Source organism: Theropithecus gelada, chromosome 14 (assembly GCF_003255815.1).
Source record: "Theropithecus gelada isolate Dixy chromosome 14, Tgel_1.0, whole genome shotgun sequence".
Lineage (NCBI taxonomy): Eukaryota > Metazoa > Chordata > Mammalia > Primates > Cercopithecidae > Theropithecus > Theropithecus gelada.
In genome coordinates, this window is record NC_037682.1 from 2,546,012 (window position 1) to 2,616,680 (window position 70,669).

General features: G+C 51.1%; 2 protein-coding genes and 1 non-coding gene across 5 annotated transcripts; 2 read left to right on the forward strand and 1 right to left on the reverse strand.

Moving 5' to 3' along the window:
* Window positions 1-15,929: 15,929 nt before the first annotated feature.
* Window positions 15,930-22,083, reverse strand: C14H11orf21 (chromosome 14 C11orf21 homolog). Its single transcript, XM_025356973.1, is given in 5 exon segments — window positions 15,930-17,574; window positions 19,338-19,415; window positions 19,418-19,592; window positions 20,823-20,916; window positions 22,031-22,083. Coding segments are annotated over 4 exon segments (372 nt in total). The 3' UTR covers window positions 15,930-17,574; window positions 19,338-19,365.
* A 182-nt stretch (window positions 22,084-22,265) lies between these two features.
* On the forward strand, window positions 22,266-38,636 carry TSPAN32 (tetraspanin 32). Of its 3 annotated transcripts, XM_025356971.1 has the most exons (10): window positions 22,266-22,478; window positions 23,112-23,226; window positions 24,285-24,382; window positions 28,950-29,024; window positions 34,119-34,220; window positions 34,915-35,001; window positions 36,671-36,754; window positions 37,018-37,109; window positions 37,793-37,974; window positions 38,302-38,581. In XM_025356971.1, the coding sequence occupies exons 1-10, from the start codon at window positions 22,413-22,415 to the stop codon at window positions 38,361-38,363; spliced, it is 963 nt and encodes a 320-aa protein (XP_025212756.1). In that variant the 5' UTR covers window positions 22,266-22,412; the 3' UTR covers window positions 38,364-38,581. The 3 variants fall into 3 exon arrangements, with proteins under 3 accessions (XP_025212756.1, XP_025212757.1, XP_025212755.1); XM_025356972.1 differs by lacking the exon at window positions 28,950-29,024 and having other exon boundaries at window positions 22,299-23,226; XM_025356970.1 differs by lacking the exon at window positions 28,950-29,024 and having other exon boundaries at window positions 22,299-23,226; window positions 37,793-38,636.
* Window positions 38,637-43,468: 4,832 nt separating this feature from the next.
* LOC112607557 lies at window positions 43,469-43,575 on the forward strand. Its single transcript, XR_003115877.1, has one exon. It is a non-coding gene; the product is annotated as a U6 spliceosomal RNA (small nuclear RNA).
* The last annotated feature ends 27,094 nt before the right edge of the window (window positions 43,576-70,669 follow it).

Sequence of the window (70,669 nt, forward strand, 5' to 3'; positions counted from 1 at the left end):
AGTTTCACTCTTGTTGCCCAGGCTGGAGTGCAGTGGTGCGATCTCGGCTCACTGCAACCTCTGCCTCCTGGGTTCAAGCGATTTTCCTGCCTTAGCCTCCCGAGTAACTGGGATTACAGGCATACATCACCACACCCAGCTAATTTTGTGTTTTTAGTAGAGACGGGGTTTCTCCATGTTTATCAGGCTGGTCTCGAATTCCCAACCTCAGGTGATCCACCCGCCTTGGCCTCCCAAACTGCTGGGATTACAGGAAGACACATCTTAATCAAATTGCTTGAAATCAGTAGTAAAGCAAAAACTAGATAAATAAATAAAACCTTAAAAGCAACCAGAGGAAAAACAATACATTACATACAAAAGAACGACTTATGTACAGAGGAATAGAAATAGGTAGAAACAATATTTGTACCCCTGTGTTGATAGCAGCACTATTTACAGTAGCCAAAAGGTGAAAGCAACCAACTAGCCATTGATGATGAATAAATAAACAAAATGTGGTCCATCCATGCAGTGAAATATTATTCAGCCTTGAAAAGCAAGGGAATTCTGACACATGTCACAACATAGATGAACCTGGAGGACATTATGCTGAGTAGAATAAGCCAGACACAAATATTGTACGGTTCCACTTACATGAGGTAGCGTCATTAAATCCATAAAGGCAGAAAGTAGAATGGTGGATGCCAGGGCATAGGAGTTAGTGATTAATGGGATCGAGATTCAGTTTGGAAGGATGAAAAAGTTTTGGAGATGGATGGTGATAATGGCTGCACAACAATATGAATGTACTTAACACCATTGAGTTATACACTTAAAAGTGATTAAGGTAGTAAATTCATATGTCATGTATATTTTACCACAATTAAATAATTAGACAAAATACAAAAATAAAAAAGGATGATACAGATTTCTCACTGGAAACAATGCAAGGAAAAGACAATGGAGCAACATCTTTAAACAACTAAAAAATACTGTCAACCTAGAATTCTATACCCAGTGAAAATATCTCTCAAAAGTACAGATGAAATAGTTTGTTCAGACATTCAAAAGCTGAAAGAATTCATCACCAGCAGACCTGCACTACAAAAATATTAAAGGAAGTCTTTCAGGAAGAAGGAAAATTATATGAGATAGAATAATAGAATTATGCAAACAGATGAAGAGCACCGGAAATGGTAACTATACGGATAAATACATATAAATTTTGTTGCTATGCAAATATTTTTAAAAAATAGTGACTACTTAAACAAAAACAGTAACTGATAGGGAGTTGATACCATATGTAAAATTAGATCGTATGGCAATACCACAAAGGCGAGGAGGGAAGAAATGGAGGTATACTATTATAAAGTTCTTATACTATATGTGAAGTTGTATCATTTAAGTTTAAGGTTGACTGTGATAAGTTGAAGATGTAAGCTATATACCCTACAGGAAGCACCAAATTAAAAACGAAGAATTACAGTAATTAAAAATTAATGGAATCATTAACAAATTATTCAATTAATTCCCACCACCACCAAAAAAAAAAAAAAAAAAAAAAAAGAAAAGAAAAGAAAAACAGAAAAAGAGAGGAAATGGGACCAAGACAGATAGAACAAATAGAAATGACAGTTTTATATACTCAGGCCTAACCACAACAATAAACACATTAAATGTCAATGGTCTAAATACCCAGTTAAAACCTCATAGGTTGGATAACAAAGTAATACCTAACTCTCTGCTCCCTTCAAGAAACACACTTCAAATGTAAATATAGAAATATGTTTAATGTAAGATGGTGCTATGGTAAGTGGCTTTTAAGGAGGCCCCAAGTATCTTAGTATTCACACCCATGGCTGGGACTAGGGGGAGGCAAATAAGCCACTTGCCTCAGTCATGAAATTCAAAGAAGGACCAGAAAATTCAGCAATCAAGACAAATAATATTTTAATGCAATATTTTTAAAAATACAAATTAATGCAAAAATATATGAAGACCAAATTATCAGAATTTTAAATAAAGACAGGATGAGTAACAGTACCATACCATGCTGAGCCTCTGTTGGAGCCTGAAGCAAAAGGGAAAATTCAGCCTTCTGAGAAGCCCTGATTTCGAGGCACCAAGCTAAACTGTGCTTGGTTTCCTGGCCCACAGGAGTCTGTGAGATAAGTATCTGTTGGTTTAAGCCACTACGTTTTGGGGTATTTGTTAGACAGAAGTAGATAGTATGAAGTTCAGGATTCTGTGTTGAAACTAATCAAAAGAAAGCAGGAGTGGCCATTTTAAAAGATTTCAGGATAAGGAATATTACCAGGCATTAAGAAGGTCACTTCATAACAATTAAGGGGTCATTCATGAGAGCGTAGCAATCCCAAATGTTAATGAATAAAGCAAAAGCTGATAGACCTGCAAGGAGAAACAGATTAACTCACAATTATAGTCAGAGTCTTCAACACTCCTTTCTAGATACTTGATAGAATAAATAGAACATCATAAAAATATAGAAAAGGTAAACAACACTATCAACTTACTTGACCTAGTTGACATTAATAGAAAATCCCACCTGTTAACAGCAAAATACACATTCTTTTAAAGTGCACATGAAGTATTTACCAAGGTAAATTGTCTTATGGGCCATAAAACAAGTCTTGAAAAATGTAAAAGAGGATTCAAGTCATACAAAGTATATTCTCTGACCATAAGGAAGTTAAATTCTGCTCATAACAGAGATATATGAAAAATGCCCAAATATTTGGAAATAAATAAAATAGATCTAAATAACCCATGGTTTAATAAATAAATCAAAAGAGAAATTAGAAACAAGTAAAAATGAAAACACAGCATTTCAAAATTTATGCAATGCAGTACTTGGAGGGAGATTTAGACAGCTAAACACATATATTAGAATAGAATAAAGGCCTGAAATCAATGACCCCAGCTTCCTCAGAAACCAGGAATACAAACCCAGTATAAGTGCAAAGAGTACAAAAGTAAGAATCAGAGTAGAAACAGTGAAACAGAAAACAATAGAGCTATCAGTGAAACAAAAAGCTGGTTCATTGAGAAGGTCAATCATATCGATAAAAGCCAGACTGGTCAGGAGGAAAAGGAAAAAGATGCTATTTGCCAATATCATGAATGAGTGAGATGTCATCATTACAGATCCTACAGATATTAAAAATATAATAAAAGCGTATTAGGAACAACTTTATACCAATAAATCCACCAACTTAGATGAAATAGACAAAATCTTTTTAAGACACAAACTAATAGCAGTTACTTAAGAAGAATTAAATAACCAGAATAGTACCATATTTATTCAGTAAATTAAATGCATAGATAAAATCCTTCCTTCAGAGAAAACCCCAGGCCTATATGACATCACTAGTGAATTCTATCAAATATTTAAGGAAGAAATAAAACCAATTCTACATTAATCCAGAAGCATTGAAAAAGATGGAATACTTTTAAATTCATTCTATAAGACTAGCATTACCCTGATACCAAAGCCAGACAATCACAACACAAGGAGAAACTATAGGCTGACATTCCTCATGAACATAGATGCAAGAATTCTAAAAAAAAGTTTAGCAAATTGAACTCAACCATATACAAATGGGGCCTATTCAAGGAATGCAAGGTTGGTTTAACATTCAAAAAATCAACTCAATGAATTGACCACATCAAATTTAAAAAGAAAAACCATATTATAATGTCAATAGCACAGAAAAAGCATTTGACAAAATCCAAAGGCCATTCATGATTTTTAAAATCTCAGCAAACTAGGGATAGAAGTGCAATTTCTCAGCCTGTAAAGGGTATGAAACTTAACGGTACAAGACTGGTTGTTTTCCCCCTAAAACCATAGACAAGACAAAGGTGTCCTCATAATTTCTATTTAGCAATGTCCTAGAGGTTTTAGTCAGTGGAACAAAGCAAGAAAAAGGAACAAAAGGCTTCCAGTTTGGAAAGAGCAAAACTATCCTCATTCACAGAAAATGATCAGCTGTGAAGAAAACCTGACCAAATCTGCAAAAACACTACACTAATTAAAATGAGTTTAGCAAGGTTGCAGGAAACAAGATCAATCTAGACAATCAATTGTATTTCCATATAATAGCAAAGAACAATTAGAAATTGGACTAAAAAAAGTCACTTGCAAAAACACCAAAATATTACTCAGCTATAAATATGGCAAAAGATGTGCAAACCTGTACACTGAAAACTGAAAAACATTGATGAGGGACATTAAAGAAGACTTATCTAAATGGAGAGCTATGCTGTGTTCATGGATTGGAAAATTCAATATTAAGATGTCAATTTTCCTCAAATTAATCTATGAATTCAACACAATTCAAATCAAAAAAATATCAGAAGCCATCTTTGTAGAAATTGGCAAACTGGTTTTAAAATCTGTAAATTCTTAATTACTCATACAAATGTATTTTCATTCTTCAATTAGCATTTTATGTGTAAAAATCTGAGAAGTATCAGGTTGGCATGGAGCATATCATAATTTTTCACATTAAAAGTAATAGAAGGCCGGGCGCAGTGGCTCAAGCCTGTAATCCCAGCACTTTGGGAGGCCGAGACGGGTGGATCACGAGGTCAGGAGATCGAGACCATCCTGGCTAACACGGTGAAACCCCGTCTCTACTAAGAAATACAAAAAACTAGCCGGGCAAGGTGGCGGGCGCCTGTAGTCCCAGCTACTCGGGAGGCTGAGGCAGGAGAATGGCGTGAACCCAGGAGGCGGAGCTTGCAGTGAGCTGAGATCCGGCCACTGCACTCCAGCCTGGGCAAAAGAGCGAGACTCCGTCTCAAAAAAAAAAAAAAAAAAAAAAAAAAGTAATAGAAATATTTTTAATTGCTTTTTCTTTCACAGAAGGGCAGTCATGAATGAATGTATATCTCTATATAATACATACACATATTATATATAATACATATATAATATACATAATACATATATATAATATGTATTGCATGCATATATTCAGAGACGGAATCTCACTGTGTTGCCCAGGCTGGAGTGCAGTGGTGTGATCATAGCTCACCGCGGCCTCAAACTCCTGCCCTCAAGCTATCTTCTTGCCTCGCCCTCCCAAAGCACCGTGATTACAGGCATGTGAGTGACTGCACCCAGCCTAAATGGATATTTGTAAGTGTGGAATATGTGTATACAAGAGTCTGCCTCCAAACTCTCTACCACTCTGTCTTTGGTCTAACTTTGCTCTTGTGCCAATCCCATGGGATTTTCCTATTAGGCTTCATCATATGTCTTCATATCAGACAGAGCAAATTCCTCTCTTTTTGTTCTTTTCAATCAAAGTTGACATGTAACAGACATAGCCAGACATCACTGGAAACGCTATACTCACCTGAGGGCCTTGGTAGATTTATTGAGAGTACACAGACAGACATTTCTTATGGGGATGCCTTAATATTACAAAGCTGTCAAACCCCCCTACGTGAATGTAAGGATCCAGTGCGATCCCAAGCCACATCTCAGCTGGGGTGTGGCGAAGGCTCCACGACCTTACTCTGACACTAAGATTGAAGTGTAGAATTCCGTGAGTGGCTCAGTCAGCTTTGAGTGTTTGCAAAGTGAGTGTTTCAGTGGCAAATATTCCTAGTATTCTCTGAGGCTTCATGTGCTTAAGTGTATTTTCATCTCGCTGCTGCATTTAAACAACAATCAAACCCATTAAATCCTGTGTTCAAAGTTATCTTCCATGCCTTCGAAATATTACTCTTTTGTCTTCTCACATCCAGTATCACTCTTGAGAAGAATGATGCAACTCTTTCTTGTTCTTTTTAGGCAATTCTGCTGATTTTCTATGGGCCAATTTAGGACTTTGATATTTTAAAACTTCACTGTAACGCATCTAGGTTCTTTCTTATCTGTCCTTGTTGGCCTGTCGAGAGCCCTTGCCTGTGTTTCTTTAATTCTGGGGTATTTATTTTCATTGTTTCTTTAAATACCTCCTCTCTCTTTTCCTCTGCCTTCTGAGACTCTTCCTAACCAATCCACTCATTTCTCCTTTTCTCCTCAAATATCTCTGCTTCCCTTTTATGTTTTTTTCCTCATTATTGCTCCTGAACCTTCTAGAACAATTCCACCACTTGATATTTTATCTCACTTGTTTCCTAGCACACCCATGCTATGATGTAACCCATTCACTATTGAACTGGCTTCACATTCAGTATTTTCCCCTAGCTCCTTTTATATGCCTCTTCATCCCGTTTCACACTGTGCCAGCACCATCCTTTTTGTTTTTGAGGGTTTTTTTTTTCTTTTTCCAAGGCTGGAGTGCAGTGGTGCAATCATGGCTCACTGAGCCTCAACCTCCTGGGCTCAAGTAATCCTCTCGCCTCAGCCTCCCAAGTAGCTGGGACAACAGGCACGAACCACCATGCCCGGCTAATGTTTGTATGTTTTGTAGAGATGGGATCTTCCCACGTTACCCAGGCTAGTCTTGAACTCCTCAGCTCAAGCAATGCGCTCACCTTGGCTTCCCAAAATGCTGGGATTACAGGCATGACTCACTGCACCCAGCCCAGCCATGTTTTTGAGTTTCTACCAGGATTGCTTTAGCCTCACAGTTCATATTTTTCAGCAGTTCTTGTTTGTATGCAATGTGATGATCAGATTGCTGCCTCTCCGCTCTCACAGGTACGCCCAGGAGTTCGGGCTCTGCCTGAAGTGACAGCGACTGCGTCGGGCAGTGTGTTGCAGGAGGATCCAGGGCCTGGCCCTGGCTGGGCCATCCCAGGCCGTGGAAGAAGAGGAAAACGTTCCTTGTCTTCCCTTCCCTTCCCCTTTCCTTTAACACTTAAAACATATTTATTCCTCCCCTCCCCTCTCCTCCCAACCAGTAAATATAGTAGGATTCCAACTAATAAATATAGAAGGAAGAACGAGATTACAAGTGTCATTTGGCAACTGGCACAGTAATTATTTAGGCACAAATCCTCAACTGATGCTAAAACTAGTGAGTAAAAGTCTCAGAAGCCACAGGAAGTTATGTAGCATCAAGTCTCTCCCCACAAAATAGAAATTACCAAGCCGAGAACATCAACGTGACATTGGAGAAAGCTGCCAGCTACAACTTCAGCCGTGTTCCAAGTTAACACTGCCAGGTCTTTCTTCCTCTTTGGGCCGTGATGGAGCAGTTAGGACCACATGTGGCCTTCTCTGCACACAACCAGCAACCAGGATGCAGTCGCAGTTTGTGAAGCAAGTTCTCAAATGCTGGACGATGCACCATGGGTGATCTGTGAAAGACGTGCAACCAGCCAGGGGAGCCTGGTGATCTTCCAGCCGACCAAGTCTCCAGGCTGGGCTCTGGGTCTCACCGAGGTGAGGAGACAGAGGTCAGAACTCAGCAAGGATGAGGCAACTAGAATTTTCAGGGCAGATATTTGAAGGGTGGAGGGGAAGAGAGAAAGACAGAGGAGGAGACAGACAGAGGCAGAGATATGCAGAGAGGGAGAGAGGGAGAGCAAGAGAGGAAGGAGGGGGAAGAGAAGGAGGAAGAGATGAAGACAGAGGGAGAAACAGGGATACAGAGAGGGAGAGAGAGAGAGAAAGGGGAGAAGAGAGAGAGATAGAGAAAGAGAGAGAACTCCAGGGATTTGCAGAGACCCTGAGGTCTTTGGCTGAATATGGATCCACACATGCATGAAGAAAAACCACCGGAGGCTGGAGAAAGAGCCCCCGCAGCTCAGCCCACATGGGTCTGGAGACAGTTTGTGTTCCCACCAAACTGTATAATACACAGGATGTCGGGAAGGGTCCTCATAAGAGTCTCTCTCGAGTGCTGATTCTAAACCAACCCTAGACTAAAGGCAGCCCTGGATTCAACCTGCAAAGCTTAGAAGCAGAGCTCCAAAGATCATATGGGTATCAGGAACTCATGGATGCCAGAACAAAATCCAACAGCAACTAAAGGAATACAACAAAATCCAGCACCTGACCGTGCAATATTTTGGGGCCGGGGGGGAAGGCCAGGCGTGCAGAGGAACAGGGAAACGTGACCCAGAACCAGGAGAAAAACCAGTCAGTGGTGGCCGGTGCAGAAAGGCCAGAGGTGCTACTGTGACCAGACGAGGACTGAAACAGCTGTTTTTAGAGGTGCCCCACGTGTAAGAAGGTCGATTAATAGAAAGAGGGTGATAAAGCAGTGGTGGCAGGGTGCCCACAGTTGGAGAATAGGCAGAGATACAGGAATCCTTTGTACTATTCGTGAAGTTTTTCTGCACATTGGAAATGGTATCAAAACAAAAAGTTAAAAAATGAAAGAGAGGTGGGGTGAGCCTAGAGCAAGGAGCCCCAGGACCCACAGAATTTTGTTGATTCCTCTGACTGTTGCTGCTAGCCAGGCACCTTGTGTGAAATTTACCATTAACTCTCTGGAAAAAAATCTGCTTCGGGGCCATTGCCCGTGTGGCCACCTCCAGCCCTGAGACCAGAGCAGAAGGATAAAGGAACAACTGCTTGGAGACGGCTGGCGGATCTGCACCTGTTTATATCCATCCCCCTTCCCCTATGTAAGGTTTTAACTCTGCCCTGCTGTTCTCCCTGCTGTCCAGGCCATTGCTGCTGATTTCTGCAGCGAAGCGGCCAGCAACAACTGTCTCAAGGCAACCTGGGAAAAGACAAGCCTGCCTCCAACTACTGCTCTTGTCACTGCTTCTAGCTGTCTCCTCCCCAGGTTGCAGCTCCCAACACCACATACATGTGCGCATACACACACGCATGCATGCACACACGTGCACATATAGCACAGCACTCATGCATACATGTGTACCCATACATGCACACACTTGCACACACAGGCATGTACACACATGCACAATGCATACACACACACATATGCACGTGCACACCAGCTCACCACAGCTTGTAGTATCCTTAGAGATTTACTGCATTGTTGATTTTTCCTCAAGGCTGTTTCTCCTTCTAGATGCTGGAGCTTCTCCAGCATTGATTTTGGGGACGGAAGCCTGGGCAAGGTACACTTTCCGGCAGCCAGTGCCAGCTTTTAGATGGTCACACTGCCTATTGTGTGGACAGATTAGATGGGGGAGGGGTGGGACCTGTGAGTCCAGCAAGGGGGCTATTGTGGGCAGAGGCACAAGAGGCACCAGCAGGCTGCACGGGCTCCAGGAGATAGGTGCGGACCTGAGAGCCGTTCTGGACACTGGGCTCAGTGAAAGAAGCCGGTCACAAAAGGACAAATCCTGTGTGATTTCACGGGTAGAAGGTCCCTAGGGTGATCAAATCCATAGAGACAGAAAGTGAATGGTGGGTGCCAGGACCTGGAGGAGGGGACGGGGAGTGAGTGTTTAATGGGGATGGAGTTTCAGTTTGGGAAGATGAGAAAGTTCTGGAGATGAAGGGTGGCGACAGCTGCACAACAGCATGAGTGTGTTTAATGCCACTGAAATGTAGTTTAAAATGGTTAAGATGGTCAGTTTTATGTTATGTCGATTTTACCACACTGTTTTTGAAAAGAGGCATCCTGGAGAAAGCGTCAGTACTACTTGTGGGGGTGGGGTGAAGAGTCAGCTCCACTGGCTGTTGGGCTCTTGTCTGAGATGAGAAGGGAGGCTGGCCCTCGGGGGAAGGGCTGCAGGGATCAGGGTTCCTGGGTGGATGCATGGAGTCTGGGGTACCTGGGAACTATCCCCACAGAAATGGGAGGCCACTACTGAAATTCCAATGAGGAACTCGAAGTAAAAACTTAACAAATGAAAGAGAAGTGGGGTGAGCCCTAGAGCACAGAGCCCCAGGACCCACAGAATTTTACTGATTCCTCCTACCGTTGCTGAGGGGCTCATGGGAGGGGCTGGGCTGGAGGGTCCCCTGCAGTCAGTGGCAACCCAGCCCCTGGGCAATGAGGGACCATGCAAGAAGGAGGGGAGAAGAGAAAAGGCAGGAGCCCTTTCCCTTCACTGGCGGAGTGGGTAGAGTTAGGGAGAGGCTGAGAAAGGGCAACACAGTCAGCAACCAGAAACAAGAGGAAGACTTGAGACGCTGGTCCCCCCATGCCTGGAGGGCTGGAGTGAGGGCACAGGGGGCCTGCTGGACCCAGGAGCGTGGAGCTCACTGGTGACACCTGAGAGTCAGCGGACTCCCAGGAATGACATGGAATCCAGGATACCAAGTCCTCCGGCCTGGCAGCAGGGCAGGCAGCTGGCTGGGGCCCAGACTTCCAGGAGGATGCCACCGCTGCCCAGGCCGGCTGCAGTGCACAGCAGAGCAGCAAGGGCCCTGGTGCGTTGAGCAAACGTCCAGGCTTAAAAAGAGCACGGCCGCCGCGTCCCTCCACCACCCAGAGCTGACTCAGGCCACGTGTGACCCACCCTACCCCTAATGAGGCAGCTCCGGGAGTCCTGGAAGATGTACGTTCCGCTCAGCTAGGGCAACACCGTGCCAATCCCTCCCACGGGCTTCCACCTGCACCTCTTGCTTTCTACGCAGTTTTATTGAAATATAATTCACATACTATAAAATTCACTCTTTTAACTGTACCATTCAGGGGCTTTCAGTATATTCACGGAGGCATGCCTCCCTCAGCACCGTCTGACCTTAGAACATCCGCGGCACTTAGAACCCCTGAAAACAACTCCCCACTCTCTAGCAGCCGCTCCCCTTACGCCAGCCTCTGCCAAACACTGACCCACTTCCCACCTTCATGGAGTTGCACGTTCTGGACATTTCGTATGAATGGAGTCCTCTGATTCCCCACCCACAATTTTTAATCATACTTAACTTCCAAATAAAGACAAAGTCAAATCCCTCTTCCACCCAACAAGATGCGGCCAAGCGTATACAAGAGAACAACACGCTCCCTTCTGCCCCAGAGAAGAGGAGAGTCCCTGATCCTGATTCATCTCTGGGTGGTGTTCCTTCCCCTTCCAAAAAAAAAAAAAAAAGATTTCAAAAGGGGCATGGGATTCAGCTGACTCTTATTCTCCCTTTGATATCCTAGGGTTTTTTTTGTTTTTTGTTTTTTGTTTTGAGACGGAGTCTCGCTCTATTGCCCAGGCTGGAGTGCAGTGGCACAATCTCGGCTCACTACAAGCTCTGCCTCCTGGGTTCACGCCATTCTCCTGCCTCAGTCTCCTGAGTAGTTGGGACTACAGGCTCCCGCCATCACGTCTGGCTAATTTTTTGTATTTTTAGTAGAGATGGGGTTTCACTGTGTTAGCCAGGATGGTCTCAATCTCCTGACCTCATGATCCACCTGCCTTGGGCTCCCAAAGTGCTGGGATTACAGGTGTGAGCCACTGCGCCTGGCTTTTTTTTTTTTTTTTTTTTTTTGAGACACAGTCTCGCTCTGTTGTGCAGGCTGGAGTGCAGTGGTGCAATCTCGACTCACTGCAACCTCCACCTCCTGGGTTCAAGCAATTCTCCTGCCTCAGCCTCCCACGTAGCTGGGATTATAGGCACGGGCCACCATGCCCGGCTAATTTTTGTATTTTAGTAGAGATGGGGTTTCACCACATTGGCCAGGCTAGTCTCAAACTCCTGACCTCAGGTGATCCTCCTGCCTCGGCCTCCCAAAGTGCTAGGAATACATGCCTGAGCCACCGTGCCTGGACTGACAGCCTAAAATTTAAACACTGAGATGTTTGAGATAATTAAATATCAACTGTTATCAACGGTACACTTCATACAGTAGTACCGTATGAAGTGGTAGGGAAGAGGAGAAGAAACAGTGGCTAATGTGGTCCCCCACCCAATACACTCGGATCAAAATAAGAAGAAAACACCCACATCTATTGTAGGCTTCATTTCTGCAGCAGCCGTGCAGCGGGAACTAGCGTTTCAGCCTCGGTCTCCCGCATAGCCTTTGCCTCTGCAAGCACTCAGCTGATGTGGCTCTTTTCCTGGTGGGATGACCTAAGCCTTCATTCCTGGAGAGCCTGGGTCATGAGTGGCCCTGCTTGGATTGGGGGTGATGGTTTTCCATGATTTTAATCACAGGACATGGGAACATGAAGAGGCGCTGCAGGGGACCCTCCGCATTCCAGACGTGCTCCTCTTCATCCTCCTTGTGCAACCCGGCCGATTCTGCCTGATAAAATCAGTCCCCTGGCCCGGGCAGTAACTGCCTTCTTTACCTGTTGATTTTCTGCAGTGAGGATCCCAAAATGACCTGGTGCAATTTCACCTTCCAGTCTGGTGGAGCCATTGTGGTGCCTCTGCGGGAAACCCTCCTCCCTCGAGAACTCAGACTTCTACACCAAGAGGACCTAGAGTTGTGAGGACAGGGAGCAAACACATCACCAGCCGAATTTCATGAGGGTGAAAGAGAAGCCATTGCTGCTTCCCCTCCTTGACTCCCAGAACCATGAGGTGTGGGCTGCAGGAGAAACCACTCCACAGACTGACTCTAATTCAGAGCCTGGACCGCCTCCTGGAGGACACAGCCCGTTCTGCAAAGCGTCCCCACTCAGCAGGCACCATGTGAGTCTCCAGAAGGCCATTCCACGGTCATGTTTGTGAGCTGCTTTGGGGAGAGGAGGACCACAGAAGAACTTCAAAGTCACGAGCATGGGGCCTTTGCCCCACTCCATTAACTGTGGCGAATTCCTTGAGCAGCAGTGTGAGAATGCTGAATGAGGCGCTCCAGAGTCCACAGGTGGTTTCAGCAAAAGCACTGTGGGCACGGAGGGCCAGTCCACCTGCAGAGCAAGCCTCTATCCTGGTGAAAGCATAGCAGTGCCAGTTCCATGCCGGCAGCTGTCTCATATCATCCACTCCACCTGGAAGCTGGTAGATCCCCTGCAACACTGGGGCAGGCGGGCACTTAGTGGATGGGCCTTGGTGAGTGGAGCTCCTGTGCTGAGCCTATGTGTGACCTCCATCCCAGCTACCTCAGTCCTTGTCTTCACCAGCCCGCTGGCAATGAAGGGTGGCTGGGGAAGGAGCCTGACTGATGGCCGAAGAAAGGGCCGTCTTATCTACCTGGTCAGTGAGCTTCTCCTTGGCTGAGGCGGTTGCTCTTTGGCAAATGATATGTGGGCTGCAAGGATCTTCACACTCCGCCCTTTCAGAGGGCTTTAACCACACAATACTTCCCCACACCTCCTGTTACCGTTTTCCCAAATGCGTTCCTTCCAAGTCCCTGACCATCCATCTGGCCGAGCCAGGAGCAACTGATCATGAGTGGGTGGAACCTATAGCTCTGACCTCTCCTTCCAGGCAAAATGAAAACACCCAGGGACCCTGCCCAGAGTTCTGCCCACTGGGAGCCCTTCCCTTCACTACCATTGCTCAGAGGGGCTGAGCTCCATGGTCATCCGTGTGTATCATGCAGAAGCATCTGTAAGCTGGGACCAGACTTGTTCTTCCACAATGGTCAGGCTGCAGGGAACTTCCTACGAAGCCACAGGTGCTGGCTGAGAGAGTGACTGCAGAATGGCAGGAGTAGGGACCACAGGTGTTGGAGCCACTTTTGCATGTAACTTGCTTGTGCCTTCAGGGCCTGCCTGAGCCCCCCGGGTTGTATATGCTGCTTCCACTTGAAGACAGAACATAGCTATGCAAGCTCGACTCTATGGCTTGCTGGGTTCAGCAACATCCCACTCATGATGTATAGTTCCAATCACATGGTGACTTGGTGGCCTGTCCAGTCTCTCTGGAGGACTAGATGCAATCCACAGAGTTATCCACAGATGATGGCAGAGCTTGACTGCCATCAGTCTGTGATTCAACTGCAGGAGCCTATCATGGCCCCTACACAGCATCCTTATCTGCCACAGACACCTCAAATGCCATAGGATCTGTTGGTCCCATGGCTCAAGTTGCTCAGCAGCTTTCATGGCCACATGCACTTGCTGCAGAGCCTTCTCTTGGTCTGGGACTCACAGAAAGCAGATAGCATTTTAGGTCATTCCTACATGGGTCGGGATATCACATACGAGCTGCCTCCAAGATCCAAAGACACCCACGAGGCACTGTGCTTCCCCTGAGGTAGAAGGAAGGGTCAGACATAGATCACAGCATGCCCCAGACCACTGGAACCCCAGCAATTTCATCAAAGGGTCAGGGCCCCAATTTGTATGGAATTCATTCCCCACCCTCCCCAGCACACACCATATTATCAAGTTGTGCTTGAGTCACTACCAGTTCTGCTCACCAGGTTTGCAGACCAGTTCTGCAGCAAGATCAGCTGCCATCGTCAGTGCAACCAGCCAGGGGAAAGGTTGTGGAAGGGAAAGCTGGTCAAGGTAGCTGTTGACTAGATTATGACGTAGAGTTGATGTACCCCAGAGCAGGACAGTGCACGTGTATTCCTGCCCTTGCCAGTTGAAAGCAACTAGCTTCTGGTGGCCTTTACTCAGAGGTATCAAGGAATCAAAAGCATTCACCAGATCATAGCTGATAAGCTGGACTTCGTTAACATGCAAAGACTTCTACTTTGCAAAAGACACCGTTAAAAGAATGAAAAGACAAGCCACAGAGTGGGAGAAAATCTTTGCAAAACACATATCTAATAAAGGACTTGCCTCCAAAGTAGTCAAAGAACTCCTAAAACTCAACAATGAAAAAACAAACAACTGAATGTAAAAGTAGGAAAAATTATGAACAGACTCCTCACCAAAGAAGATGCACAGATGGCAAATGAGCCCATGAAAAGAGGTTTCGTATCACATGTCATTAGAGAATTGCAAATTAAAACAACAATGAGATGCCTATAAGAATGACCAAAATCCAAAACACTGACACCACTAAATGATAGCAAGAGAATGGAGCAACAGGAACTCTGTCATTGCTGGTGGAAATGCAACATGAGACAGCCACTTTGGAAAATAGTTTGGTGGTTTCTTACAAAACCAAACATAGTCTTACCATATGATCCAGCAATCATGCCCTAGGTGTTTACCCAAATAAGCTGAAAATGTACGTCTACCCAAGGACCTTGACATTAATGTTTGTACAGCTTTATTTATAATTGTCAACACTTGGAAGCAACCAGGAAGTTCTTCAATACGTGAATGGATAAACAAATTCTAGTATACGCAAGGGATGGAATATTATTCAGTGATAAAGAAAAATGAACTATCATGGCATGGAAAGATGTGAAGGAACCTTAAATGCATATTGCCAAGTGAAAGAAGCCAATCTGAAGAAGTCTACCTACCTTTTCAGGTTGTATAATTTCCCACTATGTGACGTTTTGGAAAAAGTAAAACTATGCAGACAATGAAAAGATCAGTGGTTTCCAGGAGTCAGTGGGGAGGGAGGGAAGAATAAATGGAGCACAGACAGATTTTAGGGCAGTAAAATAATTCTGTATGACACTATAATAGTGGAGACATGCCATTACACATTTGCCCAAACTCATAGAATGTACACACCAAGAGTGAACCCTCATGTAACCCAATCAATGACTAGGTCAACATTGGTTCATCAGTTGCAAAGATGTATCACACTAATTCCAGATATTAATAATAAGGGAAACTGTGTGTGGGGAGAGGTGCTATATGAGAACTCTCAAATATGCTCAATTTCTCTGTAAACATGAAACTGCTCTAAAAAATAAGATCTATATTAAAAATTAAAGCTTTCACCAGATCAATGGTTGTAGACCAGGTGTCCAGGGATGCTTTGATTTGCCCCAGTGATCAGTAGTCATATCTGGAACAGCAGTTGCAATTGGAGTCCTGGTTAAGTTTACCAGAATTCACTGTCCTTCCTTCTCCAGGACCCCCCTGTCTTCCACACAAGCCAATTTAATGAGTGGAACAAGGCTGCCATAGTGGTCGTCACCCTGCATCTTCCAAGTCCTCAATGGCAGCACTGACCTTTGTGGTCCTTCCGGGGCCACAGGTTGCTTTTGACTGATGATCTTCCTAGGCAGAGTTCACCCCATGGCTTCTACTTGGCCTTTCCCACCATAGCAGCCCCCACCCCTCAGGTCAGGGGACAAATGTGGGGACTCTGCTGGCTGCCACATAAGTCCATTTACTCACCTGTCTGAGGCTAGGGAAGTGACCTCTGCACCCACCGAGAGTTGGACCTGAGCTAGAGCTCCATGAGTACCCTGGCCTCCACACGCCCCTCCTCTGACTATTAGATCTGACGGGTGTTTGTGTCCCCAGGAGTGGGTGTCAGGGTAGAGTTAGTGTCCAGTAGGTCCCCTGAGTCTGAGGACAGACTAGCCACCCCAGCAAATGGCTGCAGGTCCCTGAGGGGAGACTGGGGGAGAGAAGAAGAATGTAAATTTGTGAGAGTATGGCAACGTCCTTCCTCAGGGGCACCCAGTCCTCCTTTACTCGGGCACCTGGCGAGGGAGGCCACCCATTGCTCCAGTTCCTGTGGCACCATGAGCCTCCGGCCAAGGCCACAGGGTTCCGTGGACTGGACTGTTCCAATCACTGCCAGAGCCAGTTGCCATCTCAGCCACAAGCCCAGGGCCTCGTGGCCACCCCTGCTGGGCTGTGCCCTACCCTCCTTAAAGGTTGTGAATGAGCTCCCCACTGGGGCACCCCTGACCAGCTCACTCTTCTTTTGTCTGCCCTGGCCCTGATGCTGGTGTTTGAGATATCAGAACTCACTGGAAACCACCCTAAGCAGAGATCACTCTGGCTGATGCCAGGGTGCAGTCCACATGTGATGGACTCTCAGGCTGAGCAGTGTTGGCTGAGCCCCCACTGCACCTTCCCTCCCACTCTGGGGTCCTCAGCCTCCGCCCAAGGCAGAGGGGACACTTCTGGCAACTGGTGACCCAGAGATCATGGGCTGCAGGGATGGCTCTGAGTAGGCCACACAGCCATCCCGAGAGCCATCACTGGGGACACAGGGGGCCCCGCAGCCAGGGTGTCAGTGTGGGGGCAGCCCAGCAGACCCCAAGCCACCCACTGAGGTTGCTTCTCAGGGGAGCACTGGCAGGCTGTCGGCTCCTGCCTGGGCCCCAGCCTCTTGCCCCTGTCCCACCTCCCACCTGCATGGTCTCCAGCATTGCCCAAATTCACCACCTTCACTCCCAAGTCCACGGCGGTGTCTCATCCAGGCGGGTGAACACTCACGTGTTGGGAGGCTGACAAAGCCTGGCATGGGGGGGCACCATCCATCTCCCTTCTTTGTCTCACTGCCTTTAAACACCCCACATCTATCACCTCTGCCCCCAAGGCTCCCAAGTTCACCCCATGCCAGCCTCAGCCCAACAAGGCCTGTGTTTCTGGCCAGCCCTGCTGGGGTTCTCAGGGCGTCTACCCTCTCTGCTCCCCACTGTCTCTAAACATATTTCACACATTGCTGGGGCAATATATGTGACTCACAGCTTCCCAGAGCCATCCCAGAGCTGTTCAGTAGACATGAGGTAAATGAACGAATGAATGAATGAATGAATGAATGAATGAATGGGTGAGTGCTGGGAGCTGTCTCAGTTAGCTCCAACTGCCATAAGGAAGCACCAAGGGCTGGGCATATAAACAGCAGGTGCTTATTTCTTGCAGTTCTGGAGACTGAAAGTCCAACATCAAGGTGCTGCTGATTCCAGTCTTTGTGAGGGCTCTCTTCCTGGCTTGCAGACGGCTGCCTTCTCTCTGTGTCTTCATACAGCTGTCCTTCAGTGCATGTAAGGAGAGAGAGAGAGAGAGAAGAGGGAGCTCCTAAATGACTCTTCATATAAGGGCACTAATTCTATGGGACCAGGGACCTTCATGTCCTCATCTGTCCCTAATTACCTCCCAGAGATCCACTTCGTAACACTATCTCATTGGGGGGCAGGGCTTCAACCTATGAATTTTGCAGGAAAACGATTCTGTCCATAGTGAACGCTGACACTGAACCCGCCTCCTAAAGCTTTCTCTCACCAGATTCCTCATTCTGCTTAAAGATCCTCTGCAACCTTGTGCCCCTCCCAAGGGTCCCTGCACCTGTCCAAGAGAGAGGGCAGCCTGGCAACGGGCCTGGGCCCTGACCCTTGAGCATCAGGGTCTGGCCTGAATGGGGATGGGTGTTCACTTCTAGGATCCTGAGAGAGGCAACACTGCAGCTTTAAAGGTGTCAGGAGCTCACTGTCCCCGTTTGTCATGAAACAGTCTCTTCATCAAGGGCTAAATAAAGCACACTGACCACCAGGAATGGGGCTGCAAGCTTCTGCCCTGCAGTCTGCCTTGTCTGCACAGGGAGTGTGGGGACCATTAGGAGGAGGGTCTGATGTACATTTTTCTGCCAGTGGGTCCTCCCCTGCCCCCAGTCCTGCCCAGGCCCGGAAGGTCACTCTGAAGGCATCTGGCTCTTACCCTGGGCATCTCCTGCCTCTGCCCCACTCCTCCACCCTCACGGGGTGCCGAGTCTCAGCCCAGGCTGGAGTGGCCCAGGCAGGACAGCAGGCTTGGTGGTGCCTGGCCCCACAAACTAGTGGGTGGCACAGCGTGGATGTGGATGGAGACACCTCCCCTACAGTCTGTCCCTGGCATCTGTGACACATGTGTGGGATCCCTTTAGACTCCCCTGGGAGACAGCTGTGTCTTTGAAGGGGCACCATCCCTGGGTTCCCTCTGCCGTCACTGAAGACAGAGTCTAGGCTCCCAGGGGTGGGGGGGGGGGGAAGCAGAGTGCCCATCAATGCCCACTGGAGTTGGCCAGTGGAGGCAGCAGCCCATGGCACTGAGAGGGAAGGCCATGGACTGGACTGTTCCAATCACTGCCAGAGCCAGTTGCCATCTCAGCCACAAGCCCAGGGCCTCATGGCCACCCTTGCTGAGCTGTGCCCTGCCCTCCTTAGAGGTTGTGAATGAGCTCCCCACTGGGGCATCCCTGACCAGCTCACTCTTCTTTTGTCTGCCCTGGCCCTGATGCTGGGGTTTGAGATATCAGAACTCACCAGAAACCGCCCTAAGCAGAGATCACTTTGGCTGCCATGCCCCAGAACTTCCCTTGGTTGGGAGCAGAGCAGTGCCCAGAGCCCAGAACCCGGTTTGAGTATGATCTTGGCTCTCAAGGGACAGGCCAGAGTGCCTCCAGGGGAAGGGGGCTGCCCAGGCAGTGGGGGTTCAGAGGTCCCCTGGGACCCGCCCAGCTGACCCAGGCCTAGGGTGATCCAGAAGGGGAGCTGCCCTCCTCCTCCCTGGGCTCAGGAGAGGCTGTAAAGGCAGCTCCCGGGGTGCATCTGTGCTGCAGGGACAATTTCAGAATCAAGTCAAAGGACAGAGAGGAGCCAGATTCAGGCCCCCCCGTGGCCCCCACAGGTCTCTTCAAGCTCCAGGCCCCACTCCCTGTGACACAGGTGGGAAGCTCTTGAGTGCCTCCCCGATGGAAGGGGCCGCACTCACAGATAGCACAGGGGCCCCCAGGCTCCAGGCCCCAGAGCCCGGCTGCTCACCTGTGATGGACAAGAAAGGGTCCCTGTCTCAGGAAGGTAGAGGCTGCCACCTCCTGGCCCGAGGACACAGCCTCCCAAGTCCCACCCCAGCCGGATAACCAGGGGCAACTGCCCAGGTAAACTGAGACAGCAGCAGCAGGCAAGCCAGTGCAGAGCTGGGTGATCCGTAGTTTCATGAGCGGTAGCAGGTGGAACAAGGGCGTCATGGGCGGAGGGCTGGGCAGCTGCAGGTGGCATCCCTGAGCCAGGGGCCTCCTGGTGGGTAAGGACGTTGTGGAGCGAGCAGGCGCACCTGGGACCCAGGAATTCACAGGAAGGAGAGAGGAAAAAGGAAGTCTCTGGCGGGTAAACACTGTCACATATGCATGCATACACATCCACGCCTGCATACACATCCACGCCTGCACACGCGTCCACACCCGCACACGCGTCCACGCCCAATCTCTTCCCTGGAAATAAAGCCAGGGCACCCTAGGCCAGCTTGCAGTGGGGCCCAGCCCTTAGGACAGGCTCCTTGGTGGGGTAGGGGTGGGGGCAGCTGTCCTCCTGGGCCAGCTCCTTGGGGCTGAACCCGCGCTCTAGGAGCCTTCCAGGCTCCCAGGGGCTGGCACCACCTCCAGAGTAGGTGGGCAGGGCTGTGTGGGGTGGGCAGGGGCATGTGGGGTTGGCAGGGGTGTGTAGGGTGGGCAGGGGTGTGTGCAGTGGGCAGGGGTGTGTGGGGTGGGCAGTGGTGTGTGGGATGGGCAGGGCTACGTGGGGTGGACAGGGATGTGTGGGGTTTGCAGGGGTGTGTGGGGTGGGCAGGGCTGTGTGGGGTTTACAGGGGTGTGTGTAGTGGGCAGGGGTGTGTGGGGTTTGCAGGGGTGTGTGGGGTGGGCAGGGGTGTGTGGGGTGGACAGGGGTGTGTGGGGTGGGCAGGGGTGTGTGGGGTGGGCAGGGGTGTGTGGGGTGGACAGGGATGTGTGGGGTGGGCAGGGGTGTGTGGGGTGGGCAGGGGTGTGTGGAGTGGGCAGGGGTGTGTGGGGTGGGCAGGGGTGTGTGGGGTGGGCACGGATGTGTGGGGTGGGCAGGGGTGTGTGGGGTGGACAGGGATGTGTGGGGTGGACAGGGGTGTGTGGGGTGGGCAGGGGTGTGTGGGGTGGACAGGGGTGTGTGGGGTGGACAGGGGTGTGTGGGGTGGGCAGGGGTGTGTGGGGTGGACACGGATGTGTGGGGTGGGCAGGGGTGTGTGGGGTGGACAGGGGTGTGTGGGGTGGACACGGATGTGTGGGGTGGACAGGAGTGTGTGGGGTGGACACGGGTGTGTGGGGTGGGCAGGGATGTGTGGGGTGGGCAACAGCCTCACAGTGGCTTCCCCTCAACAAGCCACTTCCTCTTGCAGAGGGGGTGTCGGGGTGGGAGGGTGCGGCCCAGCAAACAGAGTGGGGGTTCCCCTGGCTCCCTGCCCCTGCTGGTGGGGCACAGGGAGGGGGGCTGTGGTCAGACCTGGTCTCTGGAGGGCCAGCCTAGGGTTCCCGTCCACCTGTCCGGGAGTTTGACGCCACTTTGAGATGACAAGTGAGGCCACCTGGGCACAGCGCTGGTGTGAGAAGGTGCCCACCAGGACAGGTCAAGAACCCAGGCCTGCCCTGCTCCAATTCTTCAGACCTGGCGAAGAGGCACCCCATAAGCGGGTGGTGTTCCAGGCCTGCCTCACCAGCTCCAGGGAGGTCAAGGTTGGAGAAAGAATTCCAGGGATGAGCCGGACATAGCCAAGAGCATCTCATCTTTCCTGGAGAAGACAAGCTGGCCACTTGCACAGCCCGGGGGCCTCCAGCCCCTAGACCTGGTACCTTCACTCTTGCTGCCACCCCTAGATCCATACCTGCGCCCCAGCCTGAGCCACACCTAGGCCTCCAGCTGAAGTGACACTGTGGGTACCAGACATCTGAGGTCTCCACAAGCCCCCACAGACTCAGGGTGGGAATTCCTGGGGACCCGAGTTGCAGAAGCTGCTGCCGGGGGGAGCTGGGCTGGACAGGGGTCCTGGTTGTCCCTGCTTCTCCGCCGAGGGAGGGAGGAGGTGGCCTGAGCAGTTCCTCCAGCAGCACTCCTGAGTGGGCAGCAGCTGGGCCCTCTTCCCACAGCCACGCTGGGGTTGCCATGCCTGCAGGTCTCGGGGGTCCCCTCCCCCTCGCTGAGGTGCCGACCAAATGTAGGAGGAGCAATTCCAGCACCGAGGGGCGAGCAGAGCGCCCCTGGGAGGGCCGGGAGTGGTCCCTGAACGGTGGACTCACCTGGAGCATCTTCACACTCTTCAGGCCCACCCTGCCCCAGAGGCCCACGGAAACCCTGCCTGTATTGGGGCGGCAGCGCTGCCCCCACCCACGGGTAATGACACGGCTTTGTGTAATTACAAATTCGAGGTTTACAAAGCCTCCCCCTGGAGGCCCCATGTGGGTGTGAGTGAGGCCCCAGCCTACCCCCGTGGCCCCAAGAAGGCTCTGCAACAAAATACCCATTAGTGCCGCCCATGAAGGGATAAAAACCAACGACCTTCTCAAAACGTAAGCTGTCACAGGACATTGCAAAGGGTGTTTCCTAAGAACACCTCAATAACAATGTTCCAAGGAGACCCCATCTCCAAATTCCTCCAAGGATTACGCCCCCAAGACCCAGTCCACACTTGCACACTCCCAGGACGGGCAGCTCACCTCCTCTTCCCCAGGCACTGTTTCCTCTGCATCCCACACCCAGCCCTGCCCATGACCTTCCCCCTCTCAGCACCGTCCTCAGTGGCCACACCAAGAAGGGCCTCAGATGTCGGCAAACGCCCTGGTGTCTTGGGCTGGGCTGGGGGCACCAGGGTGAGGTTGACGGGGGAGCCAATCTCACTGCCCCTCCCCTTCCTGCCTGCCCTTCTTCCGGGGCACCCAGCAGCTCGGTCCTAGGGCGATGTTGACAGACAGACAGCGAGGCGGATGCAACCTACCTCTTGGGCAGGGAGCTGCGGTCTGAGGCCCCTGCCCAGCTGGAAACCACAGGGAGGGGAAGGGAGGGGAGGGGAGAAGAGGAGAAGAGAGGAGAGGAGCCATCATGGGGCCTTGGAGTCGAGTCAGGGTTGCCAAATGCCAGATGCTGGTCACCTGCTTCTTTATCTTGGTAACAGGCAGGTGGGGCAGGAGTGGGTGGTGGGTGGGGGTGAGAAGGGGTGAGGGGTGGCAGGGCCTCAGCATGGGGATTACCCCTCCTCTCACACACACACCAGCCCTACTGTCCCTGTCCTGCCCTTGTAGACATGCGTCTGGGGCTCCTGGTGGCAGACAGTCACAGGCAGTGACCGCCATGGGCAGCCCCGTCTCTCCTCCTGAGGGGCAGGCAGCACAGAGCCCGGAGGAGGCCTGAGTGGGGCCAAGGCCTGGGGCGAGCTGGGGTGGAGGAGCACTGGTTGCCGGGCTCCAGGGATCGTCTCCCCTTCCTGCCCAGGAGGGCGCTGGCACAGGGGTGGGGCTCATCCCACTCCGTCGACAGCATGATCAGAGGTCCTGGGTGTCTGGGGAAGCTGGGCTGTGTGTGTATGCCTCTACCATGTGTGGGTGCCTGTGAGTGTGCTGGGGCGTCTGCAGTGAAGGCCCCCTGAGACCACTCCACAGAAACACTGGGAATCCCTGCAGCTCAGCCTGTCTGTCACGGGACCAGGAAGCTGGAGAGAGCCCTAGCCCTGTCCCCTGGGGCCAAGCTGCCCCATCCTGCGGCAGTCCCGTGTCCCACACTCTGAGTCTGTCCTATCCACAGCTGCTGGGCCTCTCTGTGGCCACCATGGTGACTCTCACCTACTTCGGGGCCCACTTTGCTGTCATTCGCCGAGCGTCCCTGGAGAAGAACCCGTACCAGGCTGTGCACCAATGGGGTAAGCGAGGTCCAGGTCTGGCTGCATCGGGAGGGGCTTTGGGTGCAAGGGCGGCTGGTAGGAGCTGAGCCCACTGAGCCCAACTGAGCTGAGCGCCAGTGGACGTCTCACTGGCGGAGTGGTGCCAGGCCCTGGGCAGGAGCCAGAGGTGGTCAGGGGCAGGGAGGGGCTGCCCTGGAGTCCTAGCTCCCCTGGACAGAGCCTCGGGTCTGGGTGACAGCCGGTGTTCCTGCCTGACTCTTGTGCCCCACAGGAGCGTGGGCACAGTGTGGGTATATATTGGGCAGGGTCAGGACCTGGCTCTGTGCAGTCAGGGCTGAATCCCAGGCAGGCGTCACCTGGGAGTGGCCTGGGGCCGGGCTCAGCAGGTCCATGAGGGCTCCACATGGCTGATGTTCCACTCAGGACCTGGGACATGGGTGGGGAGGGGTGGGGCTGCTCTAGCCAGACACCTCCCTGCAGAGACTCAGCAGCGACTTATCCAACATCCAGAGAGCGGAAGCGAGAGCCAGGGTCTGCGGGGGCCACTTGGGGGTAAGGCTGAGGAAGGCCCCTTTAATGACAGGATGCCGGAACCAGACCTGCAGGGGACTCTCAGGCAGGAGCTCAGGGGGCCCAGGAGGGCTGCAGCCCGGTGGGCAGATATGGGGAAAATGCTGCCTTAGAACCCACTGCTTTTCCCCAAGTCTTAGGACCAGGGCCTCCCTGGAGGAGGACGCCTGGGGCCCAGGTCCAGGTCTGGACTGATAAGATGACAGCTCCAGTTCGGCCACTTGTCACTAGGGCATGGCAGGGAGCATGTGGCTTCTAAGATAGCCCCACAGCCACGGAGGGCAGGGAGGAAAAGAGGGAAGGAGGGGCAGTCCCCCAGGCTGAACGAGTCCCGCCTCCCTCCTCCTTCCCTCAGGGCCCTGTCTGGTGGAGAGACGGCGCCCACTCAGAGCCCCCCAGAAGTCCCGCACAGCCCCTGACTCCGAAGTTAGATTTCAGACCCAGGCTGTGTGCACTCAGGACCTGTCCTGGGCACCCCAACCCTCCTCTTCTCTCCCCCCAACCAGCCTTCTCTGCGGGCTTGAGCCTGGTGGGCCTCCTGACCCTGGGAGCCGTGCTGAGCGCTGCAGGCACCGTGAGGGAGGCCCAGGGCCTCATGGCGGGGGTGAGTTCATTGTGTTCCCAGATGCCCATGTCCCCAGAAAAGAATCAGGAAGGAGTGAAGAGCTGGCAGGCCTGTGCCCCACCCCCACACCTGAGTGACTAGGCAGAAACAGAGGTCCCAGGGATGCTGACCAACCGAGACTCCCCACCTGGGTAGCCAAGGCTCCTCCACCAGGCCCTACCTCATCTTGTCATCCACACGCCCAGCAAGGGTTCCTATAGGAGCCCTGAAAGAGAGAGATGGTGCTCCTCACCCTGGGAGCCATTTCCAAAGTCCCTGGGAGGGTCTGGTTCTATCGCCCAGCAAGCTCTGGGAGGGCACTGGGAGCATCCCATTTCCTGTTCGGAGGAGGCCGGGCCGGGCAAGGGAAATGCCTCTTGAGCTCTCCCGCCTGGGTTCTCCTGAGCTGCTGGGGGTGTCTCCCCAGCCCTGAGGCCCCATAGGCCCCTCCACCCCACGCCATAGCAGTGGCCCCTTGTCGCCCCCATTCCTACTCCTCCCCATGGGCTTCTGTCTTGGTCCTTGCCAGCCCTCGAAGGTCATCGCAGACCCCACCTGGCGGCAGCCTTCCCACGCCTGTCCTGCCCCTGCCAGGCCCACAGCCCTTCTCTCTCACCACAGCTAAGGCAGCTCCTCCCTGGCGCCCTGGGGTCCCACCTGTCCCTCTAGCCTCCCGTCTCCCCATTCCAGCTGTGAGGAGCTTGTGCCGGGGGCTTTGCTCCCCTGTCTGGCCTGTGAAACTGGACCACTCTGGAAGTCCCTGAGGGCACAGCCTCCTGGGTCCCCAGGGCTGGCAGGATTCTCAGCTCAGCTTTCAAGTTCAGCAAATGCTTGTTTAATGACCCTGGTTTATAAATGTCTCCAAGGATAGGAATAGAGTCCCCTCCTGGAGCTGCTGCGGGGCCAACCAGCCCTGGGTGGGCCCATGGGGAGCAGAGAAGGACCCAGCAGCTCCAGCACTAGCAAGGATTCCTGCTCTGGGGCACAGGAGCGTGGGCAGGGACAACCCCAGCCTATGCTATCTGGCTTCAGGGCCAGGTGGGAGGCCCCAATGGGGAGATGACAAGGCAAGTAGTCTGCCCCTCAAGAGGGTGTGTGGCCTGCAAAGGGACACCTGGATGGAAGGAAAGGCTGGCAACAGTGCCAGGCCAAGGGGTCCAGGTCTGAGCTGGAGGCCCAGAAAGAACCGGCACTGGGGCTGCAGCACCATCCACCAGGGGGCGCCATGGTGCTGGGCCTGAGGCCACATATGCAGAGGCCAGCTGGGCCACGGGGGTCCTGTCCCCGTCACCAGCCTTTCCCACCCCACCTTGCCCCCATGCACAAACCAGCCTAGCACCCTGATCTGTGGCCAAGGCGGTCAGCGAGCACCTGGGCTCGGGTTCCGTGTCCCCAGCCAGCCTCAAGGCCAGGGTGACTTGATACGCGGTTCAGGCTTGTAGAGCAGCCTGGGAGGCCCCCAGCTGGATGCCTGCACTGGGCTGGGGTCCTGAGGACACTCCAGTCCGAGCTGGGTGGGCTCCAGCGCACCCCTCAAGCCCCAGTGTACTTAGACCCGGCCTGGATGGTGAGCTCAGCATGGCCACAGCAGGGAGCTGGGAGATCTACCCAGTTGAGCTGCATGCATGTGTGTGCATGAAGGTGAACTTATGTGCATGTGTGTGCAAATATACGTGTGTGCATGTGTGTGTGTGCATGAGTGTGTGTGTGCATGTGCATGAGTGTGTGTATGTGCAGGTGCCTCTGCATGTGCGTGTGTGCAAGTATCTGTTACCGGTCTTCACCTACCCCTGTTGCCATATGGGTGTGGTGTCTGCGTGTTGCATCTGGCACGTGTGTGTGTGTGTCTGCATGCACGAGCACAGGTCAAGGGGCTAGGGATAGGGAGCAGGGAGAGGAAAGATTTTTTCCAACAGGCTGGGTGCCTGGATGCTCCCCACAAGGCCCTTTCCTGCCTGCCCCCACCCCTCCGGCCTCTCCCCTAGCTGGCCTCTCGCACAGGAAATGAAAGAGCTTGCTGGGCTGAGAGAGCAGAGCTGGCAGCGCTGCCCAAGGAAGCACATTCAATTCGCTTATGTATGTATTTATTTATTTCCATCTAGAATGAGGAGAAAGAAAATGGCCAGGGCAGACCTGACCACCCAGCAGCCCCTGATGGTGAAGGCCTTGGGGAGGTCTGCATGGGCCCATCCACCGCCCAAGATCCTCTCTGCACAGGGGGTTGGTGGGGGGCGGGGAGAGAGAGAGACTGTGGATGCTGTTTCTCCTGAGGAGTGAAAAGGTTTCTGGAAAATGCTGGTCTCCTGAGCTGGCTCAGCGCCTCAAGCCTGGGAGGCAGCACTGAGTGATAGCTTCCAGATGGGGACGGTGGCCTTCAGCCAGCAAGGAGGAGGAGAAGGAGGACAAAGAAGGAGGAGGGAAGAGGAGAAGGAGGGAGAAAGAGGGAGAGGGAAGGGGAGGAAAAGGAGGGAAGAGGAGAAGGTGGGGAGGGAGAGGGAGGGGGAGGAGGGGGATGGAGGGGGAGAAGAAGGAGGGAGGGGGAGAAGGGAAGAAGAGGGAGGAGGAGGGAGGACAAGGGATGAGGAGATGGAGGAGGGGGAAGGAGGAGGAAAGAGAAAAGAGGAAAGGTGAAGAGAAGAAAGAGGAGGAGGGTGGAAGGAGGAGGAGGAAGAGGAAGGAGGAGGAGAAAAGAGAGGAGGCGGCGGCAGCTCCCAGGCCATCGCCCATCAGGCCTTGCAGCCTCCAGGGCAGGCAGGAGGGTCATGGGGAGCCGCCAGCGCCCCATCCCTGCAAGGCTGGAGGCCCCATGCTCTCGCCTGTGTTTGGGGGCCAGCAGGACTCCCCAGCTCTTTCCACGCCCCTCTTGACCAGCTTCCCCTGGCATGCTGGCATTGTTGCTGCTCGCCTGCCAGCATGTGTGGGTCTCTGTCTATTCCACGGACACCCATGCTCCTGGCGTCACCCTGAATGGGGCCCCAGGGTTAGAAGGGCCCAGACCCAACCTGCCTCAGCCTGTGGACCACCCAGCTGGGCACAGTGCTGCCTGCGGGGGCTGGCATTTCACTAGGGCCTCAGGACTCCTGGGGGAGCTGCCTGGTCGGTGGCTAGACTCACCATCAGGTACTCCGGGTCCTGAGGGCACCAGCATGAAGGCAAAGGCAGCCGCCCAGACCCCGAGTTGGGGGACATCCCCAGGCTCAGGGCACCAGCACGAAGGCAAAGGTGGTCGCCCAGACCCTGAGTGGGAGGACATCCCCAGGGTTCTTAGCCTGGGTGACCTCTGCCGCCCTCCATAAAACCGTGTCGGGGGCATCTGTCTGCTCTCAGGGGAGGTCTCTCGTGTTCCCCAGCTTCTGCAAAGCGGCTCTCAAAAGCCTGGAAGCCCCGGCCAAAAGAACAATGGGGCAATGCCGGGGGCTGGTGAGCAGACGTTTCCGCCGGAGAACGCCCCACTCCACAACTAGGGGCACTGGCACCAGTGAGAGAGAGGGGACAGTGGTTGGCCAGGCCATGGGGACCCAGGCAGAGTATGGAGAGAAAGGGAGGTGAGGGAGGTGGGCTCACCTGCAAAGAGAGAGGCCACAGCATCCTGAGCAGGCACCATATCTGTCCCAAACCTCACCAGCGCTGGGCTAGCTGGTGGCTTGTTTCAGAAAAGAAGGCAAAACAGAAGAGCCTATAGCACCGGCCCTGGAGAGGCTCAGGCTCAGGGCAGGCTCTGCCCGGCCCTGTCCAGGTCCATGCCCCTCAGGAAGCAGCCGCAGTGGGCAGAGGTCTCCATCTTCTCAGGGGCGCCCTGCCCTTCCCGGGCAGGGGTGTGGTGCTGCCATCAGCAGGTCCCTGGGGGCCAAAATGGGAGAACAAGGGACTAATTCCCAAAAAGCGCCCAGGAAGGGGATGGGAAGGTGCTATGGAACCCACGGACCCAGCGCCCATGCTATCCCCAGGCCAAGTCTCCCTCTCAGGCAGTGGGGAGCGGGACTCAGATCCATGCCTCAACCAAGCATCCCGCTGGGGGCACAGCCTGAGGGCACTGCCCTGCCCAGGCCTGCCAGACCCTACCAGGCCCCTCAGTGATTGGCAAGGCCACTGCAGTGACCGGCCCCCCACAGTGACAGGCCCCTCCCACAGTGACCGGCACCCCACAGTGACAGGCCCTCCCACAGTGACAGGTCCCCCCACAGTGACAGGCCCCCCCACAGTGACAGGCCTCCCCGCAGTGACAGGCCCCCCCAACAGTGACCAGCCCCCCACAGTGACCAGCCCCCCACAGTGACTGGCCCCTCCTCAGTGACTGCCCCCCAACAGTGATCGGCCCCCCCTCAGTGACCGCCACCCCTGCAGTGATAGGCCCCCCAACAGTGACTGGTGCCCCAAAAGTGACCAGCCCCCCCACTTTGCCCCGCCCCCCCCCCCCCAATGACCAACCCCTTCTTAGTGACTGGCCTCCTCCACACAGTGACCGCCCCCCTCAGTGTCCAGCCTCCCCAACAGTGACTGGCCCGACAGTGACCAGCACCCCACAGTGACCGGCCCCCCACAGTGACCGGCCGCGCTCTGCCCCCAGGGCTTCCTGTGCTTCTCCCTGGCGTTCTGCGCACAGGTGCAGCTGGTGTTCTGGAGACTCCACAGCCCCACCCAGGTGAGTACCAGCTGCCCCTACCCTGCAGCAGAGGGTCCCCCAGCAAGCCAGTGGGCACCTGGGTACGGGGGAGCAGTCCGGGGAGGGGCAGCCCCAGCTTCCAGGCTTGCACTGACCGGGTGGGGTGGGGGAGACCGCAGCCTGGGTTTCCCCTGTCTGAGGCTGCAGGGAGGCCAAGCGCTGGAGGTGAGTGAGGGCCAGCAGCTCCCTGGTGGGGAGGGACCTATGCTGTACCCAGGCCTTCGCCCCAGCCTCATTTTCTTGAAGCCCCTCAGCCCACCCCCTCCTGAGCTGATGCCTCTCAGGTTTGGGGGAGGGAATGAGGAGGAGGAAGAAGGAAAGTCACTGGCTTGGCCTTAGGGGTTGACTGGAAGGAGCAGAGTGTTCCGGAACATGAGACCTGAGGGCCCCCGCTCCTGATGGAGGCCTGGTGGGGCGGACAGTGCCTGGAGACCCACGGGCTGGGGTGTCGCAGCCTCCACCCGCTCCACAGGACGCCACCCATCCTTCCGTCCTGGATGCCGACCTGCCTGGAGGACAGGCTGGTCTAGCTGACCCTGGGCAGGGGCCAAGGGTGTCCCCGTGGAAAGGCCAGCAGCTTGGAGAGGAAGGAGGCCTCCCTGGCCCAGCAGAGAATGAGAGCTCGGTAACAGAGCCAGGCCCACCTTCCCCTTGAGAGCCCAGACCTGGTGAGAGCCCCCAGGGCAGCCGGGTAGTGCCAGGGACAGCTGCAGGCAGGGTCATCGAGTGGGGCAGGAGAGCCTGGCAAGTCACAAGAGGTGATTTCTTGGAGCCCTAGCTGGAGTCCTAGTGGCCTTGTGTATTCAAGTGCCTGGTTGCCCAGGGCCCCCAAACACAAGCTTGGCCATGATAGATGCTGAGGCTGGTGGCAGGCAGGTCCTCTGGCTGAGCTCTGCAGGGCGCCTGCTGTGCCAGTTCTTGAGCTGTGCTGGCAGCCTGAGTGTGGTGGCCCCCACCGTGGTTTGCAGATGGGGGGACTCAGGCCCTCCATGGATGGGGGGAGCTCAAAGTTACCCTGGCAGTGCCAGGGCTGGAGGGAGCTCCAGGCTTACCACAAAGGCTCTTGGCCCCAAAGTGTCTGCCCACCCCTGGCATCATTTGGGATGAACCACCTGAACCAGGTGGGAGAAACATCATTTTCTCAGGCCCAGAAGGATTCCAGAGGGACTGAGCCCCCTAAAGAGGGCTGTGGCTTTGAGGATTGGCACAGTAGTCTTACCAGGGTGATGAGCTGGGCCAGGTCCGTGTTTCAGCCTCACGTTTCCTGTCCATTGTGGGGTGGTCTAGGCTCGTTCGAGGTCTGGGTCACAGTGGAGGTGGCCGAGGTCAAGACAGCTGCCAGGGTGCCCGGGCTCGTCTGGGGCAGCTGCAGCCCATGCCCCATGCTTCTGTGTGTTTATGGCTCTGACCCTGGAAGCACAATTCTGGAGGGGAGGGGACCATGCAAGGGCTACAGGACAGAACACAGCTGGGGCCTGCTCTCCAGGAAGGGAAGGGGGTGCAAAAAGATAGATGCCCCAGCCGGGCTTGCCTATGGCCTGTCCCGGCCCCAAGTAGCATCCCCCACACACACCATCTTTCTCTGGCCCGTGCGCCCAGCTGGCCTTCAGGGGTCAGTTCTCAGGGCCTTGCCTGACCCCAGGCAAGGCACTGGGACTTCCTCCTGGGCCTCTGGGCCCCATCGGCCCCTCCCGGTGGGTCTTGACTTCCGACATCATCCGTGTCAGGCCTGGTGGCCACAGAGGTGGCCTGGGCGAAGGAGCTCTGAATATGAAGTCAGTGTCCTTGGGGCGCCCTTGGGCAAGCTACTTAACCTTCCTGGGCCTCAGTTTCCTTTTCTGTGAAGGGAGCACCGAGACCCAGGGGCTGCATGGGTAGGAATGGCCGGGTGTGTGCAAAGACTCTTCCTCCTTACCTACGTGCCCCCTGCCGTGCCCCGTTGCCCAGGCTGGTCCTCCAGGACATGGAACTCACTCGGAGCTGTGCTGGGTGTGGATGGGGTAGCTGTGGTGCCAGGGGCCAGGGCTTGAGCAGGAGGGGTGGTTGCACATCCCACCTCCTGCCCTTTGCCCTCAGGGCCCACCAGAGCCTAACGGGCTTCAACCTCGGGATCCCTGTCCAACAAGGTCCTGCTGGCAGCACAGACAGCGGCAAAGGCCAAAGGGCCCAAGCTGTTGGCACCAGAAATGTTGAAGTGAGAGCCGGGGGTCCAGATCCCAGCCCGGCCCATTCACCCTTTCCCCCTGTACCTCCCCACAGGGCCCCTGAGGTGTCCTGAACACAGGGTCAGCGTGACTCATGTGGCAGCCCTGCGGATGGAAAGGCAGAGGTTGCAGGAGGGAAGGGACCCGCCACATGCCCTTGGCAGTGCCCCGTGGCCACAGACCCTGGCCCAGCACTGAGAGTAGTAGGGTGCCCCTCCCCTTCCCCAATCCTTGCCCCAGGAAGTCCTGGCTGCCACTTCCCTGGGACGCTCATGCGGGCAGGAGGCATGGACCAGGCTTCAGGGATGAACGTGGAGCTTGAGGGCTATTAATTACATTCTCCTCCAGGCCTGAGAGTCACTTTGCTGCAACCTTCCCCCTGTCCCCGGACGAGTCTGCATCGGGAATAATTCATGCTCGAATTAAGTACAGCAGTGTGGGGTGCAGCCTCATCCTCGCAGTCTGGCCCCACCCTGGAGCCACTTCCCTCCCTGGATCCTCCAGCCACCCAGTGGGCTCAGGCCAGAGCCGGCTCTGGACCTGCGGGGCTGGTCCACAGGTCTCCTGCAGCTCCTGGTCCCCACCCGCCGCCCAGGACCTGTCTGTACCTTCCTGAGCACTTTCAGCAGACACGGGATGGAGTCAGGGCCGCTGAGCCCACGCAGACACCAGGGACGATCTGGTCGTGGGGGGAAGCCCCAGCGGGGACCCCTGGACTTCAGGCCTCAGTCTGGGCAGGGGTTGGAGAAACACACAGCAGGTCGGGTGGGTCCAGCAACCGGGAATTCTGCGCTGGCCCTGCTGGTCCAGGTCTTTGTCCTGAAGCACCCCCGGGCACCGGAAGATGGAGCTCAGTGCATTGGTACCCTTCAGGGCGCACCTGCCCCCAGGTGTCCTGAGAAACACAGGCCCCAGCGTCCTTCAGAGCCCCCAGAGCCTGGGATGGAGACAGTTGGTGAAGCATCACCTAGGAGCCCAGGCCCCGTGGGGAGTGGCCGGCCTGGCCTCCAGGGCCCTCTAGAGCCAGGCTTTGGGGCAGGAGGCCTACCTTGCTGAGCTCTGCTTCCTCAGTCGTGGGGAGAGCTGCTTGGCAGAGCCAGGTGGAGCAGGGAGAGCAGGGAGAGCAGGCAGAGCAGGGAGAGCAGGGAGAGCAGGGAGAGCAGACAGAGCCAGGGAGAGCAGACAGAGCCGGGCAGAGCGAGCAGAGCAGGTAGTGCAGGCAGTGCAGGCATAACGGGCATAGCGGGCATAGCAGGCAGAGCAGGCATAACGGGCATAGCGGGCAGAGTGGGAAGAGCCGGGCAGAGCAAGCCCCTCAGCCACTAGCAGGCGTTGTCACTCTCGCCCCTGCTGCGGTAATAAGGACACCTAGCTCAGAGCCTCAGAGGCACCCGTGTCCTCCCTGGGCCATGGCAGGCGCCTGACAATGAGGACAGTCATTGGAGTTGGGAGGGAAGCAGGAGGGGCGGTCTGAGCCAACCCCAGGCCCACTCCACCAGGCCTCCGGTCCTTACCAGGACCTCCACCCACGAGGACACAATGGCCAGGCCAGACTCCACCCCCATTTCACACTCACAGACGCTGAGGCTGAACAAGGCCCCCGCCCAGGCCAACAGTGGTGTGGCCAGCTTGGCGCCTGCCCCCCAGGGCACTGCGGGGAGGACAAAGCTGGCTGAGTTGGGGATGACTCATGGAGAGTGGTCTGACTTTTATTAGCCATCAGTGGGAGGGATGCATTAGGGTCAGGAGCCAAGTTTGGCCTGGAAAGTCCATCTGACTCCTGTTGGGGCCTCCAGGCTAGGGCAGGGCTGACCGAGAGCCTCCACTGCCCACTGCCCACCCAGCTGGCCGCTGTCAGGGCTGCCACGGGGGCTGGGCCCCAGTGCAATGAGGACCGCGGGAAGCCACCCTTCCTTTCTGGAGGGCAGGTGTGAGCGGCCAGAGCAGGCCTGGGGCTTCCATTCTCCCCCAGCCCTTTAGGGCAACTGCTGAGCACCCCTCCATGTGTCCTGACTGTCAGCATGGCATTTGGGGGAGAACTGAGGGCCTCTGAGGCAGGAAGGAGACATCAGAGGGTAGGGACCTCCAAGAGGGCCTCGCCCTGTGCCAGGAGACCAGCGACTCCTGGAGCAGTCACAGAAGCCCTCCCGTAGGAGGCGAGATTCCAGTTTGTCTTTGAAGGGGTAACTTGGCAGGGGACAGCATCTTGCTTAGGAGGGTGGAGACATGAGGTCCAGGTGGTATTAGGGTGTGGAGTGCAGACAGCACATCCAGCCAGGCCCCGTCACCTTCCACCTTCTCCACCCCCTGCCCCACAGTGGCCTCGTCCACCCAGATCTGACTCCAGGTGCCCAAGGCTTCTCTGGTCAAAAGCCTTACCCAGAGCCCAGCTGCCCGGGGTTCTGGAAGGCAGCTGGGTGATTCTGGGGAAAGACCTAGAATCCCCCAGCTTTGTGGGAGCTGAGGTCCTGGCACAGGGTCTCTCAAGCCTTTTCCACCAGGCCCAGCTCCATCCCCCATTTCCAGGTCAACAGTAGCGTGATGGAAACTTCCCTGAGCTGACCTTGTAAGACCACAGGAGAGGCAGATGCAGAGCTTGGCCTCGATTTATCCTGCAGGACCCTCTGGGGGCAGGAGGGCCACACTGACGGCCATTGTGTGGAGGCCCCACTGTTGATGTTGGGAAGCACTGTGACTGGCTGCCCAGGGATCCAGGCTACCCCTTGGGGAGATCCACCTCCTGCGAGGAGGGCGGTGCTGGGACGTCACTCCACTAAGGGCCCACCAGCCTTTGGGATGTTGTGGGGAGGGGGCTGTGTCCCTGGATCTCTCACCAGGGCCAGGACCTCCCCGTGGTCTCTCGGTGTAGGTGGAGGATGCCATGCTGGACACCTACGACCTGGTATATGAGCAGGCGATGAAAGGCACGTCCCACGTCGGGCGGCAGGAGCTGGCGGCCATCCAGGACACGGTGAGCATGGGGACGGCTGGGTGGCAGGGCGGTCAGCCTCTGTTTGGACTGCAGTTCAGAGAACAGGCACAGGGTGGCCAGTGAGAGGTCTGGCCAGGCACCAAGGGGTTCCAGGACATAGGCCAGAGCTGCCCCTCAGGGCTGGCGGCACAAAGCTCCCATCCTCTGTCTGCCCGGCACAGGGCCGCCTACCAGATTCTCGAGGCCCAGTGCAAAATGGGAGGGCAGGGCCCCTTATTCAGGAACACTGGAGGATTTCAAGAGCATTAAAGCAAATACGGGGCCAAACATAGTGGCTCACGCCTGTAATCCTAGCATTTTGGGAGGAGGTTGAGGCAGCTGAATTGCTTGAGCCCAGGAGTTCGAGACCAGCCTGAGCAACATAGGGAGACCTTGTCTCTACTTAAAAAAAAAAGCACGCACGGCCCGTGAGCAGGGCGGGGAAGCTGCCTGGCTCCAGCAGGAGTTCCCTCCCCAGCGCGCAGGCAGCGCGACTTGAGAAAGCTCCCCTCACCAGGCCCCGGCTGCACAATGGCTGGAGCCCCCAGCAGAAGCAGCTGCTACCCGGAGCCCCAGCCCTGGCCTGCAGGGAACCCCACCTGGAGCCTTGTGGTGCCTCAGTTTCCCCATATGTGCTGCCCGCCTCCTGGGGTCTTGGAAGCACATCACCACTCCCTCCCTTCTGTTCTTGTAGTTTCTGTGCTGTGGGAAGAGGTCTCCTTTCAGCCGTCTGGGGAGCACAGAGGCTGACCTGTGTCAGGGACAGGAGGCGGCAAGAGAGGTGAGGGGGGGACCTGGAGGCTGGCCAGGCAAGACCCTCAGGGGCTGGACACCCTGGGGCCCAACCCCGAGACCCAGAGCCATCCTCCCACCGCCCCCCCCCCACCCTTGGTCTCCCTAGACCCTCGGGACCTGCCCGCTGAAGGGCTCAGGGAAGGTTCTGGTATGATCGGAGGCTAGTTAGGATTCACGGTACACCAAGCCTGTCAGGCGGCCGGGCTAGGCTCAAGACATAGACACAAGCCCCTTTGCCCAGCTGGACGCAGGCCCGATGCGCCGTTCACTCCTTCAAGTCAGTTCCAGTTTCGGGGCTTCCCAAGGCCAGCTGAGTCCACAGAAGGCTCTTGGAGTGCACCCATGAGGGCTCTGTGCCAAGGGCTGCAGGACCAGCATGGTGGGCTTTATCTAGGGGGAAGGGTGCAGGCGTCCTGGGGGGCATCAGAAGGAGTGGAAGGGCACTCAGAGGAGCAGAAGCGAGGCCGGAGGGTCAGCGTAGGCTAGGGTGTGACCAGGGCTTCAGCAACAACAGAGCGGGGCCCGAGGCCAAGAAGCCTTTCCTCCCAGAGCCCTGGGACAAACTGGGCCCTCCGCTCTTTCTCCTGGTGCCCAGCAGCCCTCCCCCAGCCCACCCTGCCCCCTCCCTGCTCCTCTCCCCTACTGTCCTGGAAACAAACCCACCCTATCTCACAGTGGGAGGCACCTGGCCACCCTCCAAGAACAGAGGGGACGAGAGCAAATGGCTGGAGGCCTGGCAAGGGGTGGAGCCACAGCCCAGGCTCTGAGGGCAGAAGGGCCGGTGCTGGGGACACTGCTGGGGAGGCACCAGCAGCATCAGGGATAGGGCTGACAGTCAGGATCCCTGTGCCACCCAAGGAGAGGTCCCAGGTCCCCCGACTGAAAAACAGGAGCGAGGGCCTGCCTTGAGCACCCTGGGGATGGCAGGGCCATGGGCCTGACTGCAAAGCCTCCTGGGGAGCCGGAAAAGCCAGCACAGGTGGCAGGCATGGAGCCACCCAGATGGGCAGGCATGGGCAGAAGGGAGGCAGACCTGCCTGCGGGGGGCAGGAGGGTGAGCCCTGACACCCTACAGAGGCCTCCACAGCCTGCCCCAGTTGCCACCATCTCCAGGGTTCAGAGACAGGCCTGTCACCTCCCTTTTCTGGAAAGATGCCTCTCGTGCCATGCCCTGGGGTGGCACTGGAAGCCCGGGATGGAACCAGGACCCTGGGACAGTGCGGGGACTCCCCTCACATCCCTCCACCAGCTGGCTTCCCGCCCTCCCTGTTAGTCATCATCCTCTGGTCACCAAGGCGCTGTACCCGGCCCTGGGCTGGATGCTGGGAACCCAGAGTGAATTAGAAGTGCCCCGGCCTAGGGGAGCCAACGTGTGGCCCAAGATGGACACTCAGGACAGCTGGGAGACAGCATCTGCTGGGCCCAGGGCAGTGCCCGGGTGCCCACAGGGGCCAGCCCTGTCCCATTGGGCTTCACCTGCTTGTGCTGCCTTTCCCTAGAGCCCTGGGGGCTTCCCAGGAATGTGCTACACCCACCTCCCTGCTGCCCTGGCATTGGCCTAGGTGGGCGCTGCAGCTCCATGGCCCCACAGAAGCCGCTTGTCCAGGCAGGGAGGGCCGGTCAGGGCGGGTGCCATGCCTGCTGCCCTCTCGTAGGACTGCCTTCAGGGCATCCGGAGCTTCCTGAGGATACACCAGCAGGTCGCCTCCAGCCTGACCAGCATCAGCCTGGCCCTCACGGTACCCCCTCACCTCCCTCACCGCCCCTTCCTACCTCCTGCCCCTCAGCCTGCCCAGCGCCCGACTCAGATGGAATGGTGACCCGGGACAGGCTCTCTGGTCCTGGGCCTCACTGGCTGCCAACCTCGGGGAGCTGGTCCGCTGTGACAGTGTTTGCCTCCTGCAGCTGGGCCGCCCCCTCCCACTGCAGAGTCCTGATGCTTTCTGGGGAGGGGCGCCCCCAGCCTGGAGCAGTGGGGCAGCCGCGGGTGTCTCCCTCCCAGGTGTCCGCCTTGCTCCTCAGCTCATTCCTGTGGTTTGCCATCCGCTCTGGCTGCAGCTTGGACCGCAAGGGCCAATACACCCTGGCCCCACGGTAGGGCCCCCTGCTGCCCCCACCCTCTCTGGAAGGTCCTCCAGCTCCGCTCGAGCCACCGGGAGGGAGCCCTGGACCAAGCCGCAGGCTGATGCCGTAGAGGAAACGCTTAGGGGGTGACTGAGTGCCAGGGTGGGGTGGGAGACCTGAAGAGTTTCCAGACCCGATGCCCTGCACCCCATAGCCCACATGGGGACCCCCCTTTGCTTGCACCAGGCCTTGCCAAGACCTGGAGATGGATGCTTCTGGGCCCCCAGATTACAGCCCCAGGCCAGGATCTCTGTGCTTGAATACCCCGGAGCTCCTCATGCTTAGGGGGCAGGGAGGGTCCAACCCGAAGCCAGGCAGCTCTTCCTGCCCCCACGGAGCTGGCCTCTCTCTGCCTGCCATGCCCATTAACCCACCCACTTGCTCTTGGCCATCCAAGCCCCCATCCCTGGGTCCTCTGCATTCTACAACAGCCTCGCAGTCCCCCTAGAACATTCCACAGCAGCTCCATAATCCCTCTAGAACATTCTGCAACAGCCCCATGATTCCCTCTAGAACATTCCAGAGTAGCCTCACAGGTCCCCTGTAGAACATTCCACCACAGCCCCATGATCCCCTCTAGAACATTCCACAGTAGCCTCACAGGTCCCCTGTAGAACATTCCACCACAGCCTCATGATCCCCTTGCTCCTCAGAGCATGTGGCCGCCAGCCCCAGGAGCCCAGCGTCTTCAGACGCTCCCAGGGTGGACCCGCACATTGTCTCCGCTCCGAAGCAGATGCTATTGGTCCAAGAAGATACTCGGGTAGTCTTCGGTGGCTGCAGGACAATGATGCTGCGCCTGGGCCCCTCTCCCACCACCTGCCTGCCCACAGAGGTGAAGACGCCAGCCCTCATGGGATCCCTGAGGGGAGGGTCCGAGCTGTGAGGAGGGGAGTGAGTGAAGGCCCAGCCAGAGAGCCAGCCTCCATTGGGAACAGACGCAAGGGTAGGGGTAGCTCACCAAATCCCTCCATGGGAACGGGCCGGGTGCAAGCACAAAGGAAGCCACGCTGGAGGCAGCAGCCCAGGGCTGACTTGCAGACACCGGCGGTCCACGCCCTGGAGGGCTCCACCCAGACACAAGCTGCAACGGTTTTCTACGCTGTGTAAGCAGCAGCACAGATGTAAGGACTGCAAGCAGTGACCATTTATGATCTCTCAGCTCTCCAGGGCAGAAGTCCGGGTGCGCTCAGCGGGTGCCCTGCGAGGGGTCTCTCGGGCTGACGTCAGGACTTGGTGGGCTGCACTCTCATCTGGAGGCTCCAGGGAAGCGTCTGCCTCCAGGACCATTCAGGCTGTTGACAAGTCAGCTCCTCATGGCTGTAGGACTGAGGTTCCCACGTCCTTGTCCCTGCTCCCGCAGTCCCTCCACCTTCAAACCAGCAATGGTGCATTCAGCAAATTGTAGTCAAATATACATCACATAAAATTTACCATCTTAACCATTTTTAACTGTATGGTTTGTGGCATTACATACATTCACATCGTTGTGCAACCATCACCACCATCTATCTCCAGAACTTTCCATCTCCTCAAGATGAACCTCTGTCCCCAGTAAACACCAGCTCCCATTCTCTGCCCTGGTCCCTGGCACCCACCATCCACTTTTTGTCTCTATGGTTCAGCTGCTCCAGGGACCTCATTTGTGTGGGGTCACACAGGATTTGTCCTTTTGTGTCTGGCTTATTTCACTTACTGTTATGTCCATAAGGTCCATCCGCATTGTAGCTTATGTCAGAATTCTTTTTTTTTTTTTTTTGAGATGGAGTCTCACTCTGTCGCCCAGGCTGGAGTGCAGTGGACTGATCTCAGCTCACTGCAAGCTCCGCCTCCCGGGTTTACGCCATTCTCCTGCCTCAGCCTCCCGAGTAGCTGGGACTACAGGCGCCCGCCACCTCGCCTGGCTAGTTTTTGTACTTTTTAGTAGAGACGGGGTTTCACCGTGTTAGCCAGGATGGTCTCGATCTCCTGACCTCGTGATCCGCCCGTCTCGGCCTCCCAAAGTGCGGGGATTACAGGCTTGAGCCACCGCGCCAGGCCAGAATTCTTGAAAGAGAAATCTTATCAGCTTTCCCGTCATCTCACAGCCACATGGTCCAGGGATTAAGGCAGGACATTTAGTGGGGAGCGGGGAACATTTTAGATATTCTGCCTGCCACACCTACTCTTACTGGACGTTCAGACCACGTCGATGACGAATTAGCTCTAATGGTCCCTAAATGTGTGCACAATCTGCTCAAAATTCTAAGTCCTGGGTGGAATGCCAGCCAAGTTGGTTGGCCCAGCCTAGGCCAAGGCCCTAATGAAGCTGACAAAAGAGAAGGAATGTCAAGGCCCTTCTGACTTCCATAGAGGGCGTGTGGCCCCATCCCCCACCAACACCAGCCAAGAGGGATTCCCCCAAATAAGAGCAGTCCTGTGATGAACAGCCAGAGTGACACAGGCCAGCTACAGTCCACCCTGTCTTTCCAGTGACACTCTCACTTCCGAAAATGAGAACACTTCCACCTGACACGCAGCGCCCCCACCGCCGAGAATGCACGGGCCTGCCCTCCTCCCACTGACATGCAGCGCCCCCACCGCCGACACCGCACGGGCCTGGCCTCCTCCCACTGACACGCAGCGCCCCCACCGCCGAAAACCGCACGGGCCTGGCCTCCTCCGCCGGACACGCAGCGCCCCCACCGCCGAAAACGCACGGGCCTGCCGTCCTCCCACTGACACGCAGCGCCCCCACCGCCGAAAACGCACAGCCTGGGCTCCAAAGGAGGACACCAAAGGTCTCCTGGGTTCCACATCTGGTGACAGCCCAGGGTCTCTGGTGTTGGGCGTTCCCGCCGCTTCCGTCCTCAGCACGTCGCTGTTCTACAACCTATGGATTTAATGTGAAGGGAAGCACCAACGACACGTCCAATACACAGTCACCCTGGAAAGAAAAGGGTGGGAGAAAGGTGAGTTCCGTTCTGGTGAAGTTTAGACACAGCACAAGGAAAGCAGAAACTTTGCCAGAAGCTCCAGATGTCTCACATCTGCAGCTGGTCATGAAACCGTGGGGTGTGTTCATGGCTCACATACTTCACACCCGTGTGTTCTCATCCAGGCAGCCCAGTTCTCCACTCCTGCAGGGTCTGAGTCCTGAACCTTGTTGCTGTGATTGTCCACCGATTTCGTCCCTCGATTTGGGAGAATGGGGGAAGACCTGGGGGCCACCTAAGCCTGCCCATGTTCAGTAGTAACGCCTCTGCTTCCTCTTGTAAGGACCACCCTAGCTGTTCCCAAGGGCCCCTTAACCCACACGGCATCCACAGTTTTCAGCTCCATCATTCCATGACTTATTCTCTGACCAAAGCACTCCTCTGTTAGTTACTAAAATCTCCAAACCAGGCCAGGCACGGTGGGCTCACACCTGTAATGCCAACACTTTGGGAGGCCGAGGCAGGAGATGCTTGAAGCCAGGAGTTTGAGACCAGCCTGGGCTTGTTTCTACAACAACAAAAAGGAAATATTAGCCAGGCATGGTGGCACACACCGGTGGTCCCAGCTACTCAGGGGGCTGAGGTGGGAGGATCTCTTGAGCCCAGGAGGTCCAGGCTGCAGTGAGCCATGATCACAGCACTGCACTCCAGCCTGAGTGACAGAGTGAGACCCTGTCCAAAATATAGACAAATAGGCCAGGGGCAGTGGCTCACGCCTGTAATCCTAGCATTTTGGGAGGCCGAGGCAGGCGGATCTCTTGCGGTCAGGAGTTTGAAACCAGCCTGGCCAACACAGTGCAACCCCATCTCTACTAAAAATACAAAAAAATTAGCCAGGCATGGTGGCGAGTGCCTGTAATCCCAGCTACTCAGCAGGCTGAGGCAGGAGAATCACTTGAACCTGGGAGGCAGAGGTTGCAGTGAGCCGAGATCATGCCATTGAACCCCGGCCTGGGCGACAAGAGCAAAACTCCATCTCAAAAATAAATAAATAAATAATAAAAATAAATAAAGTACACAAAAATTAGCTGTGCATGGTGGTGGGGGCTTGTAATCCTAGCTACTCAGGAAGCTGAGGCAGGAGAATCACTTGAACCCAGGAGGTGGAGGGTGCGGTGAGCCGAGATTGTGCCACAGCACTCCAGCCTGGGTGACAGAGCGAGACTTCACCTAAAAATATATATATGTGTGTGTGTGTGTGTGTGTGTGTGTGTACATATATATACATAACTAACTAACTAAATAGTAATAAAACAAATGTCCAAACCAGAAGAGTAAGGGCTAACAGGGCCCAGAGGCAAACCTTTTGTGAATGTTCTAACCATAAGTGCTGCCCTCACTCTCACCCCTAGGCCCCCAGCCTGTGGATTCTGTTTTGGGGGAATGGCACCATTCATGAGGTACCAGGACCATATGCTATAGGACCTCGCTGCAGTCTTGAGGTGGTATCTCCTAGCTGAGCTCCTACGTAATCCTGAGTGGTCCTGAGAAGCCAGATCACCATCCCGCAGGGGCGGGTCCTGTGGAGGGACAGGGTACATGGAACCCTGGTGAATCCCATGGTGTCTCCCCACTACCCTGTCCTTCGGCTGTAAAGGCAATGCCTTGGCTAGAAACAGCAGGGCATGCAGGAGCAGGCGGTAGGCTGGGAAGGAAAGCACCAGTGCTAGTGGAGGGGAGTAGGTCCAGATCAAGAATCATCTTTCCCATCGTCTCATAGTCACACAGTCCAGGGACGAAGACAGAACAGTAAGCGAGGAGAGGGGAACAGGATCATTTAAGACCACAGCTGGAAGATGTCCCTGAATGTTCGCACAATTTGTTCAAGGTTCTAAGTCCCAAGTGGGACACCAAGTTGGCCCAGCCTAGGCTGAGGCCCTAATGTAGCTTAGCTAATAAGAGAGAAGGAATGTTGGGGCCCTTCTCACCTCCATAGGGGGGTGTGGTCCCCCATGAAGTGGAAATAGTGCCAGTGGGGGAGCATCAAGGACCAGGGCCATATCCTATAGGACTTCACTGCAGTCTTGCGGTGGCATCTCCCAGCTGTGCTCCTAAATGATCCTGTTCTCCCTCTGCACTAAATGTCCTGCCTTCATCCCTGGGAAAAGCCAGACCCTCTCCATGAAGGAAGGTATCCAAAGGCAGTCAGCCCATGGCCAGGTGGCTGATCGGTCTCCCATGAACTGTGGTTCCCTTCTACAGGGCGGGACGGCACACTGCTGACCTTGATCGGGCATCGGCTGCAGTGCAGGGGTGTCTGGAAGAGCTTGGTAAGCTGAGCCACGGCGGCTCCCCTCCCCTCCATGTCTGCCTCAGGGCAGCACCAGCTCCCTTAGTGCTGTCTGCCATAGGTTCCAAGAACCTTATTAGAGCTCAGTACCCAATGCGCTTCATGACTGCCTCAGGGCAGCACCAGCTCCCTTAGTGCTGTCTGCCATAGGTTCCAAGAACCTTATTAGAGCTCAGTACCCAATGCACTTGACAGTAGACAATGCCCAGTCATTCCAGCTGCAGGACTCAGCAGACAAACAACACCCAGGTCAGACTACACCTGATGTCCCTGGACAGGGTCAGTCTCCACCCAGGCCCAGGGGACACCAAGCGCTGTATCTCCAAGCGAGAAGAGGTACTGGCCACAGAGGGCAAACTCTGCTCCCCTCGACGGGCACTGTGGCCTCCACCATGGCTTGGCTCGGGCTCCGAGGGTGCCTTGGTCAGCCAAGACCCCAAGAGGACCCTTGAGTCCCCGAGCCACAACAACTGAGTGGCTCAGCCCACGCAGGAACAGGACCACATGGGCATCATCACTGGCTGTGCCTCCTGTGGAAAGCAGGCCACCCGCTGGCGTACCTGGACACAGGGGAAGCACACATGCAAATGCAGGCTGTGTTTCCTCCAAAGAATGCTGCACACAGATGAGTCAGGGTGCAGGACTGGTCCTTCACCACCACCGAGTGGGCATGCCCGGCTGCTTTGTTGGACCCCAGAGAGAGCTTCAGGAGAAAGCAGGAGTCTCTGTTTTCACAGGGTTTCCTTCTCACCCTGCCACACATGGTTTTTGTTAAAGCAACCTACAACTTCCTCCCCTCCAGGTCACATCAGCCCAATGTCCTGTGGGCTGGGGAGATGGTCAAGGTCCACATGGGCTAAATTATGACTGAGAGCTAGGGCATTCATGTATTGCCAAGGCGGGTCCACACTGCCGTCCCTCCCAGTTAAGAGCAAACCACCTTTATGGTTTTCTACATGTTGGGATAGACTGAAAAACAACAACAAAACAGGTGTTTGCTGGCCAAATAGCTGCTTGCCAGTACAAATGCCTGTGCTGATTTGTTCCAATTAAGAAGAAAACTGGTGCTCGCTTCAGCAGCACATACACTAAAATTGGAACCATACAGAGAAGATTAGCACGGTCCCTGTGCAAGGATGGCATGCAAACTCTTGATGCATTCCATATTTTTGGAACATACCTCAAAATAATAAGAGCCATATATGACAAACCCACAACCAATATCATACTGAATGGGCAAAAGCTGGAAGCATTCCGCTTGAAAACCAGCACAAGACAAGGATGTCCTCTCTTACCACTCCTATTTAACATAGTAGTGGGAAGTTCTGGCCAGGGCAATCAAACAAGAGAAAGAAATAGAAAGTATTCAAATGGGAAGACAGGAAGTCAAACTACCTTTGTTTACGGATAACATGATCCTACATCTAGAAAACCCCATCGTCTCAGCCCAAAAGCTTCTTAAACTGATAAGCAACATCAGCAAAGTCTCAGGATACAAAACCAACGTGCAAAAATCGCTAGCATTCCTATACACCAACAACAGGCAAGCCACGTGAACTCTCATTCACAATTGCCACAAAAAGAATAAAATACTTAGGAATAAAGCTAACAAGGGATGTAGTTCAAGGAGAACTACAAACCACTGCTCAAAGAAATCAGAGCTAACACAAACAAATGGAAAAACATTCCATGCTCATGGATAGGAAGAATCAGTATCATGAAAATGGCCTCACTGCCCAAAGCAATTTATGGATCCAATGCTATTGCCATTAAACTACCATTGACATTCTTCACAAAATTAGAAAAAAACTATTTTAAAATTCATACGGAATCAAAACAGAGCCTGAACAGCCAAGGCATGGCACTGGTACAAGAACAGACACATAGACCAATGGAACAGAATAAAGAACACAGAAATAAAACTGCACACCTACAACCATCTGATCTTTGACACACGTGACAAAAATAAGCAATGGGGAAAGGATTCCCTATTTAATAAATGGTGCTGGGAGACTGGCTAGCCATATGCAGAAAATTGAAACTGGACCCCTTCCTTATGCCATATACAAAAATCAACTCACGGTAGATTAAAGAACCCAAAACTTTAAAAACCCTATACGAAAACCTAGGCAATACCATTCAAGACATAGGCACGGGCAAATATTTCATAACAAAGATGCCAAAAGCAATGCAACAAAAGGAAAAATTGACAAATGGGATCTAATTAAACTAAAGAGCTTCTGCACATCAAAAGAAACTATAAACAGAGTAAACACACAACCTAAAGAATGGGAGAAAAATTTTGCAATCTATGCATCTGACAAAGGTCTAATATCCAGTATCTACAAGGAACATAAACAAAAGTACAAGAAAAAAAGCAAACAAACCCATTAAAAAAGTGGGCAAAGGACATGAGCAGACACTTCTCAAAAGATTACAAACATGCCGCCAACATTTGAAAAAAAGCTCAACATCACTGATCATTAGCGAAATGCAAATCAAAACCACAATGAGATACTGTCCCACACCAGTCAGAATGGCCCTTATTAAAAAGTCAAAAAATAACAGATGCTGGAAAGGTTGTGGAGAAAAAGGAATGCTTTTACACTGCTGTCAGGAGTGTAAATTAGTTCAGCCATTGTGGAAGACAGTGTGATAATTCCTCAGAAACCTAGAGGCAGAAATATCATTCTACCCAGAAATCCAATTACTAGGTATAGACCCAAAGGAATATAAATTGTTCTGTCATAAAGACACATGCATGCGAATGTTTACTGTAGCACAATTCACAATAGCCAAGACATGGAATCAACCTAACTGCTCATCAATGATAGACTGGATAAAGAAAATGTGGTACATATACACCATGGAGTACTATGCAGCCATAAAAAGAAATGAGTTCATGTCCTTTGCAGGGACGTGGATGGAGCTGGAGGCCATTATCCTTGGCAAACTCACACAGGAAAAGAAAACCAAATACTGCATGTTCTCACTTATAAGTGGGAGCTAGATGATGAGAACACAAGGACACACTGGGAGAAATGACACAGAGTGGGGCCTGTTGTTGGGTTGGGGGGTGGAAGGAGGGAGGAGGGAGAGCATCAGTAGGAATAGCTAATGGATGCTGGGCTGAATACCTGGGCAGTGGGATGATCTGTGCGGCAAACCGCCATGGCACATGTTTACCTATGTAACAAACCTGCATATCCTGCACATGTACCTCTGAACTTAAAAGTTGGAAATTTTAAAAAGAATATCTGAAACTAGGGCTGCAATTATGTTACTACCTGATGTCAAGACCTCCCTGAGCGGGCAGTGGCTCCCACGTTGAAGAACTCTGCTTTGATGGCGTGCGCAAGTAGAGGAGGGATTGTTGAATCCCTGCGTACGTGCCTGTTCGTCTCCACTGGAAATCACAAAACACCTGTCCCAGCTTATGCATGGTGATCCCCCTTCTCCGTGATTTCACTCCCTGCAGTTGTCATGACCGATGGTCAACCACAGTCTGAAAAACAAGTGAGCACAATAAGATACTTTGAGAAAGACAGACCACATTCTCATACCTTTCATGACAGTATATTGTTATAATTGTGCTTTTTTCTCATTAGTTATTGTTAATCCCTTATTGTGCCTAATTTATAAATTAGACCTTATAGGTATGTATGAATAAGAAAAAAACACAGTATGTATAGGGATCAGCACTATCTGAGTTCCAGGCATCCACTGGGGTCTTGGAACACAGCCCCCGTGGATAAGGGGCCCTGCAGTGCTCACCAGCTGTGCCTGTGTGTTCTGGTATGTATCCTTGCTCACAAATCTAAACATTCTGCCAATCTGGTAGGTGTTAAATGGTATCACATTATAGCTTAATTTCTATTTCCCTATTTACTTGCCAGGTTTTCATATTTCTTGGCCATTTCTGTTTCCCATTATGATGTGAAATGCCTGTTCACATCTTTTGCTCATTCTCTGATTGGATCTAGGCCTTTTTCTTGCTGGTTTATGGGGGTCTTTCTATGTATTGCTGGATGGAATTCATTTGTTGTTTATATGGAGGATGAATATTGTCTCCCAATTTGTGATTTGACTTTCACTTTCTTTATGGTGACCTCTGGTGAACAAATGTTCTTAATTTATTTTTCACCTTTTAATGAAAATCTTAATACAGAAAAAAATGCAGAAAGAATAATACAATGAACATGCAAATACCCACCATGATAGCTAATTTTATGAGTCAACTTGGCTGGGCCACAATGCCCAGCTGTTTGGTCAAATACCAGTCTGGATATTGCTGTGAAGGTATTTTTAATGTATGATTAACATTTAAATTAGTAAACTTTGAGTAAAGCAGGTTACCCTCCATGAGGTGAGTGGGCCTCATCCAATCAGGCCTTAAGGAAAAAGACCGAGGCTTCCTGGAGAAGAAATAATTTAGCCTTGAGACTGAAACGTACAAACTCTACCTGAGTTTCCAGCCTACTGGCCCACCCTACAAAATTCAAACCAGCTAGACCCACAATCACAAGGTCTAGCACCTTAAAATAAGTCTCTGTGTATGTGTATATATGGATATATATGTAATGCATACATATATTGTATATACTATGTTTGTGTATTATATTAGTTCTGTTCCTCTGGAAAACCATAATACAGCCAGCACCTAGATTAAAACAACATAAGCATTTTGCCTTGTTTGCTTTCTCTCTCTCTCCATATATATATATATATATGCACACACACACATATATGTGATTAATGTAAATTACAAACACATGGCTGTGGCACCTCAAGCATAAATAAATAGTTCGGAAAATTCAGCATTCATCTCCAAAAATAGAGGATATTTTCCAATGAAAGTACAATCCCACTATCACATCTAGCTAAGTTAAACAATCATTCCCTAATAGCATTGAAAACATAATCCATATTCAATTTTTATCAAGTCCCCCAAAACACATTTGTTGCTGGTTTGTTCCAGCCAAGATGGAGTCAAGTCCCATGCTTTGGGAATGTCTCTGTAGTCCAGTTTCTTCCCCATCCCCTGCCCATAATCTTTTCCCCAAGCCACTAACTTGTTTCAGGAGCATGGATCAGCAGCCAGACGATCCCAGACTCTAGGTCCCATTTCCCAAAGGTGTCATTCTACCTGCTCCACTCTCCCTTGCAAATTCCTGTAACTAAAGCTCAGAGCTGAGGGCTTGACCATATGGGAGACTCCTCAGGGGATGCTGTTAGACTGTGTGCTTCTTAAAGCCCACATCAGAGGTAAATGATGTCTGCTTGTCCCTCATCAGTGAGGCAAAGGCCACCGGGGGAGAGCCAGATATTTCCATTTGCTATGGTTTGAATATTTGTGACCCCTCAAAATTCATGTTAAAACTGAATCCCCAATGCAGCAGTATTAGAAGGTGGGGCCTTTGGGAAGTCGTGAGGGCTCCACCTTTGAGAATTGGATTAACACCTTATGAGAGAGGCTTCACACAGCATTCACCCTTTTCCCCTTTCATCTCTTCTGCCATGTGAGGATACAGTCTTTGTCCCCTCTGGAAGATGTAGCAACAAGGTGCTATCTTGGAAACACAGCGAGCAGCCCTCGCCAACACTGAGTGCTGGTGCCTTGAACTTGGACTTCCCAGCCTCCAGAGCTGTGAGAAAATAAACTTCTGTTATTTGTAAATTACCCAGTCTGTGGCTTTTTGTTATAGCAGCACAAACAGACTAAGACATGGTTGTAAAGTGATATCTTGTCTTTGCAACTAGCAACCAATCTGTGAGTGTTATGATGTAATTCAGGTCCCCAGCAAATATCTTCTTTTCTAGCTGGAGCATCTATTGATGGTCCTTGCCTTAATCACCCATCCCACTAGATGTTGCAAAGTACAAGTTTCTGATCATGCAGCATCTAAAATAGTCCCAGGATCCCCTTCCTGATAGTGATACCCATGTGCCACCCCTCCTCTAGAGCATTGGCCAGATCTAGTCATTTGCTCCTAACACATGGACTAAGGTCAAAGTGATGGGAAGTCACTTCCTCCCTTCTTTATTTAGGCTGCAAAAGGACTCTGCTGTAGTTGGGATATTTGACCTTCCAAACCTCATGCTGAAATTTGATCCCCAGTGTTGAAGGTGGGGCCTACTGGGAGGGGCTTGGGTCATAGGGGTGGATCTCTCATAAGTGGTATGGTGCTGTCCTCACAGTAATGAGTGAGTTCTTGCTCTGTGAGTTCCCGTGAGAGCTGGTTGTATAAAAGAGCCTGGTGGTTGGGCACAGTGGCTCACACCTGTAATCCCGAAGCTTTGGGAGACTGAGACCAGAGAGTTGTTTGAGGCCAGGAATTCAAGACTACTCTGGGCAACGTAGCAAGACTTCATCTCTACAACAACAACAACAACAACAAAATTAGCCAGGCATGGTGGTGCCTGCCGGTAGTCCAGCTATTTGGGGGGCTGAGGTGGGAGGGTCACTTGAGCCCTGGAGTTTGAGGCTACAGTGAGCTTTGATTGTGCCACTATACTCCAGCCTGGGTGATAGAGTGAGACTCTGTCCCTAAAAAAATACTACTACACTCCAGCCTGGGTGATGGAGTGAGACTCTGTCCCTAAAAAATAAATAAATATTTTAAAAGACCCTGGTACCTCCCCACCACCCTGCCATGTGTTCTCTACACACGCTGGCTTGCCTTCCACCATGAGTGGAAGCAGCCTGAGGCCCTCACCAGCAGCAGATGCTGGGGCCATGCTTCTTGTAGAGCCTGCAGAGCTGTGAGTCAATAAACCTCTTTTCTTTATGAATTACCCAGCCTCAGGTATTCCTTTATGGCAACACAAATGAACACAGACAGACTCCAGCTCCCATCTTCTTTTCCTCTCTCGCTCTCTCTACTGGAAGTCAGCTGCCATGTTGAAAGCCGTCCAATGGAGAGGCCCATGTGCCCAAGAGCCAGTGAGGAACCAAGGCCCTTCATCCACCAGCCCGCAAAGAACCGAATCCTGCCCACAGCCACTAAGGGAGCTTGGAGCTGGGTCCTCCCCTAGTTGAGCCTTCAGATGAGGCCAAAGCTCCAATCACTAGGGCGACCTTGAGAGAGCTCCCGAGCTGGAGGACTCAGTGCTGAGCCATGCTCTGATTTCTGCCCTACAGAAACTGTGAAACAAGAAATGCTGCTTGGTTTGTTATTATTGTTGTTTGTGTGTTTCAAGGAAGTGCTGTTTATTTCTGGCACTACATACACCACATTTTAAAAAAATTCCCCAAGACGAACATACTTTTAAAAGCTACAGTTTTTACCAACAGGACATATCAACTTAAAAAAAAAAAATTGGTACTAAACCTTAACTATGATGAGAATGCTATTTATAAAATCTCCAAATAGAATCATATGCCAAGACTAAAAAATGTTTTTAAAAAAAGAAATTTGTATTTATTTACAACTTGACCCTCAAAAATAGTTAAGTGATTAAGACACGCCAACAGATAAATGGGCAGAGAAGTATACCTGAGAATTCACTAAGGAAGTACAAATGACTACTAGCCTGAAAATGTGTTTAACCTGACTATGACTAAGAAAAATGCAAATGTAAAATGAACCTGTTGCTTTAACCTTCTAAATTTGAGGCTAATTTGGCACACAGCCATGAATAACTAATACGTTGATTTTTGCCACTTTTTCTGTGTTCCTTAGCTGGTCCTTCCTTGGGAAGAGAAGCTCTTTCCTTCTTCAGCTGGGACTGCTTAGGAACCACTGAGAAATTCTTAATTTTATTTCTTAAGTCAGTCTTGCCCACTTATATTTAACTAGCAATGTTTTCATCTCATTGAAGCTTTCAAATTTGATGGCCTAACCTTTTTCAACACTCTATCTTGAGACAATTATAGCCAAACAAAAAGTTGCAAAGAAATGCACTGAAGGCGCCACATAGCCTTTGCTCCAACATTGACAATGCACCTAACTCTACTACGGTATCAACGCCAGGAGCCAACACTGATCCAATCCAAGAGCTGACTCAGATTTCACCATTTTACTCAGGAGTGTGGCACGAAGGCATCACCTCACACATGATTTGCTAATTACAAATAGGTAGATGTAGATGTGCCTTACAATGAGAAGATAGGGCAGTTAACACCTTAACATGCTTAGTATTACCACGTGTGGAACAACGTGTCATTAAGTGTCATATATGCCTCCTAATTTGATATAGGATGAATACACTATATCGCCTATGAATTCTTCCTGCCAAAAATGCTTAATCTGAATCTAATCCCACCTCTAGGCCAAACTTCCAGTTTACAGGAACTACAGGGAATAGAGGAACAAAATAAATGACACCACAGGAAACAATCGGCCAAAATTCAGTATGTGGGACAACGTACACAGCAAGTGGCTTAAATTAAAAGAGATGAAGGAGGCTATAACTAAACATGTGAACTTTGATTAGATGCTGTTTGAACAAAATTACAAAAAGACATTTTGGGGGTAAGTATGGAAATTGGAATATGGACTAGACATTAGATTTCACCAGCTATGCACACACTCGTGTGTGTGTTTCTATGTGCTCACATCACGTGATTCATGCAGCAGATACATATCTTCATGTAATCACCACTACCATAAAAAATGAGAGCTTCTGCATCACCACGGACTCCCTCCTGAGACCATTTAGAGCCACATCCACCTGGCAACCCAGCAACCCACAACCCTGGCAACCCCTAGGCTGCTTGCCTGCCTACACTTGAGTCATCTCAAGAATGCTGTATAATGACCATCACATAGCAAATGACCTTTTGAGCTTACTTACCTTTTGTCACTCAGCATAATTCCTTTGAGGTCCGCCCACACTGGAGCAGGTATTAATAGTTCATTCTGATGGGCCAGTGCAGTGGCTCACGCCTATAATCCTGGCACTTTGGGAGGCCAAGAAGGGAGGATCACTGGACCCCAGGAGTTCAAGACAAGCCTGGGCAACAAAGCAGGACCCAGCCTCTCTTTAAAACAAAACAAAAAGGCTGGGAGAGGTGGCTCACACCTGTAATCCCAGCACTTTGGGAGGCTGAGGCGAGCAGATCACGAGGTCTAGAGATGGAGACCATCCTGGCCAACATGGTGAAGCCCTATCTCTACCAAAAATACAAAAAATTAGCCAGGCATGGTGGTGCACCTCTGTAGTCCCAGGTACTCAGGAGGCTGAGGCAGAAGAAGCACTTGAACCTGGAAGGCAGAGGCTGCAGTGAGTCGAGATTGTGCCACCGCGCTCCAGCCTGGCGACAGAGCGAGACTCCGTCTAAATAAATAAATAAATAAATAAATAAATAAATAAATAAAAGTTCATTATTTTTTAGAGCTGAGTAGTAGTCCATGGATGGACCACAGTGCGTTCAACAGTTTGCTTTTTAAGGGACACTTATTTCCAGTTTGAGGCTATTATAAATAAAACTGTTATGAATAGCCAAGTACAGTTTTTATCAGCGGACATAAATTTTTATTTATTTTGGGCAAATGCCCAAGAGTGCAATTGCTGGGCCGTGTGACAGTTGCATGTTGAGATTTATTTATTTATTTATTTAGTTTTTTATTATACTTTAAGTTCTAGGGTACATGTGCACAACGTGCAGGTTTGTTACATATGTATACACGTGCCACGTTGGTGTGCTGCACCCATTAACTCGTCATTTACATTAGGTATATCTCCTGACGCTATCCCTCCCCCCACCCCCACTCCATGACAGGCCCCAGTGGGTGATGTTCCCCACCCTGTGTCCAAGTGTTCTCATTGTTCAGTTCCCACCTATGAGTGAGAATATGCGGTGTTTGGTTTTCTGTTCTTGTAATAGTTTGCTGAGAATGATGGTTTCCAGCTGCATCCATGTCCCTACAAAGGACATGAACTCATCCTTTTTTATGGCTGCATAGTATTCCATGGTATATATGTGCCATATTTTCTTAATCCAGTCTGTCAGTGGTGGACATATGAGTTGGTTCCAAGTCTTTGCTATTATGAATAGTGCCGCAATAAACATATGTGTGCATGTGTCTTTATAGCAGCATGATTTATAATCCTTTGAGTATATACCCAGTAATGGGATGGCTGGGTCAAATGGTATTTCTAGTTCTAGATCCTTGAGGAATCACCACACTGTCTTCTACAACAGTTGAACTAGTTTACAGTCCCACCAACAGGGTAAAAGTGTTCCTATTTCTCCACATCCTCTCCAGTATCTGTTGTTTCCTGACTTTTTCATGCTCACCATTCTAACTGGTGTGAGATGGTATCTCATTGTGGTTTTGATTTGCATTTCTCTGATGGCTAGTGATGATGAGCATCTTTTCATGTGTCTGTTGGCTGCATAAATGTCTTCTTTTGAGAAGTGTCTGTTTATATTCTTTGCCCACTTTTTGATGGGGTTGTTTGTTTTTTTCTTGTAAATTTGTTTGAGTTCTTTGTAGGTTCTGGATATTAGCCCTTTGTCAGATGAGTAGATTGCAAAAATTTTCTCCCATTCTGTAGGTTGCCTGTTCACCCTGATGGTAGTTTCTTTTGCTGTGCAGAAGCTCTTTAGTTTAATTAGATCCCATTTGTCAATTTTGGCTTTTGTTGCCATTGCTTTTAGTGTTTTAGACGTGAAGTCCTTGCCCATGCCTATGTCCTGAATAGTATTGCCTGGGTTTTCTTCTAGGGTTTTTATCATTTTAGGTCTAACATTTAAGTCTCTAATCCATCTTGAATTAATTTTCGTATAAAGTGTAAGGAAGGGATCCATTTTCAGCTTTCTACATATGGCTAGCCAGTTTTCCCAGCACCATTTATTAAATAGGGAATCCTTTCCCCATTTCTTGTTTTCGTCAGGCTTGTCAAAGATCAGATGGTTGTAGATGTGTGGTATTATTTATGAGGGCTCTGTTCTGTTCCATTGGTCTATATTTCTGTTTTGGTACCAGTACCATACTGTTTTGGTTACTGTAGCCTTGTAGTATAGTTTCAAGTGAGGTAGCGTGATGCCTCCAGCTTTGTTCTTTTGGCTTAGGATTGTCTTGGCAATGAGGGCTCTTTTTTGGTTCCACATGAACTTTAAAGTAGTTTTTTTCCAATTCTGTGAAGGAAGTCATTGATAGCTTAATGGGGATGGCATTGAATCTATAAATTACCCTGGGCAGTATGGCCATTTTCATGATATTGATTCTTCCTATCCATGAGCATGGAATGTTCTTCCATTTGTTTGTGTCCTCTTTTATTTCATTGAGCAGTGGTTTGTAGTTCTCCTTGAAGAGGTCCTTCACATCCCTTGTAAGTTGGATTCCTAGGTATTTTATTCTCTTTGAAGCAATTGTGAATGGGAGTTCACTCATGATTTGGTTCTCTGCTTGTCTGTCATTGGTGTATAAGAATGCTTGTGATTTTTGCACATTGATTTTGTATCCTGAGACTTTGCTAAAGTTGCTTATCAGCTTAAGGAGATTTCGGGCTGAGACAATGGGATTTTCTAAATATACAATCATGTCATCTGCAAACAGGGACAATTTGACTTCCTCTTTTCCTAATTGAATACCCTTTATTTATTTCTTTCTCCTGCCTGATTGCCCTGGCCAGAACTTCCAACACTATGCTGAACATGAGTGGTGAGAGGGGGCATCCCTGTCTTGTGCCAGTTTTCAAAGGGAATGCTTCCAGTTTTTGCCCATTCAGTATGATATTGGCTGTGGGTTTGTCATAAACAGTTCTTATTATTTTGAGATACGTTCCATCAGTACCGAATTTATTGAGAGTTGTTAGCATGAAGGGCTGTTGAATTTTGTCAAAGGCCTTTTCTGCATCTATTGAGATAATCATGTGGTTTTTGTCTTTGGTTCGGTTTATATGCAGGATTATGTTTATTGATTTGCGTATGTTGAACCAGCCTTATATCCCAGGGATGAAGCCCACTTGATCACGGTGGATAAGCTTTTGGATGTGCTGCTGGATTTGGTTTGCCAGTATTTTATTGAGGATTTTTGCATCGATGTTCATCAGGGATATTGGTCTAAAATTCTCTATTTTTGTTGTGTCTCTGCCAGGCTTTGGTATCAGGATGATGTTGGTCTCATAAAATGAGTTAGGGAGGATTCCCTCTTTTTCTATTGATTGGAATCGTTTCAGAAAGAATGGTGCCAGTTCTTCCTTGTACCTCTGGTAGAATTCGGCTGTGAGTCCATCTGGTCCTGGATTTTTTTTTTTTTTTGGTTGGTAGGCTATTAATTATTGCCTCAATTTCAGAGCCTGTTATTGGTCTATTCAGGGATTCAACTTCTTCCTGGTTTAGTGTTGAGAGAGTGTATGTGTCCAGGAATTTATCCATTTCTTCTAGGTTTTCTAGTTTATTTGCGTAGAGGTGTTTATAGTATTATCTGATGGTAGTTTGTATTTCTGTGGGGTCAGTGGTGATATCCCCTTTATCATTTTATATTGTGTCTATTTGATTCTTCTCTCTTTTCTCCTTTATTAGTCTTGCTAGCGGTCTATCAGTTTTGTTGATCTTTTCAAAAACTAGCTCCTGGATTCATTGATTTTTTGCAGCTCCTTGCCAGCAATGGAACAAAACTTGACGGAGAATGACTTTGATGAGTTGAGAGAAGAAGGCTTCAGATGATCAAACTACTCTGAGCTGAAGGAGGAATTCAAACCCTTCGCAAAGAAGCTAAAAACCTTGAAAAAAGATTTGACGAATGGCTAACTAGAATAACCAATGTAGAGAAGTCCTTAAATGACCTGATAGAGCTGAAAACCATGGCATGAGAACTACGTGACAAATGAACAAGCTTCAGTAACCAATTTGATCAATTGGAAGGAAGGGTACCAGTGATTGAAGATCAAATGAATGAAATAAAGTGAGAAGAGAAGTTTAGAGAAAAAAGAGTTAAAAGAAACGAACAAAGCCTCCAGGAAATATGGGACTATGTGAAAAGACCAAATCTACATCTGATTGGTGTACCTGAAAGTGACGGGGAGAATGAAACCAAGTTGGAAAACACTCTGCAGGATATTATCCAGGAGAACTTCCCCAACTTAGCAAGGCAGACCAACATTCAAATTCAGGAAATACAGAAAACACCACAAAGATACGCCTCAAGAAGAGCAACTCCAAGACACATAATTGTCAGATTCACCAAAGTTGAAATGAAGGAAAAAATGTTAAGGGCAGTCAGAGAGAAAGGTCGGGTTACCCACAAAGGGAAGCCCATCAGACTAACAGTGGATCTCTCGGCAGAAACTCTACAAGCCAGAAGAGAGTGGGGGCCAATATTCAACATTCTTTCAACCCAGAATTTCATATCCAGCCAAACTAAGTTTCATAAGGGAAGGAGAAATAAAATCCTTTACAGACAAGCAAATGCTGAGAGATTTTGTCACCACCAGGCCTGCCTTACAAGAGCTCCTGAAGGAAGCACTAAACATGGAAAGGAACAACCGGTACCAGCCACTGCAAAAACATGCCAAAATGTAAAGACCATTGATGCTAGGAAGAAACTGTATCAGCTAACGAGCAAAATAACCAGCTAATATCATAATGACAGGATCAAGTTCACACATAACAATATTAACCTTAAATGTAAATGGGCTAAATGCTCCAATTAAAAGACACAGACTGGCAAATTGGATAAAGAGTCAAGACCCATCAGTGTGCTGTATTCAGAAGACCCATCTCACACGCAGAGACATACATAGGCTCAAAATAAAGGGAGGGAGGAAGATCTACCAAGCAAATGGAAAACAAAAAAAGGCAGGGTTTGCAATCCTAGTCTCTAATAAAACAGACTTTAAACCAACAAAGATCAAAAGAGACAAAGAAAGCCATTACATAATGGTAAAGGGATCAATTCAACAAGAAGAGCTAACTATTCTAAATATACATGCACCCAATACAGGAGCACCCAGATTCATAAAGCAAGTCTTTAGAGACTTATACAGAGACATAGACTCCCACACAATAATAATGGGAGACTTTAACACCCCACTGTCAACATTAAACAGATCAACGAGACAGAACGTTAACAAGGATATTCAGGAATTGAACTCAGCTCTGCAGCAAGCAGACCTAATAGACGTCTACAGAACTCTCCATCCCAAATCAACAGAATATACATTCTTCTCAGCACCACATCGCACTTATTCCAAAATTGACCACATAGCTGGAAGTAAAGCACTCCTCAGCAAATGTAAAAGAACAGAAATTATAACAAACTGTCTCTCAGACCACAGGGCAATCAAACTAGAACTCAGGATTAAGAAACTCAATCAAAACCGTTCAACTACATGGAAACTGAACAACCTGCTCCTGAATGATTACTGGGTACATAACGAAATGAAGGCAAAAATAAAGATGTTCTTTGAAACCAATGAGAACAAAGACACGACATACCAGAATCTCTGGGACACATTTAAAGCAGCGTGTAGAGGGAAATTTATAGCACTAGATGCCCACAAGAGAAAGCAGGAAAGATCTAAAATTGACACCCTGACATCACAATGAAAAGAATTAGAGAAGCAAGAGCAAACACATTCAAAAGCTAGCAGAAGGCAAGAAATAACTAAGATCAGAGCAGAACTGAAGGAGACACACAAAAAAAAAACCTTCAAAAAAAGCATGTTGAGATTTATAACCAGCCCCTGGCTTTATATAATATTCTGTCACTGGTGTTTTAACCGCCTGCTCGATCCACGCCTAGGCCCCTTTCCCTTTCCTAATATTGTTTCTGTTTTGTCGTGATCTGATTTGCGAGGCTTTGCTAATTTTATTAATCATTTCAAGGAAGCTTTTGGCTCTTGGACCTCTCTATTACACACTCCCCATTTTGTCAGTTCCCACTCTTACCTTTATTATTTCCTTCCTCCTGCATTATTGGGATGATTCCGTTGTATCTAATCCAACATGTTCACCGGGATGCTCAGCTCATTCACTTCCAGCCTCCATCTAATACACGTACCGAGTCCACATGTTTCCTCCCAACTCCACTTCACCACATCCCTCAAGTTTTTCGTGCAACTTTTTCAATATCATTCACCTCTACGTATTTTTAAATTTTCATCACAGTTTCTTCTTTGGCCTATTAGTTGTTTATTTTATTTTTGAAACAGGGTCTCACTCTGTCGCCCAGGCTGGAGTGCAATGTTGTGATCAAGGCTCACTGCATCCTTGACTTCCTGGGCTCAAGTGATCCTTCCACCTCAGCCTCCCAAGTAGCTGGGACCACAGGTGCACATCACAACATCTGGATAATTTTTTGTATTTTTTTGTAGAGACAGGGCTTTCTTGTGTTGCCCAGGCTGGTCTCGAATTCCTGAGTTCAAACAATCCTCCTGCCTCGGCCTCCCAAAGTGCTGAGATTACAGGCATGAACCACCACACCTGGCCCCTTAGTTGTTTAGAATAAATGTTCAAACCACCTTGTTATCATGGGCCTCTGGCTTACTCGGGTGGGATGGGACACTGGCCTGAACGATTCTGAGCCGTGAGGTTGGTTGAAACCCTCGGGGCCCAGTGTTGAGGAGAGGCCTTGAGGGGCGCTGGATGGAGGGGGCCTGTGCCCACGTTCCACTCTCACCAGGGAGCCTGGACCAGCTCTCTGTCCGTGGCCTGAATTGACCGAATGACAATGACAGCCCCCTCCTCCCCACACATCCTGCTGCTGGGGTCAGCTGGGGGCACTCACCCCAGCAGGCCTGGGCCCGGCCCTGAGCACTGGAGCCAGGACCTGGTGCTATGGAAAGAGGCACACTCCTGCCCGCTGTCCTTATCTGTCCCTGACACTGCCCTTCCAGGCCTGGCTGGGAGGCCATAGGCTTCCCAGAGCATCCTCACAGCTCTTCCCTCATGCTCCCCACAGGAGGGCCCAGCAAAGTCCCCAGAGGCCACAGCCAGCCCCAGCCTAGGGGCTCAGTGCCCGTCCTCCTGTGGCCATGGGGCTGAGTGCACTGGCCGCTTGAGGCATCCACTCTGAGTGAGCCCTGCCTAGATGGGCGTACAGGCTCTGAGGAAGCCTGATGCCCTCCTTCCTCTGCTGGGGTCACTTCGTCATTATTCCCTGAACCGCGGGTCAACATCGCACGTGCTCTTTTTGTGTCTATTGCACATTTCACAGCGTTTCAAATGTAAGAAGCACCTGTGCAGGCCCAGCCATCCCTGTCACCAGCCTCCTCTGCTCTGAGCTTCTGCGCCCTGGTCTCGAGCTCCAGGAGGTCCCGGTCCCAACAGGTGTGGTGCAGCCACCGAGCTGAGTGCAAGCCTGAGTTTCTCCCAGGGCTGACTCGCCCTACCCAGTGCCCCAGTGCGGTCTGGTCCCGCCTATCATGCACGAAAACTGAGGCACAGCCATGGGAAGGAAAGAAGGCTGGCTGTGTGGGCTTCTCACTGTGATGTGGGCAGCAGTGGGCACCTGGCCAAAGGCAGACGCTCCCACTCAGGGCTCTTTGCACCGTCCTGTGCCCACAGACCCCGGCTCTCCTCCCAACCTCCCCCAGAGTGTGTCTGGCAGTCTCTCCAGACCATGCCAGGGTGACCCATGAGGACAAGCCACTGGTCAGGTCTCAGACCCAGCCAGGGGGTTTCAGCTACTCAGGCACAGACGCACTGAGGGGAGCCTGAGCCTTTTCAGTCTCCCAGCCACAGGGAACAGGGGACAATCATAGCAAGTGGGCCTCCCAGGCCCAGGGTCCCTGCTGCGCCTCAGAAGGTAGAAGCCAGGCAGCACCCCCCTGCACACCAAGCCTGAGTGTCTGGAGATAAGGCCCCAGCACATCCCCATCTGCCCAGGATAGCTGGTGTTGCCTGCCTCACCTTCGCACCAGGAAAGTGAGGGCTTAGCCTCTCCCAGTGGCTCCTCCGGGGCCTCCCTCCTGGACACTTCCAGGCAGCTGTGACAATGGCAGGAACCCCCATTGTTGTCCAGCCCCTTTGTCCTAGGAGGAAACTGACAAGCAGAGGACTGGTGGGTTCCTTGGCAGGTCCAGAGACTCAGGGAGCTCCAGGGAGCTGTGCAGGCCCCTCCTCGCCTGAAACTGGGTGCAGTAAGGGAACCCTGTGCCATTTTGGGTTTTCACCTCCCCTGCCCTGGGGCTGATTCCCTTCCAGGCTGCAGTATCCAAATTCCTGAACAGCACAGGCGGAAGCGGGAGGGGCCAGGAGAATTTAGGCGGCTGCTGAAGAGCAGCCTTGGGCTGATTGGAAAGAGAGCTCAGGAAGTGCCAGCCGCCACCTCATCCCGCCTCAGCCCTGGAGTTGGAGGCTCCAGCAAGGCTCCTCAGTGGCCTGGCCTGGGGGGTCTCCTCAGAGCCCCCTGCATGGGTGGGTCCCACCAGGTTTTCCACTGAAGGACTGGGCCAGATCCCACACGTGTCATAGCCAGGAGTACCAGCTCGAGGGGCCACAGTTTGCCCCTCACCTGCCTGCTCAACCGTGCCCTCATCTACCCAACACACAAACATCCACAAAGCCTGTCTGGGCCTGGAGGGTGGGGAGAGCAGCTCTGAGGCAGCAACACAGGCTGGCAGGGGAGGAAGAGGAAGGCCGGGCAATGCAGTGCCCAGAGGAGGGAAGGGCAAGAGTGGGAGCCATGGGGGGCTGGAGGGACACCCTGGTGCAATTACAAGCTGAGACACAAAAAGCAAGGAGGAAGAGTACGTGTGGGCATGTGTGTGTGCCCCGCAGTGTGCGTGCATGCATGTGTGTGCCCGGGAGTGTGTGTGCATGCGTGTGTGTGCATATGTGTGTGTGCACACACATGTGTGTCTTGGGCAAGAGGGAACCTTCTAAGCAGAGGAGACTGAATGCCCAGTGTCCTGCAGGTGAGGACCACAGTGTGGGGAGCAACAAAGGCTGCAGGTGCAGGTTGCTGCTGTCACCCAGCTCAGGGATACAGACCCCAGGGCCAGAGGCCAGGGATCAGTCTGGGGCTTGCTGTGAGGGGGCGGGGCCTGCTGTGAAGGGACAGGGCCTGCTGTGAAGGGACAGGGCCTGCAGTGAGGGGATGGGGCCTGCGATGAGGGGGCAGGGCTTGCAGTGAGGGGGCGGGGCCTGTGGTGAGGGGGTGGGGCCTGCAGTGAGGGGATTAGGGTCACTGTGAGGGGGTGGGGCCTGCTGTGAGGGGACAGGGCCACTGTGAGGGGATGGGGCCTGCGGTGAGGGGGCGGGGCCTGTGGTGAGGGGTGGGGCTTGCAGTGAGGGGCAGGGCCTGTGGTGAGGAGGTGGGGCCAGATGGTGCAAGGCAGTGCATGGCCCACCTCCTCTTCCCAGGTGTGCTCCTGCATGGCTGACCCAGGCAGGCAGGCGGGTGACACACAGCACATCTGGGCCCAGCCTGTCCCCAGCCCTCCCTTCCCTCACCACCTTGACCCCAGAGGCCACTCGTCCCCTCTAGCACAGCTCAAGGTGGAGGACGGCACCCAGCCCACACCAGACTGTGACACAAGGGGCCTAGCGTTGTATGATGCTTCATCTCTACGTCAGTGTGATTGGGCGACTGGGTGCCCTGACTAAACATTGTTTCTGGGTGGGCCAGTGAGGTGTTTCCCAATGAGACTGGCACCTGAGACCATGGGCCCCGTACAGAACACACCCCTCCCAGTGTGCGGGCCTCATCCAGGGCACTCAAGACCTGAAGAGAACAAAAGGCAGGGAAGGGAGAAGTTCACTCCCCTTTCTGGCCTCACTGTTGAGCTGGGACATCAGTCTTCTCCTGCCCTCGGCATGAAATTTACACAGTCAGTGCTCCTGGTTTTCAGGCCTTCAAACTCCAGCTGAACTGTACACCACTGGCTGCCCGGATCTCAGCTTTTAGAAGGCAGATTGTGGGACTCTTCGGCCTCCATGATCACAGGAGCCAATTCTTCACTTTATACACACACACACACAAATACATATAAAAAATCTGTGTTAATTGGCTGTTTATGTTATCAGGAAGACTTCTAACAACAGTAGGCTATTAGTAAAGTTTCGGGGGAGTCAAAAGTTATACGTACACTTTCAACTGTGCAGGGGGTCAGCACCCCTAATTTGGAGAACCCAGACTAGTACAGATGTTGGTGCCAGGGGTGGTTCTTATCAAGCACGTCTGTGTGAAGAAACCACCGAAAAGGCTTTGTGTGAGCAATAAAGCTTTTAATTCACCTGGGTGCAGGTGGGCTGAGTCCGAAAAGAGAGTCAGTGAAGGGAGATGGGGAAGGGGTTGCTTTACAGGAGTTGGGTAGGTAATGGAAAATTACAGTAAAAGGTGGGTATCTATTGTTAGCAGAGGAGGGGGTCACAAGGTACATTGTGGGGCGATTGTAAGATTTATTGTCCAGAAGAAGAATGTCACAAAGTTGATTGATCACCTAATGGGACAAGTCACATTGGTAAAATGTTGTAATTTTGGTTAATCAGTTAAGGCAGGAACTGGCTGTTTTACTTCTTTGTGGTTTTTTGGCTGCTCCAGAATTCTTGGCTCCTGCAGGCCACCTGGATATGTATGTGCAGGTCACAGAGGTTATAATTGAGCTTCAGCTCAGAGACCTGACAGTTCTGGCAAAACAGAAAGTTAAGGATGAGTTTTCTGAGTTGGTTTCAGGGGTTCTCGAATGAGTGCTCCCAGTCTATTAGATTTTGAAAAGGCATGGATGACTCTGTTTCAAGTAGTAAACCGTGCTGATAGACCATAATGTAAGCTGCATACAGAAATACACAAAACATTTGCATTGGATACTTTCAATCAGTCACTTTTAAGAAGCAAGGAGCTAAGTAATCCTGTATATAATACTTTGAAATGTTTTTTGAAAATTAAAGAATATAATGTTGTTAGTTCATTTCTCTTAATGTCACTGGACAGAAGTGTTTCAAGAAAAGAACGAGTTCTTGGGTTAAAATCCCCAGCCCAGGCACCACATAGATGACCTAAGAGCTTCTGAGTATGTTCTGAGGGAGAGCCTTGTCTCCTGCAGCCAAGGCTGAGGTTGCTGAAAATCAAACACAGAACCTCATCCTATAACTGAGTGAATTACAACACAAGCTGAATTCTCAGCCTCACAGGGTGCCTACAGTTAAAGTGAAGACATTGGCTGGGAAACAACGGGATCCTGTGTGTTGGGGTGTGGATATGTGGAGAGACCCTATTGGAGCTGGGGACACTGAGCCCCTAAATTCTGATGAGTCTTCTTTGTCAATGAAAGTGTCCTCCCCACCTCAAGGGGTACTGGCCTTTCCACCTCCATCTGAGGATATTAACCTGCACTGCCTGAGAAAACAGTCACAGCCTTAATCATAGGGTGATTACTTCTAAGGTAATCACCAAGTGAGACAGTGCTAATTCCCTGCCCCTTCCCTTTGCTTTGAGACTTGTAACTAGACTCATGGCCCAGCAGACATCTGAAAGTGAAACACACAGTGTAACCCAGCAGGTAGTGAGCCACACTCCGTAGGAACTACTTGAGTTCTGTAATTTATACAGACAGACATCTGGGGACATGAGAGGGAATGGATACTGAGGGTGTGGGACAATGGGGTAAGAACATAAAGGTGGAGCAGGCTGAATATATTGACATGGGGCCACCAAGCAGAGAGTCTGAATTTAAGGCTGCAGCTGGGGGAGTTAGAAAGGTTAGAACTCTTTCTAACAGTGTGTTTGGTTGGTTGGTTGAAACATGAACCAAAAGGTGGCTAACAGTGAGTGACCTGAAAATACCAGACATGCCATGGTTGAACATAGAGGAGGGGATTCAAAAGCTTAGGGAGATTGGAACGCTACAGTGGATTTGTCATATAAGACCTACACACCCACTCTGGGAGGGTCCAGAAGGCAGGCCTTTCATCAAAACTGTGAGAAACAGATTTGTAAGGGGAGCCCTGGCATTCCTGAAGAGTGCTACAATTGCTCTTCTCTGAAGGTCAGACCTTACCGTGGAAATAGTAGCCATTTAATTAGAAAACATAAATGCAATGGGAATAATTGATCCTGGAGTAGCAGGACCAAGTGATGGCATTCAGCCATCAAAGGCAAGGTAGGCATGGTTTCTGTAATGGACAGCAGAGGCAAAGCAACAATCAGAAAGGTCTGATCTGTGCGTACCTATAGCACTGGCTACTTAGTCATTAGTCATTGTGTTCCTGAAAGCTGTAAATCAAAAATAAAATTTTAAGCCCCCAAACCAACTGAATGGAGCCCTGTCTCGGCCAAGGAGATTTCCAAAGTAAACCTGAAAAATCTAGTTCAGGCCATGATTGGAAGGGTGGTCAGGCATGTCTTGTATTACCTCCTCCCTTTGGAATTCAGGCACAACCGAGCTGCATTAACATTAAAGCAGAGACCTTAAGACTGACAACCAGACTTTGTAGCAATAAGATAGTGAATTCCAGCCTGACTCTAGTACAGCATCACGTGACAGATAAAGAAGGAAATCAAAATATTTTACTCCAAAATAAGGTTTTTTTGCCATATTTTGAGGTGGCCCTCCAACATTGACTTTTGTGGGGGGGCGGGGGTAGTTTGCATTTTTTTAAGGAGTCTCTATTAACATAATTAGATCTTTCCCCTTCCAGGCTTTCCCAGTTCTGAAGAGGGTAACTCAGAGTCTAGCACCTTTTAAAGGTCAAATTGGAAACATTTGCCATCTATTGTCTCTGAGGGCAGCCACCTATGAGACTTCATCTACATAGTAAGAACCTTGGTCTTCACAACCCTTTGTCTTAACCCAGACACTCCTTTCTGTTGATTCCAGGTCTTTAGATAATAACTTCTTTCAATCAATTGTCAATCAGAAAATCTCTGAATCCACCTATGACCTGGAAGCCCACACTCCCCACTTTGACTTGTCCAGACTTTCCAGACTGAACCAATAGAAACCTCACATGTACTGATCGATGTCTCCCTAAAATGTTTAAAACCAAGGTGCAAGCCAGTCATGATGAACACATGTTCTCGGGACCTCTTGAGACTGTGCCTTCTGGTTCAGAATCAACCTCTTTAAATATTTTACAGAGTTGGGCTCTTTTTTTTTTCTTTTTTTTTTTCAACAAAGTAAAATAGACAGGAAGCCTACTAAATTCTTATTGGATCTGTATAAGCATAAAACTTCCATGTTCAATGTGCAAAAGTCTAGCCCTGAATCATAAAAGCACAGAGTCAACAGTCCTTCAGTCAACTCACAGACTTGAGCCATTTACAGATCCAGACTCCTTAAATCAAGAGAAGGCTGGGTCTTCTCCAGGAAGGACCTTGGTCCACTACCAAAAATTTATACCATTACTCTTTCTCCCAGCCTTCTCATAGTTTCCCAGAGTAACTATCCACTGGGGAAAATGAAACAATCAGATTGATTGAGGACTACTGGACACTGGCTCTGAACTGACACTGACTCTAGAAGAGTGGAAATGTCACTGTGGCCCTGCAGTTCAGAGAAGGGGCTTGTGGGGGATGAGGTGATCGGCGGAGTTTCATCTCATTGTTGGCTCAGTGGATTCCCAAATCCACTATTGGTTATTTTGCAGGTTACAGAAAGCATAATTGGAATAGACATACTGTCATGTGTCAATGATCGGCACATTCTGAGAAATGCATTGTTAGGAGATTTCGTCATTAGGTGATTTCATCGTTGTGCAAACATCATAGGATGTACTTATACATGCCTAGATGGCAAAGACTACTGCCCCCACCAGGCTGTGGGGTCGAGCCCATTGATTGTAGGCTAAAAACCTGCACAGCATGTTATTGTACTGAATACCATAGGCCACTCTAACACATTGCTAATTAATTACGTATCTAAACACAGAAAAGTTACTATAAAAATACAGTAGAAAGGATAAAAAATGGCACACCTGCATAGAGCACTTACCACGAATGGAGCTTGCAGGGCTGGAAGCTGCTCTGGGTAAGTCAAGGAGTGGGTAGTGAGTGACTGTAAAGGCCTAGGATGCTACTGTGCACTACTGTGGACTTTATAAATACTGTATACTTAGGCTACACTAAATTTATTAAAGTATTTCTTTTTTCAATACTAAATTCTTATTTCAATACTAAATAATACTTAGCTTACTGTAACTTTTTCACTTTATAAAGTTTTAACTTTTTAAAACTTTTTTACTCTTTTGTAATAACATATAGCTTAAAACACAAACACATCGTACAAGTGTACAAAAATATTTTTGTTCTTTATATTCATATTCTATAAGTTTTTTTCTACTTAATAACTTCTTTTTTTTTTTTTTACTTTTTAAACTTTTTTGTTAAAAACTAAGACACAAAGGCCGGGCTCAGTGCTTCACTTTGTGAGGCCGAGGCAGGCAGATCATGAGGTCAGGAGATTGAGACCATCCTGGCTAACACGGTGAAACCCAGTCTCTACTAAAAATACAAAAATTAACCAGGCGTGGTGGCGGGCACCTGTAGTGGTGGTGGGCGACTGTAGTCCCAGCTACTCGGGAGGCTGAGGCAGGAGAATGGCGTGAACCCAGGAGGCGGAGCTTGCAGTGAGTTGAGATTGCGCCATTGCACTCCAGCCTGGGCTACAGAGTGAGACTCCACCTCAAAAACAAACAAACAAACAAACAAACAAAAAAAAAAAAACTAAGACACAAACACACACATCAGCCTCGGCCTACACAGGGTCAGAATCATTGGTTCACTGTCTTTCACTGTCACATCTTGACCAGTTTTGTGACTGGAAGGTCTTCATGGGCAGTGACATGCATGCAACTGTCATCTCCTGTGATAGCAATGCCTTCTTCTGGATACTTCCCTAAGAAACTGCCTGAAGTTGTTTTATATTTAACTTGTTTTATATGTAACTAGAAGGAGTACACTCTAAAAAAAAGTATAGTAAATACATAAACGAGTGTTATCATTGTCAAGTACTGTGGTGCTGTGCATAAATGTATGTGCTAGATTTTTATATGACTGGTAGCACAGCAGGTTTACTTACACCAGCATCGCCACGTAACACAGGAGTAATTGATATGGTTTGGCTGTTTCCCCACCCATATCTCATCTTGAATTATAGTTCCCAAAATCCCCATGTGTTCTGAAAGGGACCCAGTGGGAGGTGATTGAATCATGGAGGTGGTTACCTCCCTGCTGTTCTTGTGATAGTGAGTGAGTTCTCACAAGATCTGATGGTTTTATAAGGTGTTTTCCCCCTTTTTGTTTGGCACTTCTCCTTGCTGCTGCCATGTGAAGAAGGACCTGTTTGCTCCCCCTTCCACCACAATTGTAAGTTTCCTGAGGCCTCCCCAGCCATGCTGAGCTGTGAGTCAATTAAACCTCTTTCCTTCATAAATTACCCAGGCTCAGGTATGTCTTTACTAGGCATGTGAGAATGGACTAATACAAAATGCATTGTGCCACAACATCATTAGGTGATAGGAATTTTTCAGCTCCATTATAATCTTATGGGACCACCACCATACATGTACCCATTCTTGACCAAAGCATCCTCATGCTGTGCACAACTGTACTCTGCCACCAACTGAGTCCCCACATTGGTGTCCTGATGTGTGGGGTGAGGGCTACTATTGTGGGCCAAGTAGAAGCCATTAGAGCTGCCTCTACCTAGAAAAATAGTCAAAAGCGATACGATAATAGTCAGTCAAAAGCTGCATTTCCAGAGGAATTTCAGAAGTTAGTGCCACCATCAAATACCTGAAAGATGTAGGGCCAGTGATCCTCACCACAGCCCTATTCCACTCATCTATTTGGCCAGTAGGGAGGGCAAGTGGGTTTTGGAGAATGACAAGGGATTGTCCTAAGCTTGACTCCAGTTGCAGCTGCTGGGCCAAACTTGGTTCCATTGCTTGAGCAAATTAGCCCATCTCCTGCTACCTGGTGCGCAGTTATTGATCTGGCAAATGTGTCTTTCTCCACCCCCGTCCACAAGGCTCAGCAGAAGCCAGGCCAGCAATGCACCCTCACCGTCCCACCTCAGGGGCCTCTCGCGTCTCCAGCCTGTGTCACAGGTAATTCTCAGGGGTCTGGATCACCCTTTCCTTCCCTAGTATGTCACACTGGCCCATTACACTGATGACATTATGCTAATTGGACATAAGGCACAAGAAGTAGCAATTATTCTATACTTGTTGGAGTCAGAGGGTGGGAAATAAATCCAACTAAAATTCAGAACCTTCTACCTCGGTGAAATTTCTAGGAGTCCAGTGGTGTGGGGACTGCTCTAAAGTGATGCATAGATTGTTGCATCTGAACCCTCCCACAACCAAAGAGAACACCACCAAGTGAGCCTGTTTGATGTGAGGAAGACAGTTTCTTCCTCATTTAGGTGTCCAACTCTGGCCCATTTACTGAATGATTTGAAAAGCTGCTAGTTTTGAATGTGGCCCAGCAGCAGGTCCAGGCTCTGTGCAAGCTGTTCTGCCACGTGGGCCAGATGACCCAGCAGATCCAGTCTGAGGTGTCAGTGGCAGACAGGGACACTGTGTGCAGCCTTTGCCAAGCCCCAGTAGGTGACTCATAGCTCAGGCCCTTAGGATTTTGGAGCAAGGTCCTGTCATCATCCACAGATAACCACTCTCCTTTTGAGAAACAGGTCTTAGACTGCGTGTTAGTCTGTTTGGCACTGCTGTAAAGATATTACCCGAGACTGGGTAATTTATAAAGGAAAGGGGGTTAATTGACTCACAGTTCTGCATGGCTGGGGAGGCCTCAGGAAACTTAGAGTCATGGCAGAAGGGCAAGCAGGCACGTTTTACATGGCGGTGAGTGGGAGAAGAATGAGCAAGGAAGGAACTACCAAACACTTATAAAGCCATCAGATCTTGTGAGAACTCACTCACTATCATGAGAACAGCAGGGAGGGAAAGAGCCCTCATGATCCAATCACCTCCCACCAGGTCTCTCCCTTAACGCCTGGGCATTACAATTCAAAATGAGATTTGAGTGGGGACACAAAGCCTAACCAAATCAGCCTGCGTCTAGGTCTTCATAGAAACTAAACACTTGACCAAGGGCCACCAAGTTACTACATGGCCTGAGCTGCCCATCATGATCTGGGGATTATCTGACCCACGTTGCTATAAAGTTGGGTGTGCGGCCGGGCGCAGTGGCTCACGCCTGTAATCCCAGCACTTTGGGAGGCCGAGGCGGGCGGATTGTGAGGTCAGGAGATGGAGACCATCCTGGCTAACACGGTGAAAACCCATCTCTACTAAAAATGCAAAAAAATAGCCACACGTGGTGGCGGGCACCTGTAGTCCCAGCTACTTGGGAGGCTGAGGCAGGAGAATGGCATGAACCGGGAGGCGGAGCTTGCAGTGAGCCAAGATCGCACCACTGCACTCCAGCCTGGGCGACTGAGCGAGACTCTGTCTCAAAAAAATAAAAATTAAAAAATAAAAATTAAAAAAAATAATAAAAATAAAAATAAATAAATAAATAAAGTTGGGCATGCATAGCAGTGCTCCATTTGAATTAAAGTGACGTATGTGTGATCAGGCTCAAGCAGGTCCTGAAGGCACAAGTAAGTTACATGAAGAAGTGGCCCAAATGCCTGTGGCCCCCACTCCTGCTCCAGGTGCCTTCTCTCTCCCCACCTGCATCTGTTGCTGCATGGGGAGTTCCCTCTCATCAGCCGGCACAGGAAGAGAAGACTCAGGCCATACTTACAGGTGGTCTGCTCCATAGGCAGGCGCTATCGGAAAATGGACAGCTGCAGCCCTACAGCCCCTGCGGCACAGGCCAAGGATGGAAAATTCCATCCCAAACACAAGAAATAGGAAGGAAAGGACTGACTGAGCGCAACCAAATCCAAAACCCAACAGGACAAAATTAAATCTTAAAGCTTAAGAATAATTTTATTTGACTCTTTGTCCCACCTTCTGGACACACTGGGGCAGGTGGCTCCACTCCTATGGCTTTGTGTGCTTGTGGCTTTCCCAGGCTGGTGGCTCTACAGGTCTGGAGTGTCCTCTGCTCCCTTGGCACCACTAGGCATTGTCCTGTGGGGACTCTCCATGGCCCGACGCTATGGCAGTTCTCTGCCTGGGCCCCAGGCTCTCCACGACACCCACTGGAATCCAGGAGCAGGCGCTTTTCCTCCGCAGCTTGTGCACTCTGCGCATCTGCAGAGCTGGCACCGTGCTGAACCCATCGCGGTTTACTGCCTGCGCCTTCTGGGCAGGCAGCCCAAGGAACACCTGGACCCATGTGAGCCTCCACGGGGGTGGGCCAGGGGTGATGCACCAGCTTGCAGGGAGGAACAGAGATTGAGGCAAGGCTGGGCAGCACACCCCAAGGTCTCACAGAGGCCCTGGGCTCTTCCTTTGAAGCCATTCTGCCTTCAAGGCCTGGGCACTCTGAGCCTGTGATGGGCATGACAGCCTGGAAGGTCTCGGAGATGCCTTGGAGGTCATTCTCCCATTGTCTTGATGAGCAGCTTCTGGTTTACTTCTACCCATTCTAATCTCCTTATCCAAATATGTTTGTTCACACCCTTGCTATTCTCTCCTGAACACGCTTTCTTATTCTTGACATGGGCAGGCTAAGAGTTTTCAAGTCTTTAAGTTCTGTTTCCTTTCTATTATCAATGTCTTTAACTCATTTCTCTTTCCTCGCCTTTTGCTATAAGCAGTCAACAGAAGCCATGCAGCGTCCAGAGTGCTTTGCTTCCAACAAAGAGATTTCTTCCAACAAATATGCTAGTTCATCACTTCTAACTTCTGCCTCCCACAAAGCCCCAGGGCACGGACACAATTCAACCAGGTTCCCTGCCACTTCGTAAAAGGGCCGGCCCCCCTGCAGTTTCCAATAAGACAGTTCTCATGTCTGTCTAAGACCGCACGAGAATGGCTTTGACTGCATGGATCTCCACCAGCATTCTGATCACGACCACTGAGGTCATCGCTACCAACCCAGAGGCTCTCTCTACAGCCCTGCCCGCCTCGGCCTGCACGGGAGTCACCTTCGCACCACCTCCATTCACAGAAATGTGCGCTTTTCCAGTGTGCCCTTCAAAATGGTTCCAGTCTCTCCCATGACCCGGTTCCAGCTCTGCCACCACATTTTCAGGTGGTTGTTACAGCAACAGCCCCACTTCCTGGTACCAATGTCTGTCTTAGCCTGTGTGTGCTGCTCTAACAAAACACCCTAGAATAGGTCATTTGTAAATCGTAGAAATGGATGGCTCATAGTTCCAGAGGCTGGGAATCCTGCGCTGGAGGAGGTGTCTGGAGAGGACCTTCTTGTCGTGTCCTCACATGGCAGAAAGTGAAAGTGCATACAGGCACCAAGCTCATTCCTCACGCTTTTATAAGGCACTGATCCCGCCCA

Excerpts from the sequence above, each read along its gene's own strand:
- TSPAN32 (XM_025356970.1), top strand. The coding sequence starts at position 23,136 with ATGGTGACTCTCACCTACTTCGGGGCCCACTTTGCTGTCATTCGCCGA. Across the intron at positions 23,227-24,284 it reads CCAGGCTGTGCACCAATGGG|CCTTCTCTGCGGGCTTGAGC; the intron begins GTAAGCGAGGTC and ends CCCCCCAACCAG. Across the intron at positions 37,110-37,792 it reads CAATACACCCTGGCCCCACG|AGCATGTGGCCGCCAGCCCC; the intron begins GTAGGGCCCCCT and ends CTTGCTCCTCAG.